The sequence below is a fragment of the Talpa europaea genome (genome assembly GCF_964194135.1).
Source record: "Talpa europaea genome assembly, chromosome: 15".
NCBI classification, from domain to species: Eukaryota; Metazoa; Chordata; class Mammalia; order Eulipotyphla; family Talpidae; genus Talpa; species Talpa europaea.
In genome coordinates, this window is record NC_140083.1 from 77,184,580 (window position 1) to 77,255,518 (window position 70,939).

At 51.0% G+C, this 70,939-nt stretch overlaps 2 protein-coding genes across 2 annotated transcripts; both read right to left on the reverse strand.

Annotated features, from left to right (window-relative positions):
- Positions 1-2,504: 2,504 nt before the first annotated feature.
- On the reverse strand, positions 2,505-11,279 carry BCDIN3D (BCDIN3 domain containing RNA methyltransferase; the record flags this gene model as incomplete). The annotated part of the gene is given in 4 exon segments (XM_084256118.1): positions 2,505-3,149; positions 6,575-6,824; positions 6,826-6,943; positions 11,246-11,279. Coding segments are annotated over 4 exon segments (1,047 nt in total).
- A 2,053-nt stretch (positions 11,280-13,332) lies between these two features.
- FAIM2 (Fas apoptotic inhibitory molecule 2) lies at positions 13,333-44,001 on the reverse strand (the record flags this gene model as incomplete). The annotated part of the gene is made up of 12 exons (XM_084256120.1): positions 13,333-13,482; positions 25,928-25,981; positions 27,584-27,679; positions 27,960-28,047; positions 28,511-28,548; positions 29,037-29,076; positions 29,397-29,447; positions 35,265-35,318; positions 35,735-35,799; positions 36,213-36,313; positions 38,908-39,103; positions 43,984-44,001. The coding sequence occupies 12 exons, from the start codon at positions 43,999-44,001 to the stop codon at positions 13,333-13,335; spliced, it is 951 nt and encodes a 316-aa protein (XP_084112246.1).
- Positions 44,002-70,939: the final 26,938 nt, after the last annotated feature.

Genomic DNA, 70,939 nt, shown 5'->3' on the forward strand with positions numbered 1-70,939 from the left:
GGGGTAGGTTGGGCCCAGGAAGAGTTGGTGCTTTTTTTTTTTTAAAAAAAGATTTATTTATTTTAAAGATTTATTTATGCATACAAGAGCTGGGGTACAGGCCAGACATGCCAGGGGTGAGAGGATTCACCAGAGACAGAGTGGGAAGCAGAACAGGCAGATCTACTGAAATACACTGCTGAGGGGAGCAGCGGGCACAGGAGAGATCTGCTGTGCCATGTGGGTTGCTCCCTGGCAGGCTGGGGATCGAACTCGTGCTGTAGAGGCTGTGGATTGCTTCATAGTGCAGTGCTTAAAACCCTTGTGCCGGGCCTCCCCAGTGGTGCAGCGGTTGAGCACTGGGTTGCGAAGCTGCCCGCAGCCTCTGCAGCGCCTGTTCGATCCCCAGCTGCTCCCCGGCCACCTGAGGAGGGTCCCACATGGCGCGCAGACCTCTCCTGCCGCCCGCTGCTCCCCTCAGCAGTGTACTTCGGTCCTTCTGCCTGCTCTGCTCCCCGCTCTGGCTCTGGTGAATTCTGTCACCCTCTTGTGCTTCTGACTGTACCCAATGCTTGTATAAATAAATAAATAAATCTTAAAAAAAAAAAAAAAAAAGGGGATCAGGAGCAGCAATTATAAAAAGATTAAAAGTAGTATTGGAGGCTAATTGAGATTGGAAATGGCACCAGCTACATAATTATTCTGCATGAAATAGAAAAACTGGTTTTCCCAAATCCCTATTGTTTAGGTATTGTGCTGGCTTCTCTTATCATGCATAAAATTCAAATTCCTTAGCAGTAACTTTTACTAAATTCTCCATCTATAGGTCTACCTCTAATTAGTAGTTCTCTTGTTCTCTGCTCCTCCTTCAGTAACTTCAATTCAGAATATAGGATCTTAGAGATTTCGAAGCTCATCAATCTTTTTTCTTAGCTAGATAGGTTTTGCTTTTCTCTCTTCTCTGCACCAAATAAATCTTCCTTTGTCTTCCACTTTCTTTTGGATTCAATTAGTATTTTAAAGATCAAAACCTTGTGAAATTGAACTAAGCCAAAAAGATAAAGACAAATGTTGGATAATTTAACATGAGTTATTATAAGTATTATATGATTATTATAAGGAAACAGTGGATGAACTGAAATAATCATACAAAAATAATTATAAACTAGCAAACACTGATCATCCAACTGAGGTTTCAGTGATTAAGATGGAGGGGGAGGGGAAAAGGGTCAAGGGAATATACAAAAAAAAAAAGAATTGGGGCCTCCCTGGTGGCGCAGGTGGTTGAGTGCAGCACTGTGAAGCTGTCCGCAGCCTCTGCAGTGCTGGTTCGATCCCCACCGGCAGTAGAGATACCCACATGGTGCAGCAGACTTCTCCTGTCTTGCCTGGTGCTCCCCTCAGCAGTGTATTTCGGTCAGTCTGCCTGTTCTGCTCCCCACTGTCTCTGGTGAATACTCTCACACCCCCTCCCCGCACATCTGGCCTGTACCCCAGGTCTTGTATAAATAAAATCTTTTAAAAAAAATTGGATTCTTTCATAGTACATTGATTTTGGGGTGGGGGGAGACCATAAAAATAAAAACCTGACAGACACTAGTCTACCCCACAGCATTTATGCTGTAGGCAACCACTTGGACTATATTTTATGCATGCTTCCCTGCACACAGATTGGTCCCTCACCTCCACACTGGTGTGCTTTGGCTAAGGATGCTGAGAAGAGTCCTGAGTTAAGTTTCTTGCTGGCATGTTCAAAGCCTGGGTGAGGTTCTTTTTCTTGAGTTGAAAGTACTCTAAAGCTCTCTTATCTAACTAATTGATGAGGCATTTTCAACCATATTCAAGTTGCTTTTATTATATATAATTATATATATATGTGTATACATTACATACACACACACATACACAAACACACAAAATATAATCCCACTTAATTTATTTCATTTGTACCAGCTAAAATTTGGGCTCATAATTTAAATCTTTTAAACACCTTTTAAATGCCAGTCAATGCATTAGTCTGTCTATAACTGCTGTGCTAAGACTGGGCATGTTGGAGACTTGCTCTGGAAAGATAACATGTTTTTCCTACTAACCCTCTCCCTTAGCCAGGTCAGTGACTTCATTCTGGATTGTATTGTGAGGTATTACCTAAAGGCAGGACCAGTAAGTCCAGAAGAAGCCTGAAGAAGCCAGGTGAGAATCAAGGAGCCCAGGGAACTAATTCATTATAAGGCTAGCCTGATCTAAGTTTAGAGATAACCACCAAAAGCAGCTACTTCCATATTCCAAAACCAGGGCCACTTTCCCTAGACCACCCTGATCCAGACAGCCCAGCTCAATCCACAGATGTATGTAGTGTCCTCTGGGATGTTCCCAAATAATGAGGAACAGATCCTCTTTCAATTGCGTCTTGGACATTTTGCCGAAAGATTCTACCAGGTTTTGAGGCTGCCTATCTGTGAGGAGTTAATTAATACTTAATTTTTAGTATAAAACCCTTACAATATCTCTTTTCTGGTTCCATCTCACTGTTTCCAGAATTTTAATCTGTCCCTTTCGTCTCCTTCTTCTATCAGAGACTCAGGAATTGGATGAGTTTCTATGGTGCGCTTTGCTCTGAAAAGCAAAAGGCTTCGGTCCCAGCTGGTGCTGCCAAAACAGCATACTAATTCCATGCCATGGTCCTGGGTCAAGAGTTGTATAATCTGATTGGCCATATCACCTCGGATGGCAAGGGAGCGGAAGTGGTCAAAATTGTGGAGGCCCAGCTTCCGGACACGCCTTGCAGCCGCCCGGTAACACTTCCAGGGCTGTGGCTCCACCAGGAGGTAGCGGCAGAGGGAGGAAAGGTGAGCCAAGAACTCCCACAGGCCCTGGTCTCCATGGTTCAGATGAATCCACATGGTTACTGACATGCAGAAGCCAATGTCAAAAACTGAGCGTCCAAACTGGCTTAGGAAAGAGCTTAAGAGAACTTTCCGGGTGCTTTGATTCATGAAGTCCAGGGTGATAAAGGTCAAGGCATCAGGAAAAGGGCATTCTTTCTCAGCTCTCTCCACCAGGACTGGATCTATGTCACAGCAGAGGAAACGGAGTTCTCCTGAGACATCTGAGCAGGTCTCCCCATCATGTAGGGAAAGGAAGTGTCTGTATAAAGCCACACTCAGATCCTAGAGAAATCCAAAAGAGCTAGGTCATTGCACTGTCAGCCAGTGAATGAAAGTGACATTCCTGTCTCTTCCCACTGAGATTGACACTTACTCCTTGGTTTGTAAGGATAAACTACAGGCTAAGAGGTTGCCCAAAACTTTTTCCAGATCAGGCGCTCAGTGCCCTCCAGAGGTCTCAGGCTGTAATGCACTCCTGACACATGGTGGATGGGGTGCTATGGCTCTAAGTTTCAGCCCAATATTTGCACCAAAGGAAGCTGGAGCAGTATTTTCCAGCTTAAGTAAATTAAATGCTAGTAAATGATCTTTTTTTTGGGGGGGGGGAATCTCAGACTCCAGGGAGGTGGAGAGTTCCAGGGAGGCAAGGAACAGAGCAAGCACCAACTTATAACAACCTGCTTCCCAGAGTTATGGTTGGGAAAGTCTGAATTCCACAAGTCCTCAATTCAGCCTTCATACTACAATTTCACTTTTATTACCTCTTATGCTTCAACTCCACCCATCTGAAATGTATTGTTTCTGCATCCATTACTCTCAAAAGTCACCGCTGACCTCCTTCTAGCTAAATCCAATTATTTGTGGGTTTTTTTTTTTTAACCATCCTAGCACCCTCCCTCTTTTTTTTTTTTAAAGATTTATTTATGCATGCAAGAACTGGGGTACAGGCCAGAGGTGCGGGGGGTGGGGGTGTGTGTGGTGGTGGTGAGAGGATTCACCAGAGACAAAGTGGGGAGCAGAACAGGCAGATGTACTGAAATACATTGCTGAGGGGAGCAGCGGGAGAGACAGGAGAGGTCTGCTGTGCCATGTGGGTTAGCTCCCTGCCAGGGATTGAACTCATGCTGCAGTGGCTGGTGATAGTTTGATAGCGTGGTCTTTAACCCCTGTGCCACGAGAGAGGACCCCCTTTCTCTAACTTTGACTTATTTAACTATTATAATTAACTCAAATTCGAATTGTTCTGTTTTTTTTTTTCCTATTCACTACCTCATTTGCTCTTTGAAATGATCCTGTGAGTAAAAAATTTATGTGCAAGTGAAGAAACTGGCTGGAAACAACCCAGATATATGATAATAGTAGCATGGATAAACAAATGTGGAATAGTGGTTATAATGGAATACTAGATAGCAGTTAAAAATGAAGGAATTCAGCTCAGTGCAGCAATATGGATGACTCAAATATATAATGCTGAGTGAAAAGGCAAATACACTGGAAACATCCATTTATATGAAGCTCAAAAGTGGATAAAATTAAACCACAATATTTAGAGCTACAAAAATTACTAAGCATTTTTTAAAAAGGCAACAATAATCATAAAAGTCAGGCTAGTATTCCCTCTGGGTGGAAAGGGGGGGGGGTGGCTCATGCACAGAAACAGCATGTGGGGAACTTCTGGAGTGCTGACAATGTTTTATTCTAGATCTAGACAACAGTCACAAAGGTGTCTGCCTTATAATAGTTCATAAGGTATAAATTTGTTTTATGTATTTTCCTGTGTGACATAGTTCACACACATACAGAAAACAAAACAACCAAACAAACCCTGTATTTTAAAAGTCATGATTCAGAGACTAGTGACTAATTTGTCCAAGGTTACATGGTTTAGTACATTGCAAGATTTACATTACATCAAGTTCTTTATGCCCTAGGGATTTTTATTAAAATAAAGATGCTAATTTAGTAGATTTGGAATGGGGGCTAGGATACTTTATTTCTAATAAGCTTCTCACTCATACCTATGCTGTAGTTCAAAGGGCTATCCTTTGAGTAAGAAGGCCCTGTATTTCAATGCTTAATTTTCTCCCTATCTCTTATTTCATTGCTATCTCCTTCCTCCTATCTGAACTTGGTTGTGTTCCATGTTTGACCAGCCATTTTATCACATCAGTCCCTCCTCTACCACACACTCATCCTTCCCATCCTCAATTCCCTATTGCTATAGTACCTTGGCAGCTTAAAAAAGAAAATACAGACCCAAGGGCTCAGTCCCCCAAGATCCTAATTTATTAGGGCTAGGAGTTTTAAAATTTTAAACAAAGCACCCCAGAAATTATGGCACATTAAAACATAATGAAGCTGCTTAAAAAATAATATAGTGCTATGCATGATCTCCAAAATACTAAATGAAAAGCAAGATGTAAAATAGTGTGCTACTATTTGCAAAACTCAAAGAGGTGTGATACTTATACATAAATGGTTGTATATACATAAGATACATAGAAAAAATTATAAGCAGTGACTGGTTGGAGAATTAAGGAGAAAAGGAGAATTAAAAGTCAGGAGTAGAGACTTTTTTTTGTTCTATGTTCCTTTGTGATTTGATTTTTTTTGTTGTTTGTTTGTTTTAACAAGTACAGGCATTTTTTCCTTAAGCTCCCTAAAATAGAAAGCTCCCAGGTGTGGGAACCACTGTCCTAGTTAATGGCAAATATATCCTTGCCTCTAAATGTATCTATACACTGCTCTTAACTTTAAAATTTCCTGTGGTTTCCTTAAGTCCTTCATGAAATCCCTAGTCTTAAATCGGTATCTCTTTGTCACTAGTTCCCCCTCTGATTTCCTCTAGCATCATAGTAGAGAAATGTCTGCAGGGGACAGTCAGACACCCACCCAGCTACTCATTCCAGCTATGGATTTGTATCCAAATATTCCCTTTCCCGTTATCAGTGGTATTCCTAAAACCTTCAATCAACCTGCCATCAGCCTTCTTCCTAAGGCCAGCAACACAATAAAATTCTCCTCCCTGCAGCTTCTGGTCTGGAATGGAGTGAGAGCACTAACATCTGAAGCATCTGCAAACATAGATGACTCCTCCGCCATACCCTGGCGGCTACAAGTATGTGTCAGAGAGACATTTTTCTGTTTTGCACGTGGTTTGACTTTAGTTATCGCATGCCTAAGAATACTTCTCCTTAAGAAAACGTGGCAATGCTTTCATCCAGCAGGATGGTTTATTTTCCTTCTCCATCCTTTGCAGCGCTTTCAAAGCAAACATCCACTCGGTCCGTGGGTCGTCCTGCATTGCAGGGTACACGAATCTTAATTCCAGAAACGACTGTGTTACTCTAGCTCGTCTCTCCCTGCAAGCCAACCCCAAACCCACGCTCCTAAACGAGGGTATACGGGAGTCGCCTCCTGCAGCCAAGTGGGCGGCCACGCTGGACGGAAGGCGAGCGCCAGAGCCCGGGCACGGCGGCCTTTCCGGGTTGGGCTCTGAGGGAAAGGGGCGACGCAGAGAAGGGGGCGCGAGAATTCCAAACGCAGTTGAGGGTGATCCCCCCAAGAGTCCTGAGAGAGAGGGGAGGGGGAGCCAGGAGGGCAGGCGGCAGCCGCAGCCAGGGGTCGGTCAACGCCGCGCCGACCCCAGCGGACACGCAGGCAGCCTCGCGCCGGACGCCCCGACCTCCGGCCCCCCCGTCACTCACCCCGGAGTTACACCCCACGTCGAGCCCCAGGATTGGCCTGGCCTCGGAACGCGGAGGGAAGAGCCGGCGAAGCAGCTCCGGGGGCAAGAGGCGGAGCCGCTGCTCAGGAGGGTGGAAGCGGGAGTAATGAGGGAAATTTCCGAACGGGGCGGCCCCGGGTTCCAGAACTCGCGGGTCCTCTTCCGCCTTGGCTTCCTCCTCACCCGCAGCGTCCGGTTCCACGGGCGCCGCCATTAGCGCCAGCCGGGCCCGGGTCTCCCCGGAACCGGAAGCCGGAAGCCCGGGGGCGGGTCCGCGCGGCCGAGGCGCCATCGCGCGTGCGCGAAGGGGCGACGCGGTGGGGGTGAGGCCGGGGGTCGCCGCGCCGCCCTGATGCCGAGAACACCTTGGGGAGCCCCCGCCGGGCTTGTGTCCAACCCCGAAAGAACTAGAACGTGGTTAACATTTGGATAAAATACTTGAATAGATCTTTTTCCCACAGAAGGCGTACAAATGAACAACAGGTTTATGAAAAGATGCTCAGTATCATTAATCATCAGGAAAATGCAAATCAAAGTCACCATTAGATGTCACCTCACACTTATTAGAACAGCTATGACAAAATAAAAAGTGTTGGCAAATGTGTGGAGAAAGTAGGAATGTTCAATGGTGCAGCCTCTGTGGAAACAGTATGAAGTTTCCTGAAAACAAGAAGACTAGACGTGCTATGTGATCCAGCAATCCCATTTCTGGGTATTTATCCGAAGGGTTGAAAGCAGGATCTTGAAAAGACATAAACATTCCAATGTTTGTTTTGACACTGCACCGTAGTCAAGGTGTGCAAACAACTTACATGTCCAACAACACATGAGCAGATACAAGAAATGTGGGATTATAGATAACAGTGGGGTATTATTCATTTTAAAAAAGAAGGAAATCCTGCCGTGTGTGACAATATGGAAAAGCCCTGATAAGTGACATTATAATAAGTGAAATAAGCCAGGAAGGGGGGAGTTGCTAATCAATGGGTATAAAGTTTCAGTTACACAAGCTGAATAAACTCTAGAGATCTACGGTACAACATTGTGCCCGCAGATAACAATACTGTATTGTACACTTAAAAATCTGTTAATAGGGTAACCGATCACATGTTAAGTGTTCTTACCACAATGAAATAAAGTTTACAACAAGGCAAACTTAATGGAAGATGTAGTAGGTGATACAGGCTGCCTGTGATAAAGGTTTGTTTCTCTCTCTTGTCACATCCAGAGTGGGGAGGAGAGAAGAACCCTCTGCTTCTCAGACAATTCACGAATCCGCATAGTCCTTCAGTGAGTCCTTTATGTATGATTGCAGATGAGGGAGCAGAGAGCCTAGAGAATCTTAAGGGATGGTTTGACAACCAGTCAATACCTTGTGTATCAACTTGGACAAGTCACTGTATCTTCTGCTCCCTTGTTTCCTCTTAGGTAAAATAAAAGGGGTGGAATGGATTCATTTCTCCCTTTGTAAAAGGAGTGTCCCCCCATCTGCTGCTGGGGTCGGGGAGAGAGCAGTGGGTCCCTCTGAGCACCACCACACAGCGCAAACCGGGTTCGATAGCTGACCTTGGCACAAGCTGAGTTTGGGTTTGGAAAAAGCAGTGGCGTTTTGGGTGACCATGCAGGGCCGGTTTAAACCTGGATGGCACCGTACAGATACAATCGAGCTCCCCTGTCCCGCCCCACTGTGAGGGCCCAACCTCAGTGCAGGTGGGTTTCACGGCTGGTGAGATTTCAGTTTTAGAGACCACATGGTTTTGTGAATGGACTAATCAGGTTCGAGCTCGCATCAGCCCCTGTCAAGTCTTGGAAACAGCTGGTTTTGTAAACAGACTAGTCAGGTTTGAAAGGTGGCTGCCCAGAAGGGGACATAAGTGGGGCGTAGACCGCTTCTGTCCAGACTCTCCTGGAAATATCTTTGACACAGACCCCCAAGACCTCAAGACCTTTGAGACCTTCACATCTGATCTCCACTTCAAGCCACCATCTAACTGCTGCTCCTGCCTCCAGCCCTGACTCCACCATCACCTGCTGACTCGCACCACTGGCTGACGTCTCTGAAAGCTGTACACTGGGGCCTGGGGCCTGGCACTGACTCTAAAAGAGCTGCCTGTGTTAGCTTGTGCCAATGGCACATCTAAGCACTGTAACACTCTTGGGTGATTCTTGTCACCTGCTGACCAGTGCTAACTGGCACTGCTGACCTGTGTCCGGCCGCCCCTAAGAGCTGTTCACTGCTTCTGATCTCCTGGCACCATCACTAGACCACTACTCTTGCTTCCAGTGCACCCGGCACTGCCTTGTGGTGCTGTGGCTTCTGGTGCTGTCTGGTCCAGCTTCCAGCATTGCCTGGCCTCCAGGTAGGTTGACCTGGCATCCACTGCTGGCTGTGGCCTCAGTCAGCACCACCTATAATTACCTCCAGCTACCAGCATGAGTTGGGTCCTGGACTACTGTTTACCAGTGTGCCACAAGCTCCAGGCTCTCCTCAGAGGCACAGTGCCATCTTACACGAGAAGCCTTTGGTTTAGACTACTAGACACTGTGGACACTTTCTGGGGTAGGACAGCCAGTTATTTGTTGCCTTAGAAACTCTTTCCTTTCCCCCAATTTCCCCTTTGTTAATAAATCCCATTGTTTTTGCACCTTGAATCTGAGCCGAGTCTTACAATTGTAAGCACATGGGTGAGGACCCATTAACCGTGACCTCCCCCAGGTTTTGCGTGGTTTCACATTTATTCAAAAGCTGTTTATTGAGACTATTTGCCATAAATCCTGTGAATTCAAGGGTGACACATTTCACGCCTTCAAGGAGCTCAGGTTTCATAGAAGAGACAGGAGAAGCAGTTAAAACACAGCTGGATTGGTGCAGGGGGATTCTGAGGAGGGAGTGGCCAGGGCACCTGGGGAGGATAGGCAAAGTCTTCATAAAGCTTTAATTCTTGAGGATTCTTCATGTACAACAGAATCTTTTGTTCTAGAAAAACAGACTTTGGGTGAAATTAAGGAATAATCTTCTAAGAACAACAGACAAAAGAACAGACTCCAAGGAAAGCGCCTGGAGGAAGCTCTAGCAGGACTGTGATGGTGTAAGGACCCAGGGGTCTGCAAAGGCTGTGTGTGAGCTGGAGGGCCAGTGAGCTTTGTTTCTACGTAAAGATCAACGTAGAGATTTGATTCACGCTTAGCTACGCAGGGAGAAGCGGCGCTGGCTGGTGTGACCCTTTCACACCAAGTCTGAGCTAAACGTCACACACGGACTCCCTGTGCCAGCTCAGGTGACAAGCAAGAGGCAGTGGAAGTAGTTCAAGTGTCATAATTATTTTTATTCTGCTCTCCCATCAGTCATGAGCCAGGACCAGGAAGGGAAGGTCAGAGAAGGGAACAGGCATGAACCCCGGGAGAACTTGGAGGAGGTGAGGTTCAAGGATTTCAGTCTGAGGACATGTCTCTGCATTCAGACACTGGGGAGAAAGCTCCGGGGCGGTGGCAGGGCAGTTTCTAGCAGATGGGTAAATGTGTCTGAGACATGTGACAATGGTTGGATGAAGGGGAACAGCAGGGGACTGATACGGAGAGAGAGGCCTAGGGAGGCCCGAGAAGGACTAGGAAGGAAAGTCAGTAGCCAGATCCTGCCTGCAACTTCCGGCCCTATAGCCCCTGCCCTTCTCCCTTGCAGAGCCAGGCCCTGCGTTTCCTCAGGCAACCACTGAAGGGCAGCAAAGTGCTGGTGTAAATTCCCAGCCCACTGGGAGAGCTGCCAGGCCCTGGGACTTGCCTCCAGGTGGGCCAGGAAAGGAGGGGCAGAGCCTTTTGGAATAAGGTGTCTGTCTGATCCTGAGTCGCTGGGGAGCAGAGGGTAGAGGAACCAAGATTTCTGGGGCTTCCCCAGGCCACACATGCACGTGGGAATGGGAGCAGGCAGCCAGGGACTCCCTCTGCCTCCAGGCTGCCAATCTGTAATACCCAGGAAAGCAGCTCAGCAGCTCCTGGTCTCTCTTCCCCTCATTAGGAGGCCTCCAACCTTGCTTCACAGATGGTCAGATTCCTGGCAGCCTCTAGCTTTATAAAACCCAAACTTATCCCTCCCGGGCTCTACCCCACCCCTACCAAAAATGTGAGGGGCCAGTAGGCACCCCTCCCCCTCTGCCGCTTGGGACACCCGCCCAGCTTCAATTTCTTGGTTTCTTGTAATCCTGCATTCCTGTTCCCCGCCCTTCCTTCTTTCAAGCTCCATCCAGGTGTTCCCGGCTCCTCAGAGCCTGATGCAGGTGGAATGTAGGAGCCGCTCCTGGCTCTGCAGGCAGCTCAGTGTGCCCACGCCCCTCGTTGGACCCTGAGAGGGGGGCTCTGCTTTCAGATGGCCCTGAGTGACCTCTGTCACATTGCTCATGGCTGAGGATCTGCCGCCCTCCTGCTTTGGGGGCTCATCGTTGGACAAACCTTTCCATCCCCAGTTCCTACAAAAACTGTTTGCGGAAAAGGAGGACTTGGACAGGCAGAGTGGGAAGCATGATCAGGGTTGCAGGGTGAGGGGTGGAGGGAGAAACCCTTTAAAAGGGAGGCCAGAGGTTAGGAAGGGGACCAAAGGGAGGGCCCTTGAGGAAGGGACAACGGGGCGATGAAGTCAATGGAAATTGTGTCCCGGCACCTCTTTCTTTGCCACCCTGGCCACGATCTGCCATCGTGATGATGGGAAGATGGATTCTCAGACAGCAAGAAACACTAGCCTAGAACCACGAACCTGTTGGCATTAAGACTGGGAACCAAACACCAGAATCTGGCCTCAGCTTGTGTCTAGAAGGTGGGAACCACGGAGTATAAAATCTGGTGGTGGTAGCTGGGGGATGGGGGTGATGGAAGGCCAGGGGCAGCCCTGAGGACAACAAATTCCCAGAGTCAGGCCTGACCGCCAGCCTCATCCTAGGCCCTCCACACCGCGCTGTCAGCTGTACCACGGCACTGAGCCCTCGGCCACCTCTGCTTTCCCCTCTGCAATGGAGCTGTGCAGGGCACGGCCTTTGTAGGATCACTGTGGTGGATTTAGACTAGCACACAGTAGGCATCCTACCCACGCTCCTAGTTGCCTTTATCTCACACACACCACCACCATCTCTCTTCTCAAATACCAAGATGGAACAAAACTTCAAATGCTTTTGCAATATTCTTGAAATCTGGGAAAAGGAAGGCTGGAGAAGGAGGGGGAATGGGCAGATAACATACCTAGCCACCTCTGCCCCCCCCCTCCCCACTGGCCAACTGAGCCCCCAGCACAGGGAGAGAGAATCAGCCCTGGAGGGAGAGGCCAAGGGAGGGTCCAGGTTCAGGTATCCACTCTCAGCCTCCTTGGCTCCACCCAGTAACTTTCCACTGGCCCAGAGCTGGCCTTGCACAGCTGCTGGCTGGCCCTCCCCCGCCCCAGTGGGCCTGCAGGGGATGGGGGTGGCTGACGCACACCCTGCCGAGATCTCAGCCGCCTGAAGGCTGATAAGGAGGCCCGGACCTCATCACATGGGGCCTGCTGGAAGGACTGGCCACCGTTGTTAACATCAGCTGGACAACTTCCAAATTGGATTGTTGAGATAAGGAGTGGAGGGGGCTTAGGACTCTTGGCTGAATGGCTGGAGAAGAGAAGCTAGGAGAAGGGGCAGGCGGACTGTCAAATGAGCCTGTTTGCTGACTGGGGAGAAGCCAGCAAAAGGGAGCTGATGGGGGAGGGTTTGGGGAATAAGAAAGGCCTTGGGGAAGGGCTGGGGGCAGGGAAGCATTCCCCCCAGATGGGGCTGACTTGACTAAAATAGTCCTCCTGTCCTCAGAACACCCAGTCTTCGAGGGCCCAAGTCTTCTCTTAGCCTCAGGACTGCAAGGTGAGAGGATGTAGGTCTCAGTCCTGCGAACCCCAAAGTCCTCCCAGATGGATGCAGGTGAGTGTTGGGGAACCCAGGCCTCCCAGTTGGCTGTCCTGCTCCCACCCGCCTTAGAGTTCTAGGACAGTCCCCCAGTTAGCAGCAGGCCCTCCAGCCCCTACCTCCTGGCCCAACAGTGCTCTATCATGACCCAGCAGGGTAAGCCAGGGCAAGTGCAGATGGCACTGCTTCCTACCCTCTCCCGTTGTTCTTGGCTCTAGGGTTCAAGTGCCTAAAAAAGTAACTGGTCCCAGAGTGGAGACAGCACGGGCAGCCTAGGACAAACTGTCCACCCATGTTCCCCTACCCGCAGAGCACCCTCTCCCCATCTCCCAGCTGTCTCCCCAGCCTCTTCCTCACAGCGTGTCCATGCCTGACCTGGAAGCAAAGATAAAGGGGTGGACTGGACACGGCAGAGTATGTCAAGGTCACACAGGAATGGCAGCCTAGGAGGAGTGACTCTGGGGGTGCTGGTTTCAGTCAGCCTTCCTGGGGTCTCTTTCTCACATCTGACATCCTGCTAGGCTCTGCCCACTCATCCCTGGGGCCCTCAAACCCAGAGGAGACTCCACCTTGACTATGGCGGTTTTGGAGATGTGACTAGGGGAGGGCACACGGGGGCTGGCGGGGTCTTGTTCCACGGGGCCCCTGATGGAAGAGGTTCAAGCTGCAGGGGGCCAGGGCGGGGGGGGGGGGTGAGGCCGAGGGAAAGGGAGGTGGCCACAGACTGGGCTGGCAGCTAATTTTATATCTGGGCTTGCAGGAGCACAGGGAGGGGCAGAGAACCAGCAAGGGGCATTTTCTGAAGGAAGGAGGGCGTGGGAAGGACTCCTCAATCCCGGTTGGTGCCAAAAAGCTGCAGGAAGAAGGTGAAGATGTAGATGATGTCTAGGTAAATGTTGAGGGCTCCAAAAATATACTCCTCAGGGCTCAGCGAATGGCGTCGGTTCCCCATCAGCAACTGGGTGTCAAATGCCAGGAACTGAGGGAAGGGAGAAGAGAGAGAAGTCAGACAGTCCAGCCCCTATGACACTGACCACGGGGGCCCGGTCCCCACCCAGGCCCATCACCTGCTGCCTGGCTGCCCAGGGATGCTCCTGGAATCTGGAACTCGCCCAACACCTTCCACCCCTAATCCAGCACCTATTTACTGAGGACCTACTATGTGCCAGGTATAGGAAAACAGAAAAGAACTAGACAGACAAGATCCCTGACCTTGAACTTGGACCCTACGGGGATGCAACTGTTACACTTATTAAAATTAGAAAAAATGAGCCTAAGACAGAATCGTTCATTACCCCCACCCAGATTTAGTACCCTTCCTCTCCCAGAGGATCTGGGGTTTCCTAATCAACACCAGCAGGCTCATCTGAATGATGAGGACCCCCTGCTTCCCCTTAGGGAAGGTGGCTTTATCTGGAATAATCTTTTCTTAAGCTAATAACTTGCCCCACTCGCTTTCTGTCTATCAGTTTTGTAAGCCTTTGCAGTACATAGACAGGATGCAGATTCATGAATCCTTTAATAAAGTCAATTAGATCTCTATATTTGTGGATTTTGATTTTTAACGGTATGATGAATATAACCAAAGAGAAATAAGAAGTCCCATGGGGGGCGGTGGGAGAGGGGGCTGATGACAAATCATCTGGTCTGTGCAGGGGTGGCAGGGAGTTAGGGAAGGCTTTCTGGAGGAGGGGACCTCAGGAGACCTCCAAGCTGAGGCCCAGGCTTCTTGCCACTCCCTCCCTTGTTCTTACATAGAGGATAAAGTTTTGAGCAATAATGGCAAGGGCTGGGCATTTGTTATGTGCTTTACTGACATTAGTCTATTTAGTCCCCTTAACATCCCCATTGAGTAGGGATTCTATCGTCTCTAGAGGAAATCAAGGCCCAGAGATATAATGCTTTGCGGGTAAGGTCCAGCCTCCTCCTTTGCCCCTGCTGTGGGGAATTCCACCCTCTTCACACCAGGCCCCTGACCTGGAGGACTTCTCTAGGCCTCACCAGCCTAGCAAACCCACATTCATCCTTCAATCCCCAAGTCAAGTGTCACCTCTTCTGGGACACAATTACACAGCTGCCAAGGGGCAAAGCCAGGATTTGAACTCAAGTGGCTGGCTCCAAAATCCCCACTCTTAACCATGGTGCTCTGCTGCTTATGGGCAGCACCGAGTCTGCTCTTAGGAAAAAGGCCTCCCCAGGGTGCCTTCTTGGCCTATGTACTGTGAACAGTAATTCCCTAGAGATAACTCCTCTCTGCCACCCTGCTACCCTCTACCAGGCCTTCCCACGATCGCCACCAACTCCTATTCTTCCCACTTAGCTTTTCTCTGGGGTCCAAGCTTAGCTAGCAGAACTCCCAGAAGTAGCATGTTATACTTGATAGGACTTTTCTGGGAGGAAAAAAACCCCAAAAAGTTCCACCAGTGCTTCAAAGGTTATGAACTGGTCTACATGGGATTGGAATTCCTTAAATCCATTCACCCTCTTGTTAACTGGGCTGTGCCCACTTCTTCTGCTATTTGTGTGAGGAAGACTTATGTTCCTTGGGGCCTCAGAAATATGAATATTTAGTAATATGCAATAAACAAATATGCAGAGGCTAAGAGCTGATGCCAGCAACTTGAGAGGTGCAGAGACAGCACTCAGGGTTTGGGGCTTCATGGGGGACACTTAGATGATTACAATAAAGCCTAGTAAATGCCATGATCGGGCTTGATTAGGAAGGAGGAATGTATCCCAGGAGAGATGACACTTTACTTGGAGCTTGAGGGATGAGTAGGAGTTTGCAAGGCTGATAAGGGGGTAAGGGGCATGATGTGAAAGTGTGGAATCCTGTGAGGCAGGAGCAGTGGAAGACGGGGACAGAGAGGGGACATGGGGGCTGCCCGCAAAATTTGTGCCAGCTGGGCTATGCCTAGCTTCCTTTTCTTCACCCCAGGCACTGGCTCCCAGATTCTAGGACCCAGTCTTCATGGGATAGATTTAGGGGAAACCATCAAGGATCCCTGCTCAGAAGCAACGCCCCCAGCGCATAAGGAGCTGGAGATTCTGGCAGGGATCAGTCCCAGCACGTGGGCTAGCAAGACATGTCACACTCAAAGGTAGGTAGGCAGTAGGGGTAGTTACAAGTGTGCGCTCGAAAGCCAGAGTGACTTGAATTCCAGTCTCAGCTCTGTCGCTCCCTCGTTCTGTGACCCTGGGCAAGGTATTTAGTCTCTGAACCTTTATGTCTACATCTGTAAATGGAAGATGAGTGTGCTTGCCTCCTGAGGTGGTGGTGAGAGTGAGATTATGTGTGTAAGGTGCCTGGCATGTTGCCTGACACATGGTGAGCCCTAATGAATCATAGCGATTACTGTGCTTATTGTTATTATTGCAGGAGAGCTGCCTCCTGGGACATGTGCGTGCTGCTGCTGGGACACTCTCCGCAGCTCAGCGGGAGGCAGAAATGTTACTCGGGGAAGCTGCATGGCCTTAACAGAAGACTGAGAGCCTTAGTCAGGGTTGAGGGGCCTGGGTAGAGGTCTGGGGCCCCTGAACTCAGCAGTTTGAGAGAAAGGGGCCTGAGAACAGGGCCTGGAGTGCCGGTTCCATCCCCCAGTAACCATCACCCACTTGCCTCAGCGTCCTCATCTATAAAATGGGGCAGTAATCGTGACCACAGCAGGAAAATAAATGACAGTGGATGTGGCATTAGCCAATCTTCTTTGATATCACTACATTCCTTTCTGCTCTGCTCCTTCTGAATTTGATTTAGCTTCCCAAGTAAATTTTTCTCCTGTAAAGAGAATGAGCCAGGAACGGGCTCACTCCAACACAACAGGCTGCTTAGCAGCCACAGCTGCCAACATTCGTTAATAAATTGTTGATCTGGCTTATCAGTCAGTAGCTTGCCTGGTTGATTTCCCAGAGTCTGGTCACCCATGAGTGAGTTAATGAAACATAATCTCTCAACCTAGAAGACTTGGACCTGACCAGGTCAGCGGGTGGCTCCTGCAAGGAGCACCCATCCAGGAGGCCTCTGAGAACAGCCAGCTGGCTTCTCCCTTGGAGGGAAGAGGAATGAACATTTTCTGCTCCTCCCTTGGCCAATGACCATGGATGTTTATTTACCTGGTGCTATCTGGAAGCCAGCCCTGCCTGAAGCATCACTGCAGCCTCCTTTCTGTGAGTCAACTGCAGGCTTTCATTTATTTACTCCCAACAATATTTACTGAGCATCCACTATGTTCCAGGGAACTTGTCAGAAAACTGACAGTGGCGTGAGGGCAAAAGACATTCTCAGAGATTACATTATGTACAGATTCTCATTACAGGGGAAAGTAACCCGGTAATGTCTTGGTAGTGACATGCATTGTTAACTAACATCTTCATGGAGAGCAGATATCTTGGTTAGCATCTGGTTGATAGTGAAGACCTCAGTTGTTTGCTAATACCTAAAAGGGCAGCAGGTACTTGAATTGGTAGCTAACTGACTACAAGACCCTGCAGGAGCTGCACTTGGGTTGGGGCAAGAGGCAAGCGAGGAATTGGGCTGCTGTTAACTTAGGTCCTTTCACACACTAATCCTTATCTCACCTCCCTTGTCCATCATGCCCTAGGCGGGGGCCTCTATTATCTTGCTTTTGTATTTCAGCAAAAGAATCTCAGGACAGGTAAATAACTTGCCCGGTGGTCACTTATATAGCACTGGAACTAGGTCACCTGCTTCCCATTCTGATAGAGAGAGGGACAGAGTGGACTAGCAGGGACAAAGAGGTCAGGCACAGAGGACAAAGGAGCCGGAGGGACACTACCTGGTCCACGCTGTTGGTCAGGGCCACTCGGCCACACACTTGACACGACCCTTCTGAATTCAGGACTCAGGTTTGTGTCTGTTGTCCTCTCAGAGGGCGTGTGGGGCCATGCCGTGGGGAGGCTAGCTCAGAGTCACCAACAGACACTGAATACAAAAAGCCTGGGCTGCAGTGTGTCGAGTCAGCATAAAAAATAACAAATGGATCGACCATGTCTGTCCTAGAAAACCGCTGTGTAAGAGCACAAAGCTGCACACCCACAGCTGTCCACCCCAGTGGCCTAACAGCTAAAAACTAGAAACAACGACAGACTCCGTCAGCTGAGGGGCAGCTAAAGGGACCGTGAGAGCCAGACAGAGGCAGAAGCCACGCTGCCACCTGCTATTATGAGAAGAAAACCAGCAGCGGAAAAATCCATATCATACGATCCCTTTTATGTAACAAACCTCACAAAACGCAGTTGTAGGAGCCTACAGGTAGCAGAGAGCTAGGAAATGCATATAGAGGTCTATAAGGAGAGACAAGGGACCGCGGCAGTTATTAACTCTGGGGAAGACAGGGCTGAGCGTGATCACATGACACTTTGCTTTATCTATATTATTCAAGATTTCCAAAAATGAAATCTGTGAATAAATGTATTCATGTTATTTGACTAGAAAACTTTAAAAAAGGGATTAAAGTGACACAGAAGAGGTCATGAACTCTTTCATTGAACGTGCACCGTAAGCCTGGCCACCATGTAGCTTTGAGGCAGAGAGGATGAGTCAGTCTTGCCCACTTCACTCAGCCAGGAGGATGCTCAGGTCTTTTACCTCAAATCCCACCCTTTCCACCTTGTGACACTACTTCAGTGTGTGTGGGGGGTGTGTGTGAGGGGGTGGTATGTGTATATGGTAATATGGTAATTGTGCGTGGTGGGTGAGTGTGTGGTGTGTATGAAGATAAAGTGTGTGTTGAGCAGGTGGTGGTGTGTGTGTGTGTGTAAGGATGGATGATGTGGGAGGAAAAGCACAAACATAGCTCATGGCCAAGAGCACCACAGGCTTCCTGAGGGGCTGCAGGGAGTGCTGGGTGCACCTGGCCCTGCCCCCACTCTCTGCATCAGAGGGTGAGCCTGGGCTTGGAGACAAACAGCCCTTGTATCCTAGGTTGGGATGCAGGACGGGCTGAGGAGAAGAGAGGCACTGGGTGGAGACCAGGGTCTGTCTGGATGCCTCATACCAATAGAAGATACTGCTCTCAGCGTCACGAACCTGGGTGCCAAAAGTTTATATAGCACAGTCACCATCTACCTGCTGCCCTAGGTCCTGGGAGCACCTTTTGGTGAGCATGGAAGGAGCAGGGGCTGGCAGTTACGCCAACGAGAAAGCCTGGGCCAAGATCCACGGCCAGGATCCAGCAGTGTGTGATGTAGGTGAAGGGGCCCATGAGTGGTTCCAATGGGGAAGAGCAAGAGCTTCAGAACATGACTAGGGAATCACACAGACCTGGGTTCAAATCTCCCCTCTGATCTTAGGAAACCAACTACTACTAACAGGTAATATTAATCACCAAGGATGTACGAGGCACTTCCTAAGAGCTTTTCATGCATCAAATCAGTTAAAAGTCACAGGGCTTCCCCTGGTGGAGCAGCGGTTGAGCGCTGGGTTGCGAAGCTGCCCGCAGCCTCTGAGGCGCCGGTTCGATCCCCGGCTGCTCCCCGGCGACCGGAGGAGGGTCCCACATGGCGCGCAGACCTCTCCTGCCGCCCGCTGCTCCCCTCAGCAGTGTCCTTCGGTCCTTCTGCCTGCTCTGCTCCCTGCTCTGGCTCTGGTGAATTCTCTCACCCTCCCGCGCTTCTGACTGTACCCAGTGCTTGTATAAATAAATAAATAAATAAATCTTAAAAAAAAAAAAAAAAAGTCACAACAGCCTGGGAGGCAGGCATTATTATCTGCATTGTACAGATAAGGAAGCTGAAGCGCTGAGGTTACTCAGCCCTCACAGACAGAATGTGACAGAGAATGGACTTGAACCCAGATACTGTGATTTCAAAATTTGGTGCTCTGAATTTTAAGATTAACATTTACGATAAGATTAAAAACTGCCTCCCTGGTGGTGCAAGGGGTTAAGTGTCAACACTATGAAGCTATCCACAGCCACTGCAGCACGAGTTCAATCCCCCGATAGGGAGCTGACCCACATGGCGCAGCAGACCTCTCCTGACTCGCCTGCTGCTCCCCTCAGCAGTGTATTTCAGTGGATCCTCCAGTTCTGCTCCCCACTCTGTCTCACCCTCTCACCCCCTCCCCCCTGCACCTCTGGCCTCTACTCCAGCTCTTGTATGCATAAATAAAATATTTTTAAAAAACATTAAAAAAGAGCAAAAATTACCAATCTAGATGAGAAAATACCACACTCCAGGGGCTAAGGTGTTCTTTTTTTCTTTTAATATATTATCTTATTTAATCATGACTTGTGAGGTAGTGAATATTTAACCCTTTTTTAAAGATGGGGAAATTGAGGCACAGAGAAGTCAAGTAACTTGCCCAAGGACACAGGTAGTAGGTTGAGCCAGGCCTTGAATGTGGTGGGGCTGGGGTGCACATGGTCACAGGGAGAGCCCACTGGCCCTTCGGAAGCAGCCGTGGCTGGTTTTGCACCCACCCGGAGCAGCACCTCCTGTCCTCTCTGTCCCACAGCGGGGTGTGGACACTCCTCTGCCTGTTCCTTACAGGGGCTGAATCATCACCCCTCAGCTCCCCACCCCTGGGGCTGGGGGGGTGGGATTCTTTCATCTTCTCCATGTTAGGGTGTTGGCTAAAGGGCTTGGTTTGAGCAGGGCGTTGTTTCCTGAGGATTAGAGCCTGAGGAAGTGAAACTGAGGCCTGGAAAGGGGACAATCAGTGTGGTCCCCCCCTAAGGAGCAATTGCCAGTCAACACCCTCCCCTCACCCCCACCCAGACACTCTAGGAGGACTCCACTCAACTTTCCAGGGGGTTAGGTGAGAACTGGGTGAGGTTTTAGGGCTGTTTTAGTGGCAGAGGTTGGGTGGCAGGGCAGAAGGCTCATATAGGCTTACACAAAGCACTGAGACAAAAAGCCTCTAAGCTCTAAATGAAATAAAGATAAATCTTAAATCATGCCCCTGCCTTAGATTTATGTAGCAATAAATCCAGTGTCTCTCGAGTTGTGAAGACACTTTCCAGTGTCTCTCGAGTTGTGAAGAAGGTTGGGCATATATCACGGCCCCCACTAGGAGAGCTGGGTGAGAGGCGGGTGGGTTTTCCCAAACCCTCAAAGGCTGTGAGTTTGGCCAAGGCCGGTTATGTTTAGGGGACACAGATGGTGCTGCATGGAAATAACTGTCGAGCTTCAAGATGGCAGGATAAGAAGCTCTCTCTGGGTGCTCCTGCTGTGGAGGGACTCAATCTGGGGGGCTTTCTGAGCCCCTGTTTTCCCATTTGTGACTAGGAGAGGCAGAGACAGCAGAGGGGATGCCGGGCCAAGAGCCAGGAAAATGGAGCTTCCCTCCAGCTTGGTGGTTAATGCTACCTGCCTGTATGGTGGAGTGTGGAGCAGGTGTGGGTGGGTGTACGTGTGTGTGGTGTGTATATATGTGGGGTATGTGGTGGTTTGTGTTATCTGTGCTCTCTCTGGGCCTCAGGTCAAGCAAGTCCCTTCCAGCTCCACAAGCTAAGTCTTGGTCCTCCTTTCCTTCCAGGAACCGCGGCCAGATGAGCATCCTCGCTCTGCCGTGGCTACACGCCTAGCACCTCCACAAACGACGCATTTTCCTACTCAAGTTTCAGGGTAGGACAGCATCCAGCACTGTCGGCGCAGATTCTCCCTGTCGCGCTGCCCCTGACTCCAGACACGGCAGTGGCTTCCGAACTGGTCTCCGAACCTCTGACCTATTCTCACGGCCTGTCACTAATCTGCCTTCAGGTGCAGACCGTGCTGTTTCCTGGGGTCCTCTAACTGCCAGGCTAGGCAGGGAGAGGAGAGAGCTGCTGCCACTGGGCCTATCTCCTAATTTCTAAAGTCCTGCAGTTAAAGGCCTCGGTTCGTCCCCATGTCTCTGGGTTCCTGATTCAGATGGGGTTGGGGGGTGGGGAGACATCAGTGTTCCCAGAGGCGGCTCCATTCTGGCAGAACAAACTGCTCAAAGGCGGACGTGATGGGACCAGCTAGCCAGGCCCTCCACTTCCTCCTGTTCTTGCTTCCTGCCCCACCCCTCTTGCTCTGTCCTAGCCCCCACCTTTGCTCTCACCCCAGCCCCATCCAGCCTCATGCTCCCTGCCTGACTTTTCATGAGCTTTGATAAAAAAGCACCTAAGGACCAGGCACTTGAGGGGAGAAGAAGATGGGGCTACACCCCGACTTACTCACTTCTGTTGGCATTTGGGTCTGGTGCCCAGTAGCTGGGGGAACAGGGTAGGGTGAGGCGGGAATCACAAAGGCCTCTTGAGAATCACCAAGTCCAGTTGGGGTGAGGCCTAGGAGGGGCCTGTTCCTCAAGGCTGGACCACAGGCCTAAAAAGCCTTTGTTCCCCAACCCCAGTCTCAGCTGAGCCCTGCTTGATGGGCCCTGCCCACAAAGATGGGGAGTCCTTTTGGGAGGGACTGAGGCCTCTGGGAGAGAAAACTATTTGGTCCTCACAGCCCTTGAAAGGCCGGGGCTTGGAGGCCTGAAGTGTGGCTGTCGTGGCTCTGGGACCTCAGCTGACTCCACTCCTCCCTCTCATGCCCTCCTTGGGGCCACAGCGGGTGGGATGCCCTGAGTGCAGCCTGTAGTTCCATCCAGTGGGAGGGCCCTAGAATTCCCCAGGGTCGGGACAGGAGATCCCAGGATGGGCATGTGGGTAGGGGTGCTGGGCACTGATTCTGGGGTGGGTTGGGAGACCCACCGTTCCCACGGAATGGAACTGATGCTGCAACAGGGTCAGAGTGAGGGCAAGGAAATTCTGAGTTGGGGTTAATGGAAAGACCCAGAGACCTTCCCCTCTGTCCACCTGAGACTGAGAGGAGAGAGGGGACTGAATTCTGTGCCCCTCTTCAATGCTCCCCTGCCCCAGAGGGCCCAGGGGATAGCTGCACATCTTCCTCCTGTAGCCCAGGTGGAATAGGGCAGTGGTTGGGTTGTGGACACCATGTGCTCCGGACTTTTGTTTACACAACCTGCAGCTTGAGGCCAACCAAGACCTTGTGTTCGTTGCTAATGAGACATTAACAGGTATTTAGGCTCATGGTTCCTCCTCCCCATGACTCACAGGGGACTGAGGCAGCAGCTCATAAGTCAACTGTGCAGCCAGCCGAGCTTTGTTTGCCTTGCTCTGACAGTACCTCAGCGAGGCCTGGCCTGCCTCTCAGGTGTCCACTTACTCTGCAAACACCTAGTGGCGGGGGGGGGGGGGGGGGGGGGGGCAGAGGGGGGTTGTGTGTGCCAGGCACTGTTCTAGTGCAGGGGATGCAGTTTGAACAAGCCAGACAAAATCCCTGCCTCCTTAATTCTGCTGGAGGGAGAGAAGCAGTAAACACACCAGAAAAATATATAGTGTGCCAGAGGATGAGAAGAGCTGTGGAGAAAAATAAAGCAGGGGAGGGGAGCAGAGAGTTGAGAGAGTGAGGGCCAGGGGATCCCCAGGCACCAAGGTTGGGCTGGGAGGGAGCTGGCTGAGCTCAGGAGCAGCAAGGAGGCCTGCGGGCCGCTGAGCGTGTGATGGGGGATGTGAGGAGGTGAGGTCAGCAAGGGCCTATGGGAATGATGGCTGAAGGCCAAGCCATGATTTGACTAAGGGGTACTCTACCCTCATTTATATTTAACAGGATCACTCCGGCTGCTGCACACAGTCTGGCAGGCAGGAGGGGCTACACTACTAGGAGGCCACAGCAAGAATTCAGGTGGGAGGTGATGGTGACATGGACCAGGGAATAGCCGTGAAGGTGGAGAGAAGTGGTCAGATTCTAGATAGAAAGTGGAGTCAGCTGGACTTGGTTCTGGGCCAGCTGTGGGGTGTGAGGAGAGCAAAGGCGTTGAGGATGTTCCCATATACACACAGGGAAGGCTGTGGAAGCAGCAGGGTTTCAGAGAAAGAGTAAGGACTCAGTTTTATAGCGGTTAAGTTTGGGGTGCCTATTAGACTTCCAAATGGGGATACTAGAATTCCAGGGTGGAGATGTAAATTTTGGAATCATCATTAAGGCTGGAGACATTCTGAGTCCCCTAGGGAGTGAGCCAAGAAAGGGGTGATGGCACTAGGGTCCCCCAGCATGAGCAGCAGGGCAGGGAAACCAAAAGGCTGGTGTCCTAGATGCCAACTGAAGAATATCCTTCTGAAGGGAAGGAGTGAGCGGTTGTATCAAATGCTGCTAAGGGTCCAACAAGGTGAGGATTGAGAAATAACCATTAGATTTAGCAGCATGGAGGCCACTGACAACCTTGGCGAGAGCTTTTTAAAGAGGGTTAAGAGACAATGGGGAAAAAAAAGGAGACAATGGGATATTAACTTCTTGTCAAATGTATGATTTGTGAATATCTTCTCAACAACAAAAGCCAAACAACCTGATTAAAAAAATGGGCCAAGGATCTGAATAGACGTTTCTCGGGGGGGTGGGGGGGTGGGGGGGGGAGGACACACAGCTGGCCAGCGAGCACATGAAAAGATACTCATCATCAATCAGTATTAGGGAAATGCACATCAAAACCACAACGAAAACCTCACACTTGTGAGAATGACCGTTATCACATTGATGATGAACATCATGGTGAGGATGTGAAGAAGAAGCAACCCATGTACCCTGTTGGTGGGAGTGTAGACTGGTGCAATCGCTATTGAAAAGAGTCTGAAGGCACCTCAAAAATGTAAGCGCAGGGCCTCCCTGGTGGTGCAGGTGGTTGAGCGCCGCACTGTGAAGCTGTCTGCAGCCTCTGCAGTGCCGGTTCAATCCCCACCAGCCTTGGAGCAACCCACATGGCGAGCAGGCCTCTCTTGTCTCGCCCGCTGCTCCCCTCAGCAGTGTATTTCAGTCAGTCTGCCTGTTCTGTTCCCCACTCTGTCTGTGGTGAATCCTCTCACCCTCCCGCGCATCTGGCCTATACCCCGGTTCTTGTATAAATAAATAAATCTTTGAAAAACAAAAAACCAAAAATTTAAGCATAGAATACCACACAATCCAGTGATCTGTGTATTTATCTGAAGAACATGAAAACACTAATCCTAAAAGAGATCTGCACACATTAAAGAATTTATCTCCCTCTTTTCTCCGAGTTGTACATTTCCTCATTCCCCTTCCCTTGTAAATAAACCTTTTGTTAGCCTTTAAAAAATAAAAATAAAAGAGATCTGCACCCCCATGTTCATTGCAGCACCATTGACAAGAGCCAAGATATGGAAACCACGTAAAGGTCAGTCGACAAATGAAGGATAAAGAAGATGTGTACATGCACCGTGCATACTACAAAGCCATCAAAAATGAAATCTCGCTACTGGCAACATGGATGAATCTAGAAGGTATGACGGTAAGTGATGTAAGGAGAACGATAACTACAGTATGATTTTTCTCATATGTGCAAGGAAAAGAAATAGAGCCAAGCAAAAGCAAACTCTTCAATTAGAAGACCAAGTTACCAGACTGGAACTAGAACTGTCCACCATAAATTGTATGGTGGACAGAAAGTAAGCATTTGGCGAGACTCATAATGGGCTGTATATAGACATTGAATTATAACGCTGTATACCTGAGACCTGTCTAACATTACAAACTGGGGCCTCCCCGGTGGCGCAGCGGTTGAGCGCTGGGTTGCGAAGCTGCCCGCAGCCTCTGCAGCGCCGGTTCGATCCCCGGCTGCTCCCCGGCCACTGGAGGAGGGTCCCACATGGCGCGCAGACCTCTCCTGCCGCCCGCTGCTCCCCTCAGCAGTGTACTTCGGTCCTTCTGCCTGTTCTGCTCCCCGCTCTGGCTCTGGTGAATCCTCTCACCCTCCCGCTTCTGACTGTACCCAGTGCTTGTATAAATAAATAAATAAATAAATCTTAAAAAAAAAAAAAAAACATTTCAAACTGAAGTTACTTCAATAAAGATTTTTTAAAACAAGAGAGAATGGGAGAAGGACTGGGACAAGAGACAGGAAAAGGAGAGGAAAGGAAACAGTATGGTTTCCAGTATGGTTTCCTTTACTGGAAGTTTCGCTCTACATGGAGGAGATAATGATAGGTCAAGAGCTTTGTTTTTCTTTTTTTCAGATGGTCGAAATTGCAGCCTGTTTCTATGTTGATGAGAATAAGCACTAGAGAGAGCAACACTGATGATGGTGGTGGTGGTGGTGATAGAGAAGAGTTGCTGGATAGTCCTCCCCAACCCCTCCCCATGGCAAGCCAATAGAAGTGTCCTCTCTGAAGGGGAACACGGGCACTGGAAAGAGCATCTGCTGGGTCCATTCCTAACTAGCAGCAGGACTTTGTGCCAACCCTTTAACACCCAGGGCTTCAGATGTGGAAAACACCTGTGAAGCCTCCCTCCCTGGATTAAGGTGATAGGTGTGAAAGTGCTTTGTAAAGTGTAAAGGGCGGAACAGAAGGATTAGTAAACAAATTCAGGGATTGCTGCTCATCCAGCCTTACTTGTATGCAGGGGGCCACACTCACCAGTGTAAACACGCCTGCTCCCAGCACGGCATACACTGCGTGGAGCCAGGGCACCTGTGGGCAGATGCAAAGCGAGTTTAGGCAGTGACTCTGGGGTGCTGGGAGGGAGTAGGGCTCTGTCCAGAAGCTGGAAGATATGGGCTACACCTCCCCCCACAGTGGGGGCCTTCTCTTCTCTCACCTGCCCAGAACTCCCCAGCAGTCCCTCAAAAGCCCCAGGTCTAAAGGGTCTTGATTCTTTATGTGCTCAGGGTGGGTGGGCGAACCCCAAGATAATACTGATCATGGAGGGCTGGCTGGGAGCCCCAGCCCACCTGGCCTGTCTTTCCTTCACGTCACCCCAGGCTCAGGCTGGATGAGGGTGACTCATCCTTTGGGGGCCCTGTCATCCTCACAGCCTGGGTCTGGTCTGAGGCTGCTCCCTCATTCCAGGGTGCAAGTAGCACTGAGGGACGCGTTCCTATTGTTTGTGGGGTCTGTCTGTTCCTCCATCCAAGAGTTCCTAGGCTCTGCCTGTGTAGGTTAGGGGCGCATGTAGCCAGGGACCAAGGGGGAGGTGGGGAACCATCCAGAGTCCCTGTCAACTGTGCACGGTGGGATTGCCTGCAGGGGCTAGGGCAGTGCCCCTTCCCGACCTCAGCCCTTCCACACACCCCTCCCTGGGCACCCAGCTGTGTGGGAACCCTATAAGCAGTGCACACTAGCTGTGTCCTCTGCAGGGCCTTTCCCCAGAAGATTCCTGGAAATGTGCGCATTCCATCTGCCTGACATAAGTTAATAAAGGGCTCTTTGAAGTTCTGGCCCTTTCCTGTACCCACCCCTCACCCTAGATACACAGAGCGCCCCAGGCCCAGCTCCGGTCACTCCCTTTGTCAACAGGATCCTGGGAAGAGCCAAGAAAATGCTAGAGCCAACCCCGATGTCTTGGACCCGGAGCTAATACCTGGGCCTGGGCAGGATGGGGTGGGGCAGGGGTGAGAACTGCTCCCAGCCTGGCAAAAAAAGGGTGGTGGGGGCCCATGTGCCAACGGTGGCTGAGAGGCATCCTTAGCAGGGTACAACAGTAGCATCTCCTGGGCTCTTAGATTCAAACCTCAAGGCCCTGCGGTGATGCCCTCCATCTGCCCCCTCCCCAACTGCAGGCCCTGAGTGCCTGGCATGGGACTGAGCCCTGAGCGTCCTAGCTGGACTCCCAGGCTGGACTGAGATTTGGCCAGCCCTGTGGATGCTCTGATCAGACAGAGGTGTGCCTGGAGCCCACTGCCCCTCCATGGCCTGCTCAGCCAGCCAGCCTCTTACCTGACTCCCCCAAGGCCTGGGGAGCCCCTTCTTTAGGCCCAGTGGAGCTCCAGAGCTCCCTGCTCTACCTGGGGTTTAAATGCTCATACACCCTCAGCCTCCCCTCCCCGCTGGAGAAAAGAATGGAAAGGTGAAGCCGGATGTGGTGGGTGCCTGGGCCTGCCAAAAAAAGCCTCCTTGTTTGCTTGCTCCTGCTGCCAGCAAGTCCAGGGCAGGTGCCAGGGGGCTGGACAGGATGGCAGGCTGTGAGCCTTTGGCGTGGGCCTTCCCTGGAGGGTGTAGGAGGAAATGGCACCCTGGGCCCGCAGGTTGCCCCCTCCCTCCTCGCGGGGCCAGCCGGGAGACCCAGAGACTCACGTATTGGAAAGGCAGGAGGACGGCCAGGATGAGTCCACTAAAGAACAGAGTCATGAGCAGCACGAAGAGCACGCCCTGGCAGGAGGTGAAGTCGAACTGCAGGGACAGGATGGGCGTCAGCTGCTGGGCCCCCAGGCCTGCGCAGAACGGCCCGGCCTTCCTGGGGGCCTCACCAGGCAGTGTGCTGGCCAGAAAGCTGAGGCCCGCACAGTCCTGCCTTGTGCTCACCCCCAGAATCCAGGTTCCTCTCCCCCTCCTCTCCCAGGTGGCTCCCTCAACCCTCCGACTTTCCCCTTTAATCTCTCCCAGCCGGAGAATCCCAGCTTGGGGCCTCCCACTGGATCTGCCCACCCCAGCCCCAGGCCCCAGAACTGACCTTGGTCTGGAAGCTGAAGAGTGTGACTGAGAGGCAGACGAGCGCCGTGATGCCCAGGCACAGCAGAACAGACGTGGTGTTGTAGTAACTGCAGGTCCACCGGGCCAGGGGGTCAGCCGCCAGGCAGGCCTGCACACGGTGCTGCCCCACCTCCTCCCCAGTCCCCTCACCGGCAGGGCCTGATCGCTGACCTGTGCCCCCTGCTTCTAACTCCCCTTCCCAGAATCTTCCCTCTTCCTGCTTCCCCAGTTTTTCTACTGGGCCCTGCCCTCTCCATCCTGGTCAGGCTTCAAATCCTGTTAGAAGGATCTTGAAAAGGAACAGGAGGGTTTGTGCTGGTGCCTGGTGGGGATTTTCTGTGCTGAATGAGCAGGAGTCTGGGCACTTGTGAGCTGTGGCCTGAGGAGTCACCTTGTTCTCCATCCTACAGACCCTATAGGCAGTGTCCCGCAATGTCACCTGCCTGCCTGAACCCCTCTTCTATCCAAATGCTCCCAGGAGGGGTGGTGCTCAGGGGCAGCTCCCCGCAGGGTTTGGCCAGTCCCCTTTACCTGGACAGCATCCCAGTGAGGTAGGCCATGGACAGGGTCTGAAAGAAACAGCAGGATGAGGGTTGTACAGCAGAACTCAGACTCTGTGGGCTCCAGACACCTTCAAGGTCCAGCCCTTGCACATATTCCCTGGACTTTGAGTCAGCTTTGCTCACACACTTATTTCCACACGTGGACATTGCAAAGGGGCGTCCCAAAGGGCCCAAGTTGGCATCCTTTTCTTTCTTTTGCTGCCTGTCTCTTCCCCACTTTCTAAGAGCTCTCCCTCCCCACTCTTCATTATCCATGTTCCACAATACCACATGTGGCTTCAAAAACAAAACCAAAATGAAAAGGGACAGTGAGTGCAGTGGCAAGAGACTCGGTCCATTTTGGAGAAGGTGGAAACTTTTGTGTAGTAGTTGGGGTCAAAGTGTCCCTGCACCACCCCCCACCCCCGTGAGCCCACAGTGGCCATCACCAACCCAGGCTGCCACCCTCGGTCTCTTCTCCTCCATCCTCACTCAGACACCCCCAGGTCACTTACAAAGATGGTCAGGAGAATCAGGTTCCAGGGGAAATGCCTCCTGTAAGGCAAGCACCAGGGTCAGAGGAATGTGGGGGTGCCGCAAAACAGGCTGGCTTCCTCTGCAGGGAGGGGGTCTCTGCCCAAACCTAACCCCACACCTGGGATCTTCGTCTTTCAGTCATACTCCCCAGGTACCCCCGTCTGTCTGCCCACCATGCCCCACCTCACAGGTGCCGAGTGAAGGAGGGAGGGGCAGGTATTCTGATGGAGCCCAGGGCAGGACGGGGCCTCTCGGGGGTGCACAGCACTGGTGGAAGACAAGACAGGGCCCAGTCTCCCAAGGTCCCGCTCACATTCCCACAAACCTGACCATCATACCTGGGTCCAGAACAGCAGGCCAGGGTCAGGTAGGTCGCAAAGAACACAGCACTGTGAGAACAGATGGACGGGGGATCAGCCGGCCCACTGTGAGGCCCCTCCACTCAGCCCCCTGCTCATTCTACGCTCTACTCCACCTGCCCACAGGTGCCAGGCAAGGTGCTGGGGGTGGTGGTGAAGTGGATTAAAGCCAGGGCCACCCCAGAACCTGGCAGTGACAGGTGGTGGTCCAATTCCAAAAGAGGAGAATAGGATGAGCTTCTAGAAATACTGAATTTCGGGTGCCACGGGAGAGCTACTGCGCGATCTAAAGTGGTCCGCGGACACTAGCTGACTCCTTCAAAGAAAGGCTCGTCTAGAGTCTTCCGAGGGTAGGAGCAGTGCTAACTTCACAGACATTAATGAATGAAGCGCGCTCTGTGCTTTCCAGCTGAGCGGCAGTGAGGCCAGTGACTTGCCCAACATCAGGCAGCGACCTCACAGCAAAGGCAGCGCTGGGACCCAGGCACCTGGCTCCAGGGCTGGGTTATACCCATGACCCCACACTGCCTCCTTCAGGCCCCATCGGACCTGTCACTCCCTTCAAGGCTCTTGTTTATGGTCTGCCTACCTCACTAGGCTGCACTTCAGCAGGGGTAGAGCCCTGTCCTGCCAGCATTGGCACAGCATGAATTTCTGAACCAGGTGGCCCTGCCCACTGGGAGACTGGCAGGGAGCTCTGGCAAAACCCAGAGATGGGACTTGGGGACTGAGGATTTTCTGGACAGCAGTGGAAGCAGAGGCCAGTCCAACTGGGAGCTGAGACTGAGGACGCAATGACTCCAGCAGGCCTGCGCATGCCTACTTGGGTGGTGCCACAGCCAAGGGCAGTGCCCAGCCTCAGTGGGCCCTCAATGTGGCACCTGCCACCTTTCCCCATCTCTCCTCGGCCCTCTCCTGTCCCCACAGCAGCTGTTCCAAACCTCCTCCCCCAGCCACAGCCTCCCAGGCTGCCTCGCTCTCCTGCCTGGTGTGATGTCCCAGGAAGAGCTGAGATGAGGTGGGGCTCACCGGCTCCCTGCCTGCCACCTACAAACCTCAAACCTCACCTGTGCACCTGCCCTTCCTTCCTCTCCCTCCTCCCATCCCAAGCCAATGCCCCCAGTCTGAGGCCCCATGCCCTCAGGTGCCCCGCATCACTATGAAACCTTTCTCCTGCTACATCTCCTCCCACATGCTCCTCCTCAAATGTTTTCCATCTCTAGCCAACATCTTCCTCAACTCTAGCTACTGCCTCTGTTTTCAGGCTAAAAGCCAAGATTCTTGAAAGAGTTGTCTCTGCTCAGGGTGACTTTCCATCTCCTGATTGATCCCCGACTCAACAAACCAGCTCCAGCCCCACATAACGACACCTGGCTCTGCCGGGTGGCTGTGACCTTGCTAAGTCCAATTGACACTTGTCAGTCCTTATCTAGCCTGACTTAGCAACATCTGATCGCTCCCGCTGTTTCCCTGGTTCCAAATGACACATTCTTGGGTTTCCTCCTGCCTCCCTGGCCTCTCCTTCATAATCTCGTCAGAGTATCTCTAAGTATGCCTGGTGCCTTCCACACAGGGTCCTGCAGAGGTCATCTCCCCGCATGATCTCCAAGGGTGAGCTCACTTTATCAGCACACCCATGTTGCAGATTTAGATTTAGATTTTCCTCCTCAGCCCCAGGGCTGAATATCCAACTGAGAAACACTCAACAGGTCAGACCCAAACTCAACCCTTCGCTGACCCCCTGCATCACCTGTTGCAGAGGAAGTTGCGCACCCACCATCACCCAGTCAGCCATAGCATCATCCTCGATCCTCTCCTTCCCACATGCAACTAACTACCCACTAACCCAACTAACTACCGGACTCGATGGCCCTACCCTTCCCTACTATCACCTTTTCGGTCAGGCCACCTCTAGCCATCTGGTCATCTTGCTTCTGGTCCTGCCTTCTGCCCTCCAAACTCCTGGCAGAACTGATCATGTCGCTTTCCTGTGTAAGATTCCAGAGACTGGCAATGCCCCGCACGACCCACCCTGCCTTCCTCTCCAGGCCTCCCTACCACGCTCCACCCCTCCGCTCTCCTCTCTCACGCCCCACACCACCTTCTGCTGCTGGCCAGGATGCCTGAGGCCTGGGCTCAAGGGGTTTCCTCTGTGAACCAAGGGTAGACCTCGACCTAAGCCTGCGCCCTCACACCCCACCCCCCCACCCTCCAGGTGGAGCCCCTGGGGCAACCTGCTCACCATGTCCCTGCCCACCGCCTAGCCCCAGGCCTGCCACCATGGCGCTCTGTAAATACTTCTGGAGGGAATGCAAAAGAACAGGGCAGGCAGGGGATGAGGCAAGCCTTGTGGGTTTGGTGACCAGAGAGCCCCGCCATGTTTAGCCTTTCCTGTCTTTAGGGGTTCCAGAGTATGGGCTGTCACAGTGACGGAGGTGTTCTCAGGGCCAGGGCTGCTAAACATCCTGCCCCTCCAGGAGGAGTGGGGTCGCCCTGCCCCAGTTGAGAAACACTCTGGCAACTGCTCGCTTTTGGTGTTGCTTGAGTCACTGGCCAGCCACTTTGACAATGATGGCGGCAATAGCTCGCTCGGCTGTATGCAGCCTCTGTGTGGGTCCCATCTCCCGGCCAGATGGGGAGATTGCTGAGGGATGGGTCCTATCCCCTTTTCTCTGATCTAGAGCTTCTCAGCCCTCCAGGCAAGTGGCTTGGCTAAAGGGCAGAGAGACTGACAGCCTGGGGCTCTGGGCAGCCTGTGGCCCCAGCTTGCACTGCTCTCTGTGACCTGGAGCCAGTGACTTCACTGCAGAGCTCCAGTTCCCTCCTTTGTAAAATAGGAATATTGGCACCAAGTCACTGGGCTGGAGCGAAGAAGACTGAATGAGAGACACACGTCCAGTGTTTAGCATTAGCACGGGGCCTGGTGCAGGGTAAGACCTTGAGGATGGGCGTCATGATGATAATTAGAGCCTGGCTGACTGACAGTTTCCTGGAGAAGCTCTGCGGCTTCCACCTCACACCTCCAGCTCTGGTCTCACACTTTTCCTTCTCTGCCCAAGCCCCTCCCACCCACTGCCAGGAGGCCTGCGGTCCCCACCACTGTGGCTCATAGGGAGTGATCAGACAATAAGGCAAGAGCCTCTGAGGGAGATGACTGGAGCCTTGGGAATCAGGGGTGGGGGGTGGGTGGGGGTGTGTGTGCTGGAAGGCGGCCACCCAGGGGGTAGAGAGTGAGTCACTGGAGAAGGGAGAAAGACCTACTTGCATGTAAGAGCCTGGGCCCCAGGGCCTGGACTGGAGCCATGGTCTGTTTACAGAGCGTCAGGACAGGGGAGTGAGGCTCTGACGGAAGCCAGTACCTGACCTAGTGTCCTCCCCCATCCCCCAACTTGTCCTGCTCCAGGATAGTTCTAGGCCCTGGGGAAGCAGCACAGAGGGGAATGCATGAGCTTTGCAGCCTGAAAGACTTCGATCCTGGCTATGCTGATTGCAAAGCAATAACTTCTCTCTGAGCCCCAACTTCCTCATCTATAAAACGGGGTTAATAGTAGTATCCACCTGATAGGGTTGTCGCAAGGATCAAATGAAAAATATCTGTAAAGCACTTAGCACAGGGCCTCACACACAGAGAAGCAGCTGTTCTATTCTTATTGCTATTAAGGGCGCAGTGTGCTGGAGGAGGTGAGACACGCGAGATCTCAGAGGCAGACTGGGGGGCAGGAAGAGTAGAGGGGTACAGAGGGGACAGGAGAGGATGTCCTGGCCACAGGCTGGCTTTCTAGAAGCAAGGGAAGCATCCTGGGAGCGAATGCCCAAGCACCTTGAAATCTTGAAAGCGTGGTGCCCAAGGAAAGCACAGTCTACACTTCCGGGTCCTCCTAGTACCTCTGTCTGTGCCAGAGATGCTGAGGAGGAGGGAAGCGCCACCCCACTGAGGTCGGATCTCATGGCCGCCCTCACAAGGTTCATTTCTGGCCCCACGCACTGAGCCTGCCACCCTGAGCTGTCTTCTGTCATCATCTGCTCAGGACAGAGTCCCAAAGACCCTCCCAGAGAAGACCTGGCCAGGGTCTGGGGACTCCATTCTCAGGGCTCTGGAGACTGCCAGGCAGTGCAGACGTGTCAGGAGTCATGCCAACCTGCCATGTGGGCTGGTGGGGGTGCCAGTCCCTGGGGCCTCATTAGTTTTACCATACAGTGCCTCCCAATTCCCCAAGACACACGCCTCCCTGCCAGTTCTGCAGACAGGCCCTCTGTTCTGTGCCCTCAGAAAGGCTTTGGGTAGGGGCCTCCCTGGTGGCACAGTGGTTGAGCGCTGGGCTGCAAAGCTGCCCACAGCCTCTGCAACGCCAGTTCGATCCCTGGCCAACGGCGAGGGTCCCACATGGCATACAGACCTCTCCTGCCGCCCGCTGCTCCCCTCAGCAGTGTGCTTCATCAGTCTGCCTGTTCTGCTCCCCACTCTGGCTCTGGTGAATCCTCTCACCCTCCCGTGCTCTGACTGTACCACCCAGTGCTTGTATAAATAAATAAATAAATCTTTTAAAAAAAAAAAAAAAGAAGAAGAAAGGCTTTGGGTGTGAATGTCTCCTTCCCTGGGACTCCAGCTTGGCTAAGCCACTTCTCTCCTCTGCTCTGAGGAGCCCTGGAGGCCAGGAGAGTCTCCTTCCGGTCAGCTGCCGGTGGGCTGTGTTAACACCACAGCTACTCTGGGGCTGCTCTAGGCTTGGGGTAGTTGAGAAGGCTTTGAGCAGAGCCCACATGCCCACCTGATCCCCATCCAGAAACAGCCTGGGATGGCTGTAATGTGAAGTCCCTTGGCTGGGCATTCAGCGCCCACATCCCAGCAGGCCCCACTGCTCTCTGGTGTCCCGGCCTTCCCTCAGGGAGCCTTCCCACCATCTGCCAGTGCAGCCCCCAACTTAGCAAATGTTCCACATGTGCTCTCCTGCCCATGCTTTTGCAAGCCACTCTAGTCCCCAGCCACCTAGGTCCATCTTTTGAGGTGCATCCAGTTGGGGACTGGGGGCTCAGGGGTAGTGGGCCACACTCCTCCTCCCCCATCCTCTGCACACTGCTCTTTCATATGCTGTCTGTTCCCTGTTCACTACTTTATGCAGCAGGCCCAGCAGGGGGGCTGGGTTCACAGCGGGTGTGAAGGAGACTACACTGTTGTGCTCTGAGCCCAGGACGGCTCTGGCCTGGAACTATACAGCATGACACTTACCTACCCAGCTAGGAGGGTGAGAATCACCTACACCATCACACTTCTTCTCTCAACTACCTGCATTTCCTTCAAAAGTGCAGGACAAGAGGAGCCGAGGGCTCAGAAGAAGGGAGTCTGCTGCACAGGGGATTAAGAGCACAAGCCTCAACTTGAATCCTGGGTTTGAATCCCAGCTCCACCACCCACTAGCTAAGTGACCTTGGGTAAATTACTCAACCTCTCTGAGCCTTAGTTTTCGGAGGTAATTATGCTAGTTGACTTGAGAATCAATGCAATACTGTGCATTAAGTACATGGAACAATGCCCAGCCCTTATTAGGCACTCTGTGATTAATAATTTCTAAGTATTAATAACAATGCTAATGAAGCAGCGACACCATCTGTGTGGGCCAAGGTGTCCCAGCCCCCTTCCCTTCAGAGTTGAGATCTGGGTCTCTCTAGTCATGTGACCTCGTGCAGGCACCAGACCTATGGCCACCTCCTCCCCTCCCCCTCACACCTAAATACCCCAGAAGGGCCCCTCTGTCCATCTTTTGCTTGGATTCTGTCAACAGAGATTTCCCATCTTGTGCCACTGAGGATTCTCTGGAGGGGAGGGGCTGGGGACTGGGGTATACTCACTAGGACGCCCAGTACCAGCCTGGGTTGGCCTGGACATAGTCTTTAACAGGGTCACTGCAAAGAAGGGAGAGAGAATCAGAATTGAACCAATGACTCTATTTCCAGCTCGACATCCATACCTCCTCCCCGGAAGCCACAGGACTCCAGAGGAGGAAAGGAGGGAACTGCCTCCATTGGCTCAGGGAGCCCAGCCCCAGCCCCAGTCCGGGCTCGGAGGTCCCTGGGTGTGGGCTGGTGGGCTGGAGAGGAATGGCTGCCTCACAGACCCCTGCAGGCCCAGAAGGCACCTGGTCTGCCCCTCAGGGGGTGGAGGCCCCCTCTCTGCCCTTGCTGAGGTTCTTCCCAGCGTGACATCTACAAACTCACATCCTTCTCCTTGGGGAAGCTTCCGAGAGAATGACTCTAGGTGCCCCACCCCAGGCTTGGCCTTGGCCCCCCGCTGGAAGGTGCTAGGCACAATTCCCACTCACCAGAAGGTAAAGAGAGCCACCACGCTGAAGGTTACCAGCAGCTGGATCAGTAGGATGGTATAGACCTGTGGGTAGGAAGGGGTTCTGTTGAGCTTGGGGCCCTGTTTGAAGCCAGGGAGGCCCAGGTCCCAGCAAGACTCGGGAAGACCCCAGCGTCCTGGTAACTCAATCTATTCTCCAGACCCTGAACCCTTCATCCTTCTTAGGGGTCACTGGAATGGACCGCAGACATGGTGAAAGGGGAGCAAAGACTCTCTAGAGCCCCCACCCACAGGAAAATGTGCCCCATGGTATCCAGAGAGGAGAGACTCCATGCTTAGGTGTGATGGGGGCTTAGGTGTGATGGTAACCAAGGAAATACTGCCCCACAGGCCAGCAAGCTCATAGGTAAAGGGATACCCCAGCAGGTTAGGTCACAAGCTTCTCCAAACCTAGAGAAATTGGGGGAGAAACCTAGAGAATTGGGGGAGGCAGTTACCTTTCTGATGAAGACTCTGCGAACTTTCTGGTCATCCCAGCTGTAGGTGGTGAAGAGCTCATGATCTCCAGGAAAACCATGCTCATAGCTGGAGCTGCTGCCTGGGGGGGCAGGAGGACGGCCATGAGGACTCCCATACCTAGGCTGTCCCCAAAGGCTGCTCCGAGCTCATTTTTGTCAAACCGGCTCTCTAGACTGGCTGGAGCCTCTCTCTCCAGTTCCTCTCAAGCCTCCCACCCCACCCCACCCAGACCTCGCTATCCCCTGTTGCTTCTGGTTTTTCTCCAGTCCTGAGAATGAACTGTCTTCTCCTGTTCCCTTCCCTCCACTCTGGCTGGGGCTCCCTGGGGGCTAAACTCTCTCTCTTGTGTCCCCCATCACGATCCCAGGACACTGGCTCCTTTGAGGCCAAGGATCAGAGGGTCAGCCACTTTCCCGAGGCCACTAACACATCCTAGGGTCAAAAGTCCTGACCCCAGGTTGCTCCTAGGCCCCTGGGCTGGGGATTGGGGATTTGTTGGATGCGGTAGACATGCCAGTGCTGCAGCTGGGAATCAGGGCTAGGGGAGGACGGGAGGCAAAACAAAGCCAAGACAAGAGCAAGAAGTGGGGTGGGTGAAGATAGAAAGTTCTGGGGCCTGGTCCCAGAATTCAGGCTTTCAGAAGAGCGTGAGCCCCACAGTGAAACAGATCCACGTGTGAACCCCCCCCCCCCCCCCAGTGAGACCGACCAGCTGGGTGACCTTGCGCCACCACACTTCTGGGCCTCTTCTGGTCTGTGATGTGGATTAATGGTTCCCACAGGGACCAGACGAAAGTCTGTGGCTCGTGCCTGGTGAGGACTTTGCCACCCTCTTCTTTGCACCCCTTGTTTGGGCCAATGCCAGTGCTCGGATGTACCTACTCTCCTCCACAGCACACACCCATTCCCCTGACCTCCGCGGCTCCTCAGCAGTCATCGCTATGTTGGTCTTTAAAGGTGGCCGTGATACCCCCCTGCTCCGCTCTTCTAGGGCTCCCCACTGCCTTTTACTCAAGTTCAAGTTCCTGAACAAAGCCTCCCCTGAGCAGAGCCCTCCAGCTGCCCTGCAAGTCCCCCCTGCCATTTTCTCCAGCCTGACTATATTTTTACAGCCATGTGCTCTCTCGCCTCTGAACCTTCTATTATCTCAGCCCTGAACACTCACTTCCCTTCTCGCCACGCTCACTTCAGGGTTCACGCAGACACCCCTCCCTCCAAGCAGTCTTCCCAGACTGGCCGGGGCGAGCATGCCTCGGTCTCACCGCATCTGCTCCACTCTGTGGTCGTCGCCCACTTACCTGTCTACAGGGCAGCTCCGTGAGGGCGGGCCTTGCCCACGTGCATCCCCAGAAACGAGCTCAGTGCTGTCTGACACACTCTTAGTGAGCATTTGTCACACGCTGAGTGAGCTGCCTTCCTGCCCCAACAGTTCTTAGGAAAATATCCTTAAGCATCCAGTCCTGGCAGCCGGACATGAGGAGCCAGGCAGAGCGCAAGGCCGCGGCAAGCCTGGAGCTGGAGGCCCTCACCTGCTGTCCTTCACTCCCTGTCATGCTCTGTCTGTCTCTCACCAACTTCCCGACAAACAGCACGGGGGGAGGGGGGGTTGGGGGGAAAGGAGAGAGAAAGCAGCCCATGGTGTATAGACCTGTGGGTAGGAAGAGGAAGTGTTCCGGGGACAGCCAGACCTTCATTGGCCTTCCAGTAGGTCACAAGGTGGTAAGTCTGCTCGGCTCTGGACTGAGGGGGTTTGTAGTGAGAAGCATGGACCATGGTAGTCTCTTCTTCTTGTGAGTAGAAGTTCTGCCTGAGGCATTGTCCCTGTGATCCCTTCTAGAATTCTGCTGGGGGAGGTGTGGGAGGAGCTTGCTAAGGTGAGGGAGAGGGGCTGGGGACCACTGAGGGTGCAGGAGGGGTTGAGGAGGATTTGAGGAGGGTCCCTTCCCTATAGCTTGTGAACAAGTGTTCTCAGCTCTGAGGTAAAGCTCCTGCAGGCTGCTCAACCCAACAAGGGCCTCCACCCCAGTGACTTGGTCTGCAAGGAGCTGGCATCAGCCTGTGTCTGTCTGTGATGTGTACCTGGACACCGAGAAAGTGTCCACATGCCTTCCCCAGGTCATGACCTCTTGCCCTCAACAAAGGAAGGGAAGAGACAGGAGATGGGGGAAGTGGATCCTCAGATCCTTGACCCCTAAGAACCTTGGGGTCTCCATCGGGATGTGTCACCATGAAGGTTTCAGACTGGGGACAAGGAAACAACACTGTGTCCTCCCCGCTCACAGGACCAGCCCCAGTTAAGACGTGGCCAGCCTGCGGCCCCTTCCCACACCCACCCTGATGTCTCCCATCTTTTTCTGCATTCTTTCTGCCTCGGAGAGCTTTTCTGGACTAGTCCCTTGTTTCTCTCCACACATTCTCCTCTATTCACCCTAACTCAGTGACTTAAAAAATCCCCACTTCCCCACCCAAGAGTGCTCTGAATGTACCTGTCCCTCTTCATGGAGTCCTCTTCAACCTACCCTCAGAATTGTCCTCCACCTCCCAAGTCTTTGGCCACAGAGCCTCATACAACAACCACACAGTGCATCTATTGCTGGGCAACTTCTACCCAGGATTCCTTTCCAGGCCCACATTGCCCCTGATGCTCCAACTTCCAGAAGCTGAGAAACTTACTAGGGTCCACATAGGCCCAGCTAGGGTGGAGTGGCACAGCCGAGGGGGGTGGAGGAAAGGCCCCAGCCTTCAGCCCCTCCCCAGAGGTGGCCTCCTCATAGGAGGGTGGGGCCGAGGGCACTGCTGGAGCCTCCTTCTTCTCACCAGTTGCCTGCTGCTGCCCCTCGGTCCCGGGGGCCTTGTTAGCCACGGAGAGCTGTGGAGTAGAGGCAGAGAGACAGTCACCAGGGACAGGATGTCTTCCAAGCCCTCCTACAAGCCCCTCAATTCCTGGAATTTCCATGTCTACTTGCTCACCTGTACTAGGAAGGGTTGGGGTCACACAAGAAGCTCTCTATTTTATTTTATACATACAGCACATAAACATAATTTTTACATTTGATGTCATATGCATATATGTGTATAATACACCTTATATATGCATATATATACAGGCATATTTACATATTGTATGTGGTATGCATATATGTGCATGTGTGTGTGTATATTCTAGTCTATATAGGAATATTATTTAACATTTTTAAAATTTGTGTGTGTGTGTCAGAGAATTGGGGTGTAGACCAGAGGTGGTGTGGGGAGTGAAAGGGTTCACCAGAGCCAGAGTGGGGAGCAGCAGGCGAGACAGGAGAGGTCTGCTGCGCCATGTGGGTCAGCTCCCTGGCCAGGGATCAAACTCAGGCCATAGCAGTGATTGTGTTGAGACTTAACCTGTAGGCCACCAGGGAGGCCGCAGGAATATTATTCAACCTTTAAAAGGTAAGAAATTTTGCCAGTTTTGAAATTTACCTACCAGGTTGTTTCTTGGTAGATTGGTTGTTTTTTTTTTTTTTTTTTTAAAGATTTATTTATTTATTTATACAAGCACTGGGTACAGTCCGAAGTGTGGGAGGGTGAGAGAATTCACCAGAGCCAGAGCGGGGAGCAGAGCAGGCAGAAGGACCGAAGTACACTGCTGAGGGGAGCAGCGGGCGGCAGGAGAGGTCTGCGCGCCATGTGGGACCCTCCTCCGGTGGCCGGGGAGCAACCGGGGATCGAACCGGCGCTGCAGAGGCTGCGGTCAGCTTCGCAAACCAGCGCTCAACCGCTGCGCCACCGGGGAGGCCCAATTTTGCCAGTTTTGACAATATGAATAAACCCAAATGTCCTTACACGACGTGAAATAAGCCAAGTCTTGAGTGATCTCACTTATGTGTGGAAACTAAAATAATCGAATGAAGCTTAGGTGGTCAGCAAGGGCTGGGGAAGGGAGATAATGATCAAAGGGTACAAAGTTTCAGTTATACAAGATGAGAAAGTTCTAGAGATCTAATGCACAGCATGGTGACTAGAGTTAACAATACCGTATTGCCTACTTGAAATTTGCTGAGATGATAGATCCTAAGAGTTCCTGCCTCCCTGCCCCCCACACACTGTTAACTGGTTTGCATGTGATGACATTTCACAATAAGTGATATATTAAACTATTAGGCTGCATAATGCATACCATTTCTATTTCTCAATTATAGGCCAATAAAACCAAGATTTAAAAAAAGAGTGTCTCCTTATTTTATAGATGTAAAAACTGAGTTCCGGAGCGTTGGGCCGGCCAGGGGCACAAGCTGCAGCTAGGGTAAGAAGTGAGGATGGCGCAAGGGCTCAGGAGCGCCCACCGCCATGGGCACGCCTCCCAGGCCGAGACCGACTCTGATGGTTCCATTGTTTTCCTGGGGTGTAGGAAAGAGTCTGGCACGAGTCGGTCCTCAAAAATACTATTAAATGAAAGGTTCTTCCTCTTCATCTCCCTGCCTGCTTGCAAAATAGTTGTATTTTGACCCCGGTTTTAACAAGGGTCTCAGAGCCACATGGACCCGCCGCTGGCTGGAGATGGCCAAGGAGTATCGGGATGGGGCAGGGAAACAGAAAGGGGGGAGCAGAGGGAGGGCTGCAGAGGAATGGGGTTATGGGGCACAGGACAGGCCAAGGGTCCTCCCTGGCCTCATCTTATAGGGGTTCCAGTCCCTCCCCTAAACCAGAACAGAATCACAGACTATGACTGCTGGAAGGGGTCTCCAAAGGCATTTTATTCAGTCCCTTGCTTTTATGGGTGAAGAAAATGGGGTCCAGAAGAAAGTGTGGGTGGCAGATGGAAAACTCAAGTCCAGTATGCTCAAAAAAGCCCCAGCCTTGCAAGAGCTTGGCTCTGAGGAGGGCTCGGTGCTGAATGATGCCTTCAGGGCAGGAGAGGCTGGTGGAAGGGTGGCAGGGAAACTGCAACATCAACGGAAGGATCGGACCTCAGAAAATGGGAGGTCTGGCTCCAAAAAAAATGTGTTCAACCTGAAGGGCCACTGGGGAAGGCTGCCGGCATGTGCAGCTAAGGTAGCCCAGGTAGGGAAGGTCTGGAAGATCTCTGCTTCCATCAACCCGAAGGACTGGAACTGGAGGGGGCTCCATCACCAGAGAGTCTGTGAGCAAGCTGGGGGTGAGGGGCACCAGAGGCAGGGGCCCAGGGCCCAGCAGAAGTGAGGACGCTTCATTTCCCCACTGTGAACACTCCCCACCACCACTGCCCACTGGCCCCCCTGCACACTTGCCTCCTTGGGGAAGGACCTTAGAACCAGGCCTGTGGTCGAAATGGGGCCCTGGCTCGTCTGCTTCCCTCCTGCTCCCCAACATCCTTCATCACCCAGGCCAGAAGTGTCATGCCCAGGAAAAACCATTTTAGTCACTGGAAACAAGGTGCTCTGAACCAGACCCAGGGCTTGTGCCTGGGCAAGGACCATCACCTCTGACTGCAGCTCAGGCAAAACTGGTCCTCCTCACCAGCCCCCACAGTGCCACTCAGCACCCCAGTGCCTCCTGGGCCCTGCCACCCCATTACACACATCCGGCATTCCCAAGTGAGGTCTGCCCAACAGCAGGAGGTGGTATCACCCAATGACATCATTTGAGACTTAAAAACAGGGAGAGGAGGGTCTGACAGGCCAGGGACAGATGCCATTGGCTGTGAGGTTATCTCAGAGAAAAGATGGGGGAGTGTAGGGGAGGTCTCTCTTCTGTTTTCTCTGCCCAATCCTTAACACCCCCAAACAGAGGGCCAGAGGACCCTCCCCCTTAGCCCCATGTCCTGGTGGTTGTATAATTCCACAGGCTGTTGATGTTATATAACCCTACCAGGCCGGCCAAGTCTCTGCCCCAGCCCCTCCCCTTCATTTCAGGCCTAAAACTGGAAGGAAAAAAAAAAAAAAAAAAGATGTCTTATCCAGTCCATTGCAGCACCATGCTCCGCCAAAACAAAAACAAAAATTAGAGCTTCCTGATGCAGGGTTGCCATAGTAACCCCCCAACCATAGGGAATATATCCAGATGGAAAATAATGACAGGGCATCGGGTGGGGGTGTTTCTGTGGCGCGTGTGAAAGATGAGCGTAAGTGGTTGGGGCTGGGACTGGACCTGGAGGGGGTGCCCCATAGACACTGCCCCTTAGGACTCACCCTGCACACACACACAGGTGTGCACACCCCAGGCACCAGCTGACTCCTTCAGAGGCCTGGGCACCAGAGAGGGATCTTGTGATGCCAAAGCATGGGGGTGGGGGTAGGGAGTATGGGTGAGCCTGGTGGGCAGGAAGGGGCCTCTCCACCCCATTCCTTGAAACGCCAAAATGTCCTCTGACTTCAGGAAGGGCCAAGAGGACCTTTGCATAGGACCAAGGAAGGATGCTCAGAGTGGTCCAGAGAGCTTGCTCAGGATGACAGGGAACAAGGAGCAGGATGGAGGATGGTGCAGGGGTGGGGGGAGATGCAGGTACCTTTCCCTGGGTCATGCTGTCGTCTCTCTGGGATGGGGTCCCTGAGGCAGGGGCAGCCGCTTGGATTACCGCAGCCTGCCTGTGTCTCTTCCTTCCTCCGCGTGGGTTCTAGCAATATCCACTGCAGCCGGCCTGGCAGACAGGAGCGTACCATCAGGCGCAGAGGGGAGGGTGGGTGAGGAGGGGGCCAAGGAAGATGGGTGGCTGCTGCGGAGGCCTCTGCGGATTTGCCAGTGCTTGGGGAGGAGGTGGCGTCCAACTCCCGCCTCCCCTGCTCAGTCACCCCGGGGACCAGGGAGCCTCGGTCCCTCACGCTACAGTGCAGCCAAGTGGATGGGTCCGCAGCGGTGGGAGGAGACGCGGGGACTCTGTGACACCCGACCAGCTGTTGCTGCCCGGCTGTAACTGGAGCTGGGTGTCGGGCCCTGTCCACCATCTCCGGGCTGACAGGCTCCATCTGTGCCTCTGCCTGCCCTACCCCCTCTCTTCAGACCCAACCTTGATTTCTGCCTCCATGTCCCTGCTCATCATCTTTATTTCATCATCCACACCTGAGAGAGAAAAGTCTGACATCTTGTCTGCCCTACCTGGCTTCTAGCAGGGCCCCAGGGCCCTAAGTTACTATAGGCCCTTGAGCAACCCATGTGGGCAGCTCTACTTGCCTCTTTTCCCCAACCTGCAGAATGGGCACAATCGGTTCCCTCCCCATCTTGTTTCAGAAGATGCAGCTTCTGTTTTCCCAGCCATTTTGGTACGTATTACCAGGCCTTTCTGGAGCCCCCTCTGGTTCTGCTCAACCCTTTCTGCCTTCCCTCAGTCTCCTTACCACCTGGTGTCCAGCCCCCCCGCGCCCATCCCAGAGCCCGTCCCACCCCCTGCCCAGGCTTGTCCTTGGGACTCGGCCATCACTGGGCTCTGTTCCCGCAGCTGCCGCAGTGCTACTGTGGGGCGCTCACCCCAGGAGCTGGGCTCGAGGCCCAGCGCAGTCACCCACTGGCCATGTGACTTTGCAAGGCCCTTTTTCTCCCAGAGGCACAGGTTTGCTAGGGGCAGAGCAACAGCTCTGTGCATCCCGGACCGACTGTAAGACACAGGGTCGGGGCTGAAGCCATGCCGAGGACCAGGACAGGCTCCAGTATGTGAGTTACTGTTAACTGAGGACTCTCCTACCAGGAGCGGCCTCCAAGCCCCAGGGCAGGCTCAGAGATCTGTCTCAAAGGAGGCCCTGAACCTGGTAGGATGGGATGAGAGACCAAAAGCTGGCATAGGTGGAAGTGGTCCCTTACCCTCTGTTTCGCCGTCATCTCCCGGCCAGAGCCGCCTGAAGACCAATGAGGAAGCAGGGCCCTGGGTGGGCAGATAAATGATCAAAGTGCTTATTCCACGTCTACTCGCCCTTTGCCCCCCATAAACCACTATAAACCACCAACTCCCCCCACACACATTTAAGCATGTGCCTCCCTATCTAGAGGCCCCATAACCCAAGATCTCCCTTCCTCTCACTTGCCTCTCCAGCCCTGCTCCTCGACCCCTTTCTCCTGGGAGCTGGACCCCCAGCACCCCCTGCCCCCCGCTCTCCTGCTCCAGCTCAGCCCTCCCTTTCCGCATCTGTGCTCTGGAAGGGTCTCCCTTCTCAGTTCCCACCTCCTCCTTGGCCCCTAGTCATCTGGCTTAGACGCTTCTCTTCTGTCATTTCGTCGCGCCCTGTCACAAGCCTCTGTGGGATCCCGCTCTGTGGGGTTTCTGGGTCTCTCTCGCTGTTAGGCTCTAAGGGGTCTGTCTATAGCCAATGTGGGGTCAGCAGGACCAGGTACTGTGCCAGTTTTCTGAACCACACTAGTAAATCCTACTATTACTATTGCCCAGCCTCATGGTGTTACATGGAGCCCAGCCTTGCATAGCCCTGGCCTTCTGGGGTGTTTGTGGATCTTCCCTGCTCCCTCTTCCCCATTGTAGCGGCAGGAATGGGCACAGCGCAGGTTGTCTATGATCCGAGCAGACGGGGTAAGGGAGAAGTCCTGGAGCCCTCAGTGGTTTTCAGGCTTTTATTGGGATTTACCAGATACAGGGCTAGCAAGGGGTGCCAGGGTGCTGGCAGGCCTCCCAGCCCTCAGCAAGTCTTCTCTCTCTCTGGGCTCTCCGGCGTTCTCTGGTGGTCTCTGCTGCAGCTCTCTGCTCTTCTGCTCTACTCGTGGTTCTTCTGGCGTCCCCATGACGCCGCCCTTATAAGCCCAGTCTCTCAGCCCAGGTGTACCCACTTATGCACGCACACACCCTACTCCAGGTGCCCGCCATCAGGCATGCATTCAGGACCGCAGGGATCCATCATCAATCCTAATGGCGGGAGGACAGAAAGCCTGACACTTTTTCACTTACCCTATACCCATTCACTGCACTCCAGCCACGCAGCCCTCCTAGCTGCCCCTTAGCTGGGCCAAGCATGCTCTTAGCACAGGGCCTTTGCACTTGCTGTGTCTGTTGCCTGGATATTCACAGGTCACTGCATGCCTCACTCCCACACTTATTGCACAGCTCCACTGAGAAATCACCTTATTGACTCTCCATAAAGTAGCAGTGGATGCCCACCAGCTCATTGGACGGTCCTTTCATCCTGGCCCAGCTTGCTTTTTTTTTTTAGATTTATTTATTTATTTATACAAGCACTGGGTACAGTCAGAAGCGCGGGAGGGTGAGAGAATTCACCAGAGCCAGAGAGGGGAACAGAACAAGCAGACTGATGAAATACACTGCTGAGGGGAGCAGCAGGCGAGACAGGAGAGGTCTGACACGCCATGTGGGACCCTCGCCCGGCGGCCAGGGATTGAACTGGCGCTGCAGAGGCTACGGGCAGCTTCGCAGCCCAACACTCAACCGCTGCATCATCAGGAGAGGCCCCCAGCTTGCTTTCTTTCCAAGGCAATTATACCTCTAATTTTTTCGCCTCCCTTCTGTCCCCTCACCCCCACATGAGAACATCAGCTACATGAGAGGAGGCATGTGGGGGTGTCATTGCTCAATACCGAGGAGTTAAAACAGCCCCCAGCCTGGATGGAGCAGGTGCTTGGTGGCTGTTGGATGAACAGAGCACAGCATTGGATGACACCCTGTGCTCTCCAGACATTCTGACATTGTCGGTCTCAAGATGTTTCTCAGATGCAGGGCCCTATGTAGGGTAAGGTAAAAGTATCAGGCTTTTCTGCCCTCCCGCCATTAGGATAGATGAGGGAACCCCATGGTCCTGAATGCATGCCTGATGGCGGGCACCTGCAGTGGGTACACCTGGGCTGAGGGACTGGCCTTTTAAGGGAGGCATCGCGGGGATGCCAGCAGCAGCAGAAGCCGAGAGAGAAGCAGAGAAGGCCAGAGAGCCCAGATAGAGTCAAGACTTGCTGGGGGCCGGGAGGCCTGCCAGCCTCCCGGCCCCCAGCACCCCTGCCTGCTGTGTACCGGGTAAATCCCAATAAAAGCCTGCAAAAGCCACTGAGGACTCTGACTCCTCCTTTACCTGGTCTGCTGGATCCTAGAAAACCTGCACCATGTCCAGTCCTACCCTTCCACCCTGTTACTGTGATATCACATATGTGTCCTCATGACGTGGTCCTGGGTATCATACCGATAGCAGATCCTACCCAGATATCTACAGCCCTCTGGCCTCCTACGGCAGGATTGTTGAGAGGATTAAATGATAATAAATGAAAAGTGGTTCACACAGTGCCCAGTGAAAACGAGCTCTCACTGTAAGCCAGTATTCTTAAGGGCTCCACAAAGGTTTCATGAAATAAAATTAATTCCCACTCTCTTAAGTTACCTCGGTTCCGCGGTTTGTTCGTTCGTTCCTTCGTGCACGTGTCTGCTGGGCCCGTCTCTCTGTGACACGCCGGGTGATGCTGTGGCGGCTCAAACGGGAAAGGCCCAGCCCAGCTCAGCCCTGTGCAGCCCGGGGGTGAGAGCAGGTGAAGCAAACTTTTTTATTTGCTGTTTATGCACCAAAAACTAAGTCCATTCCATACACCTGCTAACATCGTGTGTCACATACTATGTATTTCACACTGTGGGGAGGGTTGTGCTGTCTGCAGCAGACATCTGGGAAGATTAAGGTGAATCGTAGAGCCGACAGTCAGAAAGTCACATTAAAAAGAATAGCTAGTGGGCCTCTCTGGTGGCCCAGGGGTTAAGTCTCAGCACTATCAAGCTATCGCCAGCCACTGCAGCATGAGTTCAATGCCTGGGCTGGCCAGGGAGCTACCCACATGGTGCAGCAGACCTCTCCTGTCTCATCCCTGCTCCCCTCAGCAGTGTATTTCAGTGGATCTGCCTGTTCTGCTCCCCACTCTGTCTCTGGTGAATCTTCTCACTCCCCGCAACTCTGGTCTGTACCCCAGTTTTTGTATGCATAAATAAATCTTTTTTAAAAAATAAAAAGAATAGCTAGAGAGAGGGGAGCCAAAAACAGTGAGGGGGCCCGTGGGGGGAGCCGAGGAGTTTGTTGAGGTCACATCCTAGAGAAGGGACTTGTTCTGTTAATACAAGGGCTGGGTAGTGGGGTGGGGAGGGATGAGGGGAGTTTCAGGTTTTTTGAACAGAAGCATAGTGTGTGCAGAGCCTGGTTTCAGACACACCAGACCACTGTAGTCATTCTTGTCATCAGAGCGCTTTTCAACAAGAAGGGAAGGAGGATCCGTCTGTGAGCAACACGTGGGAGGGTTGAAAGCAGGAGAGACGCAGGGGCGGCCATGAGCTCGGAGGGTGTGCGAGTTCTTGCCACAGAGCCCAGACTCCCCAGCAGCAGCTGCCTGGGCACAGGGCCTGGGCACGATGTTCCACATCTCTGTTCCTCGTTCCCTTCTCTGTGAAGTGAAGTTGTGAGAACTAAGAGAGTTGGTTTTGGTGAAGCGCTTGGAGACAGGCATAGACCAGCCTTCCATCTGTGTTTGAAATTGTAAAAATAGAAGAAGTGAACCAGGGGTAAGAAAAGATGGAGCCAGGCAGATGGCTTGGGACAGGGTTGCCAGGACTTGGGGAGAGTCTGGACGTCGGGTACAGGGAGAAGGCGAGCGGGAAGGGATGGAGGCTTGGGGCTGGGTCCCTAGGAGAAACTAGCCACTGCTAAGGAGGAGAGAAGAGCCCAAATGTTCAGGTGGGTCCAGTTTAGTTTACGGAGCCAGTGTGGCCAGGTGGAGACCCTCTGCAGGCAGTAACCTAGAGGCTCCTGGTGCCCAGGAGAGAGGCCTGGGCAGGGCCTTACCAGCTCAGGGGGAACCTGCCCTGCATTCTAGAGAAGGTCACTTCCCTTCCTGTCCTGGAGCCCAAATCGGGGCCTTATGGAGTTGACAGTGTGGACACCAGGATTGGGGCGGGGTCTGGGACTCCTTGGTCACTAGCGGGTGGAGAGGGGCTAACCCGCTGAGGACTTGAGGACATCCGTGAGGCAGAGGGAAGAGCAGGCCTGACACAGCACTGCGGTGGGGAGGCAGCAGGAAGTCTCCTTCCCCCGGGAGAGTGGAAAGATTCAAAGACAATGTGTCAGTGTTTTCAGGGTTGCCCCCAGGCAGCAGGGGTTGGGGTGCGGCCACAGCCTCCTTTCAGGCCCACACGGTGACGGTTCTGCCCGGGTTGCCAGCCAGCGCTGTGTGGGGCAGCTGCCAGAGAGGTGAGGGGGCAGAAGTTGTGGACAGAGGCAACACGACTCATTTTGCAGCCTTGGAAGCAAAATGCCTAGAGGGCCAAGCCAGCATGAGAAGAGTGGATGTGCCCCCAGCTTGGGGACCATCAGCCCAAGAATATTTCAGTCACTGCCCTTAAACTGGGGCTGGGGGAGGAAGAGTTGACTTGTTAACTACACCTAGAAGGGAAAAACTAGCATTTAAAAAGGCAGAGACAGTGATGGCCAAAATAGGTAGCAAGGCCCTTCAGGGGACCAGAACGGCACACAGATAAAGGAGGAAGGAAAATGTGAAGCACCAATTTTGTGCTTATTTCCAAGAGGAAGATGGTCTAGGCCAAGGTAAGGCGGGAGGCTGCTCCAGGCAAGGTAGCGATTATATTCATAGGCACTGGAGACAACTGTCAAAAGGTAGGGTTTGAGAGGTTGCCCCCACTCCTCTACACTTGACCAAGATTGTACCCGGTTCAAGATTCTGTAACCAGAGCCCTGTGGTTCTGGGCAAGGCAGAGTTGTCTGGTGGATAGGCTTTAGCCAGCTGCCTGGAGGCATTCCCCCGCCCTGCACCCCCAAGGAGGCTGGCTGCAGAGGCAGTTCTTTGAGGCCCACCAGCCTTCCCTCACTTCAATGCAAGTCAGTCTGAGCAGGGGGCAGACTTTTTTCTTTTATACCTGGAGCCAGGGTCAAAAATGGACCAATCAGTTTTGAGGTCTCCAGTTGCCATTCAACCTTGAGTTGATTGTTCGGATTGAAAATGGAAAGCAAGCTGATTGGCCCTCAATGGTCCCTTCAGATTTATCATTAAAAATGGTACAATCAGGGGGCCTCCCCGGTGGCGCAGCGGTTGAGCGCTGGGTTGCGAAGCTGCCTGCGGCCTCTGCGGCGCCGGTTCGATCCCCGGCTGCTCCCCGGCCACCAGAGGAGGGTCCCACATGGCGCGCAGACCTCTCCTGCCGCCCGCTGCTCCCCTCAGCAGTGTACTTCGGTCCTTCTGCCTGCTCTGCTCCCTGCTCTGGCTCTGGTGAATTTTCTCACCCTCCCGTGCTTCTGACTGTACCCAGTGCATGTATAAACAAAACAAACAAACAAATAAATAAATAAAAAAAATGCCTCTATTAAAAAAAAAAAAAAATGGTACAATCAGACTTGTAGGGTGGGGGACCACAAAGAGGAGATAAGGCAGAGCAAGAGATAGGTTGAGTCAGTCAGTGGCTGCTGCTAAAGAGAGAGACATCAGACCACCTTTGAAAAAGGATTCAGCAGAGGGTGTCCAAAGAGAGAAGCAGCAAGCAGATGACCTGTGAGAATCACCAGGCCTCCACAGACTCCTAGGCCTCCAAATGCCATAGACCTTTGCAGAGACTCAGCTGCTGCACCTGTTCCAGCCCTGCCTCTGACATGCATGGAAGAAGCCCATTGGCTTCAGTCTGGTGTCTCAAAGAGCTGCTCACTGTATGCCAGCGGTTCACAACGAGCTGTCCACAGTGTCTAGTTCTCCAGCACCGCCTCCTGGTGCTGTTGAGTCCATTGTTGCCTGGTCTGGTGTGTCTGGCCCAGCCTTCAGTCTTCTACAAGCAGCCTTTGTTTGGGTCTTCTGGACACGATCTGGGGTAAGATAGCCAGCCTGTCTCTTCCCTAATCTCCTGTTTGTTAAATAATCCCTGTTGTTGTTGGCCCCTGAGCCTGAGTGGTCTTGCAATTGTGTGTCCTCCTTTTGTCCCCCACCTTGGACACTGTCCCTCGGCATTGTCTCAAGTACTATGTTGTAGCACTAGTCTTGCACTGTTTTAATTCCATCATTAGAAATTCATTTCTTTGGGTAAGCATTCAGTCTCCAGGGTGTTCCTGGCAGGGGACAAACCATTTCCAGAGGAAAAAAAATAGAAGGACGGTTCTGGGTCAAGGAGAAAGTGGTGAGGAAAAGAGATCCAGGTACAGGGAAAGCCAGGCAGGGTCAGACTGACCAGAGGGTGGTAAGAGTCCTCAACATGCCAGGTCAGCATGCCCTGTCCTGTGTGACCTCAGCTGGAAACACTGAAGGCCATTATCATCCATCACTGGCTGAACACTGCCCTGCTGTCAGAGGCTGGTGGGCACCTGGGAAAGGAAGGGTGGGGTCCATGCTGTCTCCAAGTGGAAATCACCCCACTGGGCTCCCTAGCCTCCCTGCTGCACCCACAGGAGGTGGGAGGTGTCCAGTCCAGTCCCATAGTTGGTGCAGTTCAACCCAGCAGCACGGTGTGTGGCACCCCCAGGCTTGGGGGGGATGGCCCTTGTCCTTCCTACGACTCTGTGTTCAGCATGGCCAGTGTGCCTTGCAGTGAGCTGGGAGTGCAGGGGTGAGCAAGGACCCAATCCCTGCCAGATGAGATAATCCCTGCTAGAAATGACTACATCATTACACACTGAAGTGGTGCCCTTAAGTAAAAACCTAAAGTGCCCCCGGGGGGAGCATAACAAGGCAGTCATTTACATTGGGGTGGAGGCAGGGTGGTCGGGGAAGGCCTCTGGGAGACCTGAAGGGAGAGTTGTTGGCGAGGGAACAAGTGTAAGTAGAGGGAACCCCATCTGCAAAGCTCAGAGAAGGGAAGGTTTGGGGCTTTAAGCTCTGACGAGATTCTAGAAGAAGGTCAATGGGTCAGTGGGGCTGGAAGAAAAAAGACAGTTCAGAGACAGGCAGACAGACCACACTGGGCCTTGTGGGCAGGAGGAGGATTTTGGGAAATCATAGGGGGAGCAGGTGAAGAGAGCGGTGACCCACTCAGACTGCAAGTGTAAAGGTCCCTCTGGCCACAGGACAGAGAAGATTCGGGAGGAGAGACCGTTAGACGCCCCAGTTGCCAGGGAAGGGGGAGGAGAGGGTGCCTGGGGCCTCAACTACAGTAGGACAGAGGGAATCCCACAGATTCAGGAGTTTCAGGGGGAAACGGTCTCCATCTGGTGAGACCACCTGGCAGTACTAGAGGAGAGGGAAGGCTAGCTTTCTGGTTTGAGCAAGTGGGGGTCCTGAGGTAAGGAAGACAGAGGAGACCCCAGAAAATCCCTGGAGGGTGCCGTCATAGCCATGACCTGGCTTCCACCCCAAGCCTCTTCACTTTGTGGCTGTGTGTCCTCCACTGCCACTCGGTCTGACAGCAGAGGTGGGGCCTGTTCCCTTCATTTTACGGACAGGAAGCTGAGATGTGGGCTCAGTTACTTGCCATGGTCGTCCCAGGCTGGCAGGTGCCTGAGCTCATGCCCTCGTGGCAGGCCCCCCAGCCCAGCTCTCAGCCCCTTCATGCAGCCCTGCCCCAGCCACTTTCCTGCCCAGCTGGGTGGGGTTAATGGCAGCTCCTTCCCTGAGCTTGCAGCTGCAGAGATGACAGTAAACCTGACGCCATGACATCCCATGCGCTGCGTCCCTCCCTCCCTCCCGAGTAGAAAGCTGTTCTCGTGTCAAGAGCCTTGTCAATACTCCAGGGGTGTCTGTGGCTTGTGCAGTTTGTCGCCAGCACTTGTGACAGTCAGATCTTGGAGGTCCTGGGCTTGTTGCAGGCGTCTGATCAGCCTAGTTTTCCAAAAAAAACAAAAAACAAAGAAACCACCTTTCCCGGTTGCCGGTCACAGGCATGACAGGTCTCTGTATTTTGGAAAGAAGCCAGAGCATGAGGCTGTCAAGGCTTCATTTACCAAACAAGACCATGGCCAAGAGGCCCAACGGTCCCTCCACCCACACACTCACGCCCAGCCCATAGACGTGCCCGGAGCTCTGTCACATGAAGGCCCCCACCCCAGCCAAAGGGGGCCCAGAAAAGAAAATGAGGGGAAAGGCTGTGTCCCTGCAGCAGGAATATAGTAGAGTTGGGGCAAGTTGAGCTGGGTCTGTGCCCCTAGGGAATTTTGAATTCTTTTTAAAAAACGTTTTTATTGTGTTGATAACATTTAACATGAGATCTACCCTCTTACCAGATTTTAAGAGGCACTGGAGACACCTTCAGTCCCTCAGCCGAGCCTCTCCGCCAAGCCGCCGTCGTGACGAAGCTGGAGACCCGCAATGAGAAGCTGGTGTCCGAGTCATCCGATGCCCTGCCCCAGGCCAGCCACTGCAGCCCTCGCAGCCTCACCCCTAGCACCGTCCAGAGCTGTGGGAAGGGAGCTTTGGCGACAGGAGAGCTGTTGGCCCAGCCTTGGGAAGTCTACTGCCGGGGATACCCCTCTCTTGCCCATACCCCCAACTAAAAGTCAATTGTCAAGTGTTTTTCCAAAATAAAGTTTGAGCTGGCTGTGTCCACCTAAAATATGGTAATGGTTTTGTAGCTTAAGTATTTTAGTTAAGTGTTTTGGCAGCTGCAGTAGAGGAAGGAGTGGTAGGAGCAGCAGGGGAGACGGGCGGGGCACACACACACACACACACACACACACACGCACACCCATATCCGGTGGTCGAGCCCACAGGCACCTGAGCCCTGGAGCTCCTGGGCCCCAGTCCACAGCGGTCTGATTGGCTCATGAGCCACCCTTGGCCCAGCCTCAGTCAATTTTCCTGCCTGGCACCTAGGCTGGCATGCTGGGCAGGCCCACGAGGCCGCAACCCCTTCTTGGCCAAGTCTCTCAAGGAGACAGAACCTGTTTCTTGAGTAACAGACTTGAGTTTCCAGCTCTAAAACTAAGTAAAACAGAACAAATTCCAAAATTGGTAACCTAGAGCTGTTCTACCAGGTAGGGTAGCCACTATCACGAGTGGCTGCTGAGCATTTACTACGTGGGTAATCGAGACCACCATGACTCTAACTGTGTTACACGCACCGGGTTTCCTTGACAGTGTGGAAAGTGAGTGTGAAATATCCATAATTTTTTATATTGAATTCATGTTGGGTGATAACATCTGGGGTACACTGGGTTAAATACAGTATAATATTAAAATTAATTCTGCTTTTCCTTTTTGTTATTTTCCTGTGGGTATTAAAACAATTTAAATTACATGCCTCATTCACATTCGTCTCACGTAGTTCTGTCTAGTGAATTGCAATGATCTAGACTAAACCATTTGTTACTCCCCACGCTTGAAGAAACGCCACAGGGAGGTCTTATGGGGGAGTCTTAGGTGGAGAGAGACTGGGACACACTCTGACAAGAGGCACAGGACCAGGCTGGAAGTGGGGAGAGACACGCCAGGAGTAGCTACACCCCACAAATTTCCTGAGAAGAGACAGGTGTGGAGCAGGTATTTTTCTCCTTCAAACCCTCCTGTTTCGCTGCTCATGTGTCCGCCTCCCGAGCAGCCTGTGAGCCCCCGAGGCAAGCCAGACCTTGTTTTATTCCTCTTCATCTCCTCAGTGCCAAGCACAGCGCTTGCTGTAGAGTAAGTGCTTGAAAACATGCACTAAATAAACGAATGGGCTGGGGGCAGGATCGCATCCAGACATCAGAGCCCTGTGCTTGCTGAGCCGGGGTGGCTACAGCATTTGGAATATTTGGAGGTTTTAAATCTTACAACCGTTACATGATGATCTCCAGGGAGCGGAGAGGCAAATCATACCTAACCTCTCGGTAGCTGTGAGACAACGGGGGTGGGCAGGGGAGGACACTGAGGTCACTGTACCAGCCGCCTGCCTCTCTGTCCCCTTCAAAGGAGCAGATCCTTTGGGTCCTGCCCTCAGCCTGCGAGCTCCTCACTGCTCACACACACTGGGGAGGGCTCCGCAGGTCTCCACTGCCCGGGGTACCCTCTTACCCATGCTCCCAACTAAAGCTCAGTTCTCGTGTTTTTTTCTTTTTTTTTTAAATTATTTTTCCTTTTCTTTTTTTCTTTTTTTTTTTTTTAATACAAGAGCTGGGGTGCAGTCCAGAGTTGCGGGAGGGTGAGGATTCACCAGAGACAGCGTGGGGAACAGAACAGGCAGATGGACCGAAATAACACTGCTGAGGGGAGCAGCGGGCGAGACAGGAGAGGTCTGCTGCGCCATGTGGGAATCTCTCTGGCTGGCCGGGGATCGAACCGCTGCAGAGGCTGCGGACAGCTTCACAGCGCAGCGCTCAACCCGCTGTGCCACTGGGGAGGCCCTCTCGTGTTTTTTTCTAAAATAAACTTTCAGCTGGCTTTGTCCACCATGTCTCAGGTCTTCCACTTGCTGCGTGTGGCCTGCACATGGCCACATGCAGCGCTGAGGATAGGAAGAGGAATAAAACAAGGTCTTACTTGTCTCAGGGAGTTCACAGCCTGCTAGGGAGGCAAACTCATGAGCAGCAAAATCTGAGAAAAGGAGAAAAAAATCCCTGAAGGGAGGCCTTCATGAAAGGCCTCTACTACAGTCTGGGAAGGAGGAAATGTTCAGCAGATCTTGCTCCACTCTGCCCCCACTTCAAGTCCCGGCCCCACCCTTACCCAAGTCATGGGTCAGCAGCTCTCGGGAGCACCCTTCTCACACACCTCAACTCTCAAGGTGGGGTCCTCTGGGCAGGTTCCCACAGTCCCCACCCTTAGGGGACTTCTGCCTAGCAGCCTGCGCGGGAGGGCTGTGGACACAGAAAGGCCCCCCACGAAGACGAGGTGGCCAGAGAGCTAATGCTTCATGTCAAGGAGCGGCCTCCATGGAACTTTAGCACCAGGCTCCAGAGCTGGAACCCTGGCCTGCCGTCCAGAGCCTCCCCTTGCTGCCCTGTGTGTGACTAGTCTAGACCTTGGAGAGGGCACAGCACAGTCCCTTGCTCAGAGGGTGGTTTCGAGGTTCAGCGTCTAAAAGCTAAGCAAGTACTCAGACCGGCGCCTGGCACATGGTCAGCCCTCACTGTGGAAGCATCTAACTCCCTCACTTAACACTTTTGGAAATGGAGCCAGAGTCGTAACAAACAGATACAGACAAACTGATTTCATATCATTCCATTTTTTTCTTTTAGGTTTTATGACAGGAAATTTCAAACCAACAAAAAATGGAGAGGATAAGAGGAATGCCTCTGAACAAAAAATATTTACACGTATTTTGAAATGATTGCCACAGTAAGTGAGGTTAACATGCAGAACCACACTTTGAATATTTTATGTCCAGCTCTCCAAAGTGTCCGCTGTTATTATGTAAGCAGCAGTTTCTAATAACCTTTTGATCTGAAATTAAATGAACAATTAATACTTTTTCATTGTATTTCTGCCTTAAATTTGGGGAACGAGGATAATAAAAATAAGAGGCAACATGGAAAAGTCAAGAGAACTTTAACTTTGGAGTCAAATAGGCCAGCAATGGAATCTGGGCTTTACCACGTATAAGCTGGGTGACCTGGACCAAGTTTCTTCTCTTTCCTCCTATTTCTTCACCCCCAAATACAGAAATGGTCAGTAACAACTAATATTTATTGAGTTCTTACCGTCTTTCAAACATGGTGCTAGATGCTTTACAGACATGATGATATGTAATCCTCAGAGCAGCTCAGTGAGGTAGGAGCTATTAATATCAGCCCCATTTTAGAGAAAAGGAGAAAACTAAAGAGCGTGGTTGAGCAGTTTGTCAAGGTTACACCCCTAGAAAGTGGTGGATTCGGGGCTTGAACCCAGGGCAGTCTGACTCCAAAGTGCACTGCTGTCCTGTGGTTGGTGTGAAGATTTGAGATGATGATGGTATCGTTCTCTGTAAGCCTACTTGGCCGGACTCCCAAGCCACACTCTTAGCCAGCACTGGCCTCTTCCCAGGTCTGACGTGTGGTTGGTATGTAGTCAGTAGGGATTATCCATGGTGGTAGAAGTCACCGCCAGAGAGTAAAGGATGGGGCAAGAAGCTAACCATGTAAAGGGCAGGCCCTGGCAGGTGGAAAGAACAGGGCAGGGCCAAGGGCGGGCAGGGCTGTCTGTCACTTCACCTCAGAAATGGGGCACAGATGGGTCTGGCACCTGGGGGTGTGAAACACCTATTGTGGCTGTGGTCTTTCCCTCCCAGGCTTCCCTTCACCTGCTGAGGTGCAGCCCTCTCGCCTAGGCGCACAGACGTCCTGTGTGAGTCCGATTTCCACTGCCACGATGGTTCTCATCCCGACCGCACTGGTAATCTGTAAGGGCAGGAAGGTTCCCTCCGCTTCTCCAGAGTCAGCTGGCCTGGGTGGCCCTCGAGCAGCCTTAGAGGACTGGCCAGGATCTGCCTGGCTGGTGGGGAGGGCAGATTGGAGAGCAGCTAGGAGGGGGGTTGTTGGTGATAACCACCATCCCCCTAGCGCCCGCTGTGTGCCAGGCAGGGGCCAGAGGCTATGCCACTTCAGTTCCACCTCCCAGTGTCCTGAAGAGGTGGGTCTTGTCATCATCTCCATTTTTGCAAATAAACAAACTGAGGCTGAAAGAGGTGAAGCAACTTTGCCTGAAGTAGGTGGCAGGACTAGAAGTCTGAACCAGGCTGCCTGACTCCAGATTGGGTCCACACAGACGAGGAAGCAGGGTATTGCCAAGGCAGGTGACGCTGGGGTTCTCCAGGTAGCAAAGTCGGCGGGGGTGGGGGGGTGGGGGCATGGGGGCATCCCAGAAGAAGCAAGTTTGTGCAAGGTGTGGAGGTGTGAAAGGGCCTTTTCAGGGTGGTGACTAATTCTATGGCCAGAGCGAGCGAAAGGTCAGGAGGAAGGGCAGCAGATAAGGGAGGGGGCATGCTGGGGCCAAGCAGGGGTGGGGGGGTACCTCTAGCTGAGGAGCCGGAACTTCAGGGGTAGGGGACAGGGAGGCTTGGGAAGTGTTAAGCATGAGGGTCACAGACAGTCATCACTTGGGTTTGCAGGGTGATGTAAATTTCACAAGGAGCTTCCGGGGGTAACTTTTTGGGTGGAAGCCTCAGACCAGGCCTGGGAGTTAGCCCATTTTACAAACTTAGGGTGGATACGACACATGCTGGGCCACAAAATCATTCCTGAGTGGTCCCCAGCCCAGGGTTCTTGCCACCACAGGACATCGCTGCAAAGCTCCAGGCATAGTGAGAGAAAGAGGCAAGAGGTCTCCTTCAACTTCTGATTTCTCCAGCCCTGGCCCTGTTGAGACTTGTTGGGAGTGTGAGATGAAGATGAACTGCCCTTGGGTCCCAGACATCACCAAGGACATGTCGGTGAGGAATAAGAACGTTCATGAGCACCAACTATGTAAGTAACTGGGTCAAGAGAAATTAGACCAAGAACAAGACCAGGCTCTCTCTGAGTGTCCCCCAACAGGACTAGGAGGTACCCCGGACCCCCAGGTCTAGCTGAAGAGCTAGAAAGAAGCTCCAGCAGGAGAGAACTGAGGAATCCCAGCTCGGCTGTGAACCACACAGTGAATCTAGCAAGGCAGTCCCTTCCCGGAGCCTCCAAAATCCTGCAGCTACGTGAGGGGGCGGCACCAGAGTAGGGGATTTTAACATTGAAGTCTTTGGAGCTCCTCAAGCTGATTCAGGGGGTTCAGAGAAGAGATTCTCATTGGAAGTTTTTTTTAAACAAATTCCACAGGAAACTCTGAATGCACATCAGGTGCACAGGGCCTAATTGGAAGAGGCCACAGTTGTTGGACTTCAGCAGGTTAACATCAGGACACCCAGTTAACCTTGAATTTCAAATAAACAATTTTTTTTTTAGTAGGGGAGGCAAACCTTTACCTCTGCCTCCTTGGGAATGTTGGCTGAAACTGACATAAAACAGATTAACAGGAGAAAAGCACATACATCAAAAAGCTTTATAAGACACAGGAGTTCTCTTAAGGAAATGAACACCCAAAGAAATGGTGAAAACTATGTGCCTGTTTATAGGGCTGAAAAAAGGCAGCCCTGCGGGGAAGCTAAAGGGAGATAAGAGTTATTTTAACAAGGTCTGTTTGTGCAGAAGTCTCTCGACTTTTCTTTTTCTCCTGTTAAAGGAAGGGCACCTTTCACTAGGGAGTTTTTATCTCCTGTTTTCAGGAAGAAAAGGACAGATCAGAGAATGCCTTCTTGCTTCCACTGTTGTTTTAGTGCCTTCAGTTCAAAGGAATCTGAAGTCAAAGTGGCACATTTGGGGGTGACGCTCTGCTACCTTCAGGACTAGATTTTATTCCCTGCTTATCTGAAGTTCAACTGTAACTATGCACCCTGGACTCTGTCGGAACCTTGTTGATGACAGCTTACTGACTAATGGGGGGCCAGGGATGTGGGGGTTGGAGGCAACGGCTGTCTAGAATGGAACTGAATATGGGGGTGAGTGTCAAGACTTCCCCTGAGGTTGTAGGAATGTTGCTGCACCATCATCTTAGTGAGTCCCTGAAGAATAGGGTCTCCCACTTCACCGGGCTCTCCTCTCCTTGGGTAAGCACACTCCGTGGTGCTTACCCAGGGCTGAATTTCTTGGGGGCTTCCCTCTCACCCTCAATTAGCAGCTTTTCCAGGCCTTACTGTGCCAGAGCCAACATCAGGAATGGGAGGCAATCGGTTCCCAGGACCCCAGGTCTTAGGCAGGGGTAGGAGGGTGGGGGGGGTGTATAGTGAGATGGGGCAGGGCCAGCACTGCAGGAACTGAGACCACCATGGAGGGCTCCATTCTCAGTTCTTGCTCATCCCTGCACACACTCTTTCTGTAATTTCTAGAGTAAAACACCATTAAAGTTGGAAAGGGCCTTAGAAACCAACTAGTTTTAGTTCCTCATTTTACAAAGCGAAAGGCAGAGGCCCAGAAAACAGCAGTGACTTGTTGAAACCACTTATCAAGCGAACAGTAGAAAGGCTTGGAACCCAGGTCTCCTGCCTCCTGTCCCAGTGCCCGCCACTACTCCACAGCCACGCTCATCTCTTCCAATGGGTTGGCATCCATCCTAACATATCAGAACCAAAAAAGAACCATAGGTTGGAGAAAGGGCTCAAATCTTACGGTATTTGTCTTTGAGACTCTGTTGACCAGCCTTGAGCCAGGTATATGGTAGGTGCTGAATAAATGCATCGATATATTGGTTGAAAACATTGTGAACGCTGTGAGGAAAGGGAACTCCTTTGCAAAGAACAAGATCTGGCAGGTAGTAGGTGGCCATGAAAACTGAGTTAACAATAAGGCATGGCCTCTGCCTCTAGCCTCACCCTACCTCACCTGACCCTCCATCACTAGGACTCTAGGGCTAGGACCCAAAGCAATCACTCCACCTCATACCTCCACCCTTCCACCTCAGCTCTGTGGCCTTGTCCAATCAGCTCCCAAATCTTTTTGAATTTCACCCTGAGGGGAGAATGACACATCTGTCCTCCAAGTCCTCTGGCCCTGAGATGCCTGGGGTGGGGTGGTGGTGGTTGGAAATGGCATCATCTTTTAAACTTGTGTGGCACATGGGCTGCTCATTAGTGGTGACTGGTGATGAAGCCAGGCGGAGCAGGAGGAGGGAGAGGACCCAAGTAATGACTCTCTCTGTCCTTGTAACCCTCAACTGTTATGTGTTGGGCAGAAAGGATAGCAGAGGTTGACAGGGTCTCCCTCTCTCTACTTTCCCATTCTCTCATGCTGGAAAGCAAAAGAGCGAGCCACAGACAGGAAGGGTAGCCAGGCCATGCAGATGAAGTCGAGGGAACAGGGTGTCCTCTGTCATGTACCTTCTACAATGCCAGGTACCGAGCTGGCTTCTCATAGACTGACACTTGGCACCCTCCACTCCCACCTGCCTACCTGGCTCTTTTCCTGAGCAGGCTCTGTGGAGATATGTAGAAAGAGAGCTGAGGTCCAGGCAAGGCCTTCTGACCCAGATTTCCTGACAGGCAACTTGTGTTGAGAAACTGTGTCCAGACAAGCCCAGGTTGAGTAGCCACACCTGCCAATCCATAGGGAACCTTGGGTCTGAAACTCCTCTAGCTGGTCACAGCGTGAGACCCAGGGTCCTGTGAGGACAATCCTGTGCAAGGGCGATGCTTTGCTCCTCATTCTTGCCCAGGTTTCCTGTTCATCATTGCAGCACATGTGAGGATGCTGGGGATGAGCCCAACGTCCCGGGGGGTAGGGGGTCCCTGACCCAGTCTTTCTGTGTTTAAAGTATTTGCCTTATGACCTCCCCTGGGTGGTGCAAAGGGTTAAGTCTCAGCACTATGAAACTATGGGCAGCCACTGCCGCAGGAGTGGGATTCCAAGCCAGGGAGGTGACCCACATGGTGCAGCAGACCTCTCCCGACTCGCCCGCTGCTCCCCTCAGCAGTGTATTTCAGTGGCACTGCCTGTTCTGCTCCCCACTGTCTCTGGTGAATCCTCTCACCCCCCACAACTCTGGCCCACACCTCAGTTCTTGTATGCATAAATAAATAAAAAAAATCTTTTTTTAAAAAAGTAAATAATGCATTTGCCTTTCACGCCTGCTCCAAGAGACTCTGTATGGGCAGTGACTTTTCAAGCTGCGCAGTCAATCCCAGAGACGTGGAAAAAGCATTGAGTTCTATGATGCAACCTGAAGTAAGGATTCCACACCTTTCTCTATCCTTTGACAGCAGAACTACCCACTTGAGTAAAAAGTGGCTGATGTGGAATCCGAAGTTTCTGGAAGGTCTTGCCTACTTCTGTGAGAAAGGATGCCCTCGTCCACAGTGGTATACCTGCACTTAACTTCTGCAGAACCCAGGCAAGGTTTTCAAACTATGTATTTAAATATTGAAAAGTTATTAGTCAAGATAACAAAGTGTCGAAGTGTTAAATAAAATATGCTCTATTAGCCTATTTTGATGATACACTTTCATAACCACAAAATTTTTTAAATGTGCAAAGTTGTGGTTATTATACAGCTGAGAGTTAACAAAAACATCAAAAGACAAATTTTGATTATTATTACAGTTGTCTGGACATACTACTGATAGGCTGGCAATGTTTGGTTGAGTGATAAATGCATACATAATTCACAAATGATTATATGTTTAACCAATAAAATTTAGTTTTCTTGTCTTTGTCCTGAGAAACTTACCAATAATGTGAGTAAAGTCAAGATTTTCATATAATTGGGGTTCTATTGACAATCGTGCCAAATTTGATATAACCTTCCTTGAGTCATTCTAATTCTTAGGTTTTTATTAACTTCAATCTGGAAGAACTACTCTGCCAAGGTTACAAATTGCCAACATAATTCTCAAAGCAATACTTGATTCGCAACAAAACTACAAATTTTATGTAACATGTACAGACAAAATAATGGGATGGCATGTGATATATTACCACCGCCACAGCAAATTACAAAATGCTTTTATTTCATCACATGAACTACTATTTCTTATAATGTGAAGATTCTTTAAACTATAGCCAGATCTATATAAAGCTGTTCTAAAACACTTTTATGTCAGAACTTCTTTACACTCTTAAAAATTATTGAGGATTCCAAAGAAATTTCTTTGATGTAAATTATAACTGTCAATATTTATCACACTAGAAATTTAAACTGGTAATTTGAAACATGAGTGATGATGACATCACATATCAAACAGGCTCTGAAAAACTGGTATGAAACTGTGTACTCATAAGTGAATTAACATAAAAAGGGCAAATCATGTCTGAGCACTATTATAGAAATATGTTCGACCTCATGGATGGTCTGAAAGGCACAGGAATCTTCAGACAACATTGTGAGAACCACCATTATAGAACAGCGGAAAGAATCAATATTGTGCTGCCTACCTGATATTTCTAGACCTAATATGAATTATAAGAATTTGTCTTATGGGCCTCCCTGATGGCCGAGGGGTTAAGTCTCAGTGCTACCAACATGAAGGCCCTCCGTGGCAGACTAAGTGCAATACCCAGAGCTGACCCACATGGTGCAGCAGACCTCTCCTGTCTCACCTGCTGCTCCTCTCAGCAGTGTATTTCAGTAGATCCTCCTGTTCTGTTCCCCACTCTGTCTCTGGTGAATCCTCTCACCTCTGTGGCACCTCTGGCCTACACCCCAGCTCTTCTATGCAAAAATAAATAAAATCTTAAAAAAATTTTGTCTTACACTAAACCCTCAGTACTAAAACAGATAGTAGTGTTGCCTAAAACATAGAAAGTAAGTAAGAGAGCCAGGCAAAATGGGAAAATAGAACAGCATGACTCAAATGAAAAAGCAAACAAAACTCTGGGAAAGACCCTAAAGGAGTGGAGATAAGCAAACCACTTGAGGAGGAATGCAAAGTCATGGTTATAAAGATACACACAGGGATTAGGAGAAAATGAAAGAACTAGAAAAATTAAGTAACCTCCAAACAGAAGTCACAGAGCTGAGGAATACAATAATAGCACTGAACAATACAACAGCAGGGTCCAACAACAGAATGGATAAAGCAAAGGAATGAATAACCACACAATAAAGCTCATCCAGACAGAGCAGGAAAAATGAAAAAAGGATTTTTTAAATGAGAACTCTAAGAGATCTCTGAGTAACATCAAGAGGAATAATGTTCAGATTATAGGGGCCCCAGAAGAAGAAGCGGGGAGCTGAAGAAATATTTGAGGAAATTATCTCTGAAAACTTCACTAATCTGGGCAAGAAAGCAGATATCCACGTTCAAGAAGCCCAGAGAGTTCCAACTACACTTATATGGACAACCAATGACAAAGTAACCGAGAGCAGAATATGGAGAAAGGAAAGTCTCTTCAACAAATGGTAATGGGAAAACTGGACAGCCACATACAACACAATGGAACTGACCTCTACCTTACATATACTAAAATCAATTCAGAATGGATTAAGGATTTGAATGTCCACCTGAAAACTATAAAAATACGTAGAAGAAAACATCGGTGATAAGCTTCTTGACATCAGCCAGAGTGATGTTTTGTGGATTTGTCTCCAACGACAAGAGAAACAAAAGAGATAAATGGGACCACATCAATCTAAAACACTTCTGCACAGTGAAAGAAACCATCATTTAAAACAAGAAGGCAGCCTACCAAATGGGAAGATTTTTGCAAATCACACGTCAGACAAGGGATTAATGTCCAAAATATATAAACAAATTGTACAATTCAACAACAACAAAAATACAACCCAACTGAAAAATGGGCAGAGGATCTAAATAGACATTTCACCAAGGGAGACATACAGAAGGCCAATAGACACCTTAAAAGATGTTTTATATCACTGATCAAGGGAAATGCAAATCAAAACCACAATGCGATTTCACCTCATACCAGTTAGAATAGTTATTATCAAAAAGTCAATAATAGGGCCTCCTTGGTGGTGCAAGGGGTTAAGACGCAACCTATGAAGCTGTCCGCAGCCTCTGCAGCACGAGTTTGATCCCGGGCTGGCCAGGGAGCCACCCACATGACACAGCAGACCTCTCCTGTCTCACCCGCTGCTCCCTTCAGCAGTGTACTTCGGTCAATCTGCCTATTCTGTTTCCCACTCTGTCTCAGGTGAATTCTCTCACCCCCTACACCTCTTGCCTGTACCCCAGCTCTTGTATGCATAAATAAAAATAAATCTTTTAAAAAAAGAATATGTGATATATGTATAGGCAATGGAATACTACTCAGTCATAAAATAGATGAAATCTTGTCATTTTGACAACATGGACAAACATTGAGGAAATTATGCTAAGCAAAATAAGTCAAAAGGAGAAAAGCAAATACCACGGTTTCACTCACTTATGGAATATAAAGAGAGACAAAAGTAAATAATGCAAAAACAAAAATAAACCCTTAAACTCAATCATCAAAATGGGGGTTACCATAGAGGAAGGATGGGAGAGGGACTAGCTTGGTAGTAGACGATGACTGGACATTTGGTGGTGGTTATGGTGTGAAATATACAGTTGCTAATATGAGAAACTATACACCTGAACCCTATAGTGTTGTAAACTAATGTTACCTTGATAAAAAAGAGGGGGGAAATAGAATTAGTCTTACAAATGCTAATTGAAAAAGACACGTGCAATCTTTTGTTCATTGTAGCACTATTCACACTAGGCACGTAATAAGCCAAGAAACAACACTAGTGCCTAATGACAAATGAATGGATAAAGAAGATGTGATATATAATGCACAATGAAATACTACTCAGCCATTAAAAAGATGACATTTGCCATTTGTGACCACCATGTATAGACTTTGAGGGGATTATGCTAAGTGAAATAAGTCAGAAGGAGAAAGACAACACTCTGATTTCACTCATTTGTAGACTATAAAGGAAAAAAAATGAACAAACAAAACAAAACAAATCCTTAGACTTTGATAACAAAATGGAGGTTATCAGAGGGGAAGAGAAGGGAGGATAAATCGAAGGGGCTGATTGGTTGTTTGGTGGCTGGTGACTGGACAGTAGTGGTGGATGTAGTGTGCTATATGCCCGTGCTGAGGTAAGAAATTGTACACCTCTACAATATTGTAAACTGGTTACCTCAATTTAAAAAAAATTAGTCTTACAAAACATTCCCCAACTGCCGCAAGCAAGCCTGGTGAGCACTGTGCTGACTCAGCACCAAATGCAGGTCCTTGAATTGGGGCACAGAACATGGACTGTTAGTATTTCTGGAGTGAGTAGCAGCTCACTGGGTTTTACTGAGGTGAGCACACGGCCGTGCTGTGCACGCCAAGGCTGCCGTTGCCTGCGCTTTGCAATCAGGCAGTTAAGTAGTGTGAGTTCTGAAGGACTTTCTCCTGAGGCAGGAGGTCCCCCACTTCCAGAGCGAGAAGTCTGGGTAAGCTGCTGACCTCTGCAGGTCTCGGCATCATCAACTATAAGAGGGAGTGATAGCCCTAGCAACTGCCTCAGTGTGTTGGTAGGGGAGTAAATGGGATAACCTGTCTAAAATATTTGGAGTCTAGCTCACAAAAAGTCATCCATAAATGTTAGCTGTTTGCAGTCACACGTCACTTAATGGCAGAAATATGTCCTGGGAAATGCATCGTTAGGACTGGTCACTGTGTGAACATCACAGAGCAGACTCACGCCAGCCCTGAAGGCACAGCCTGCTACACTCCTAGGCTGCACCGGACTGAAAAGTGACGTGACCAGAGGCTGCTCTCTGCTAGGCAGGGCAGAGAGATTTATCATAAACCATCTCCCATCTAGGCGAAGGCAAAATCTGTGCCTTTCACACAAGTGAACTCTAGAACTGAGCTCCAAGCCAAATACGTAACAAGTACTCACCAACGAGGTAAATGAATGAATGAATGAGTGAATGAGTGAGTAGATGAATACATGAATGGATGGAAGGTCTTTCTCATGGCTAATTAAATCACTATACCTTCCGCTCACTGGTAACTTGGAACTGCTTAGTTTCTTCAGGTACAAAATGTTGAGAATCGCCTTCTTGCACTCCTCCCTGAGTTCTCAGTTCTGCCTGTTGTTGAAAGTAAGAAGCGGCTTCCCTGGTGGCACAAGAGGTTAAGGTGCAACTTATGAAGCTGTCCACAGCCACTGCATTACGAGTTCTAGCCCCAGCCAGGGAGCTACCCACATGGCTCAGCAGACCTCTCCTGTCTCACCCGCTGCTCCCCTCAGCAGTGTATTTCAGTTGATCTTCCTGTTCTGCTCCCCGCTCTGTCTCTGAATCCTCTCGGCCCCCATTATTCTGGCCCACACTCCAGTTCTTGTATGCATAAATAAATAAATCTTTAAGGGCCTCCCCGGTGGCGCAGTGGTAGAGCACCGGGTTGCGAAGCTGCCCGCAGCCTCTGCGGCGCCAGTTCGATCCCCGGTTGCTCCCTGGCCACCGGAGGAGGGTCCCACATGGCGCGCAGACCTCTCCTGCCGCCTGCTGCTCCCCTCAGCAGTGTACTTCGGTCCTTCTGCCTGCTCTGCTCCCCGCTCTGGCTCTGGTGAATTCTCTCACCCTCCCACGCTTCTGACTGTACCCAGTGCTTGTCTAAATAAATAAATATAAATAAATCTAAAAAAAAAAAAGTTCTTATTTAAAAAAAAAATAAAAAAAATAAATCTTTAAAAAAAAAAGAAGCAAATTATAAGAAATCTTCAAATTATAAGAAATCTTCAAATTATAAGAAATCCATTTATATTGCCCCCCCTAGAGTCATTGCCACCTCTAGAGTCATTGATTCTCCCGAAAACAACTAGAAAACAGACAAAAAATGGGATTTTCTCTCTATTATTTTATCTAAATTAATGTTTATCTCTATCATTTAAATAATATATGTTCATCCTAGAAATAATTTTTAAGCAGGAAACCCAACACAAAGAAAGTCTCTGCACTAAGCAGAGAACCCTGAGTACATTTTAGTTATAAATACTCAATATATAAAGATGGAGGTTTGAATAACTTTTTCATATAAAGTCAAATTCTTATTGTAAACGCTCTTTTTAATTTAATATAACTTGGGGCCTCCCTGGCAGCACAAGGGGTTAAGACGCAACCTATGAAGCTATCCACAGCCTCTGCGGCATGAGTTTGATCCCTGGCCAGGGAGCTACCCACATGGCGCAGCAGACCTCTCCTGACTCGCCCACTTTTCCCCTCAGCAGTGTATTTCAGTCAATCTGCCTGTTCCCCACTCTGTCTCTGGTGGATCCTCTCATCCCCCATAGGTCACACCTCTGGCCTATACCCCAGTTCTTGTATGCATAAATAAATAAATCTTTAAAAATAATAATATAACTTGAACAACTTTCCATGTGACAGTCTCTCCCACTGCTGCAAGGACCTAACGTCAGACATTCAGATAGTTTCTATTTTCTCTCTATTGTAGAAATGCTTACTGTGTCCATACTTTGTGTGGACATGTGACTTATCCTGCTGATTTGGGATAAGTCAAAAAAACACACCTTCAGTGTCCAGTGGGATGGTGACCATTATCGGAGCCTACTTCTCACCCACCCAGATTCTTACACAGCCTCACAACTGGGCCAGCTGATCTCCCTGAGGTCTCCACAGGCTCCTGCTTGTGCTACAGGTGGTCTGAGCTGGCATCCAGGCTGATGCAGGTCCATCCCAGATACCAGTTGTTTCCACCTTTTGGTTATTGTAACCAATGTTGCTATGAATGTTGACATACAGTTATCTCTTCAAGTTCCTGTTTTTAATTCTTTGGGATGTAGAGTAGATTTGCTGGTTCATAAGGTAGTTCTAAGGGTGACTTGTTGAGAAATCAGCACGCTTTTTTTTTTTTAAAGATTTATTTATTTATGCATACAAGAGCTGGGGTACAGGCCAGAGGTGCAGGGAGTGAGAGGATTCACCAGAGATAGAGTGGGGAACAGAACAGGCAGATTGACCGAAGTACACTGCTGAGGGGAGCAGCGGGAGAGTCATGAAAGGTCTACTGTGCCATGTGGGTTTCTCCCTGGCCACCCGGGGATTGAACTTGTGCTGCAATGGCTGCGGATTGCTTCATAGGTTGCGTCTTAACCCCTTGTGCCACCAGGGAGGCCCCATTTTGGTTTTCTCTAGATGCTGCATTACTTTATTCTCCCACTAGCAAAGTATGAGAGTTCCAATTTCTTCACATCATTGCCAACCCTTCTTAGTGTCTGTTTATTCTTTTTTATTATGGCCATCCTAGTGCATGTGAGGTGGTACCACACTGTGATTTTGATTTTGAAAATGAATTACCTATAAATACATGGGTTTATTTCTGGACTGTCAAGCCTCTTCCGCTGGCTTGTTGTGTCTATCTGATGCCAGTACCATGCAGTCTTGACACCTGGTATTGTACCACAGCAGCTTTGTTGTAAGTTTAAATCAGAAAGTACAACTCTTCCAAATCTGTTTTCTTTTTTCAAGATTATTTTGGATATTCTGAAGAATGAATTACTTTTATAGGAGGAAAAACATATATTACTATTAACAAAATCCTACATATTTAACTCATTCTAACCCCAAAGCCACCTCTTCCGGGGAACTTATCCCAGACTCGCTCTCCAGAACCTGCCATCTCATCATACGCCTCTTATAGCAGATGCTTCTCTCCTGGGGCTTCTGGGAGCACCGATTTCATTGGAAGATGAGTTTGTTGAGGGCAGGAATCATGTCTTATTTACTTGAAGCTATATCCCACAGCCCCTGGCATGGAGCCTAGGACGAGGGCTGAGTATATGTTAAGTGAATAAATGAATGAGTGGATAAATGATGAGGACTCTGAGTCACTCATATAGCTCATATTCTGATCAGAACCAGGACAAACAACCTAACAAAGCAGAGCTTAGGAAATACATTCATTATATTCATGGTTACACCTCTATTGACAAGTGGAGTCGTGTGTTGTTTCACCTAAGGTTTCCTGAGTTTATTATAGTTATTATAATGTTTGTCAATAAGAGGAAAACATGCTAAATGACTGCGGAAATTAAGTGTGAATTGCATACTCAGGCATTCCACAGCCAGGGCCTGGTTTCAGTCAATACTGTAACCCATGACAGGTCCTATCAAAGCATCAGAACTTGCCTAAACTAAAAGATTAGCCCTTGAATTAGCACTTCAAACCAGGCTCTTACTTAATCTGCTAATGATTTCCTTTGTTTGGAGGGATTAGCCCTAATCAATTCTAACACCTGCTCCCAGACCTATACTCACAGATTTGTCCCTTAAAAAATCCTCACAGAGCTGGAGTTAACGTTCCTGCCCTGGAGGAACACAGAGTCCAGGAGTGGAGCTAGACACACATTCTCCTGAGTCAGGATAGGGGGTGTGGGGGCTGAGCTCTAGGTCCAGGCAGTGGGCCCAGAGCCAGAGAGGGGGAGAAACTGCCTGGAGGGAGGGAGGGAGAGCACATCAGACTTTGGAACTGAGCCTGGAAACCTGCCTAGGATTTGCCAGGTGGACACAAGGACTGGAGGGTTTTGCACAGGATGTACAAGGTGTTCCAAGCAGATGGAACAGCTAGAGCGAAGGTATGGTCACAGGCACACACCTGTACCCACACCCACACATTCAGATGCATCCTCTGGGCCAGCCAGAAGCTGTGGGAACGATGCATGTGTCCACCCAAGTCACACGCAATCCAGATGTCCACCAGCTGTGGGTTCCAGTGTCTGCGCCTCGAGAGGGCATTTACCACTGCTGCCCTCCCCAGAGGAGCAGGCCCTCTCTCTGCTGCCAGATTGGGCATTCCCCTCAGGTCCTTGCTCACTGCAACTGTGACACTAATCCCAGGAGACCAGCAGGAACAGGGCCAGATGTTACTGGTCCTGATGAACCTCAGTGTTGCGAGATGCAGAATTTTCCACCTGTCCTGCTGGAGCCTTGGCTGACCATTCAAGCTAGGGGGCAGGGAGAGTCTCCACAGCCCAAGGACCACTGGCCTGACCGGGGTGAAGTGGGGGTGGGGGTGAGAGTGTAGTTTTGTCCAGTATTTAAAGCACAGTCCTAATGTGCTTTATTCCATCAATAAATGATAAATGTTTATTGATCCAGACCTTTACAATTTTTAATTGGTGTATTACAACATCCATTAAGATTCACATGTTGGGGCCTCCCTGGTGGCGCAAGGGGTTAAGAACCACACTATGAAGCAATTCGCAGCCACTGCAGCACAAGTTCGATCCCCGGCCAGCCAGGGAGCAACCCACATGGCGCAGCAGACCTCTCCTGTATCGCCCGCTGCTCCCCTCAGCAGTGTACTTCAGTCAATCTGCCTATTCTGTTCCCCACTCTCTCTCTGGTGAATCCTCTCACACCCCTGCATCTCTGGCCTGTACCCCAGCTCTTGTATGCATAAATAAATAAATCTTAAAAAAAAAAAAAGATTCACATGTCATTCATATACAGCCTTATACATTTTTACCAAATGAACACACCTGTGTAACCAGAACCCAGACCAAGAGGCAGAACATGACCAGCACCTCAGAACTCCTCTCATTCCCATCCTAGTCACCCCAGCCCCCCAGCACAGCCTCTGTCCTGGCTTGTGACAGCATAGATAAATTTTGTCTGGTTTTGCACTTTATGCAGATGGACTCATATTCTAGACTCTTGTTGGTGCTTACTCTTGAACAAATAGATTGGGCAAAGACATGTTTGAAAGACTGACTCTTGTGAACGAGGGACCCACAAATGTAAAATGGGGTAAGGCACTTGTATGGGGTCTCTGCCACCCCTGAGACGACAGAAGAGGGCTGGCCACCCAGTGAAAAGTGCTCCGGTCTAGGAGTCAGGGGCATGTGTTCAAATGTGATGTCTATTCACAGTTTGCTCTACAAACTTGGAAAATCTCTCTCCCTCTCTGGACCTCAGTTGCATCCTCTGTGTGGTTGGCGTGGATAATAGTTTCCTACCTATTCGAAGAGACCATCTGTTACCTATCCCCCCTCCTACTACTTTCATGGACTTGGTTTGAAAAATGTTGCCAACTGAGCAGACTGCATGTAAGTAATGATTAATTTGTTTTCCCATTTCTTGTTAATGGAAAATGTATGGAGCAGACTCATATCTGCTACAGAGAGCAGGCAGTGCCACCCTCGGTGGGTAGAATTTCAGTAAAAAGCAGAGGCTCTTTATGGTTGAGTTGCTGGATTGCAGCCTCCTATTATGTTCAGAGATTGCAGCCTCCTAAATGTTCAGAGCTTGGTGCCTGCAATGAATTCTTGAGAAGACCCATCACAGTCTAAGTGCAGCCTTGGACCCTGGAACCACCAAGGAGACAGGTAACCACAAGCTTTCCTGCCAGCTCTGATAACCAACCAGCCAGGAGCTACCTGGAGCATGGGCCCCCTCCAGGGAGGAGGTCTTCTGTCTCAATCTGACCTCAGCCCTTAC